This window comes from Gopherus evgoodei, chromosome 4, assembly GCF_007399415.2.
Source record: "Gopherus evgoodei ecotype Sinaloan lineage chromosome 4, rGopEvg1_v1.p, whole genome shotgun sequence".
NCBI lineage: Eukaryota > Metazoa > Chordata > Testudines > Testudinidae > Gopherus > Gopherus evgoodei.
The window spans coordinates 102,024,694-102,096,782 of NC_044325.1; the positions used below are offsets into that span (position 1 = coordinate 102,024,694).

The window sequence follows — 72,089 nt, forward strand, 5'->3', positions numbered from 1 at the left end:
TTCTGGGGCTTGGGTCCCAGCTGCCAACCCTGCTCCCCAACTGCTAGGCCTGCGGCTCCATGCCGGGGCCGCGCTCATGGGCCCCCATACCCAGGACTCCCCGGCCCTGCACCCAGGCTTGGATCCTGACTGCTAGCCCTAGCTGTGGGGGAAGGGATGGACAGGGGCAAGGGGGCTGGCTTTCAGCACCCCATTATTAAAAGGGTTCCAGCACCACTGTTCTAATCCATGGGTAGGGGCCCAGTAACCAGCCAGCTGGAAAATGGGTTACATATGCAGCACTGCCCTCTTCCACCATTGCTGAGCTGCATGATTACTCCTTGGCCACAGCTCAGGATCTGCCCTTAGTTTTCTTCCTCACACCATTTCTGCCTGATACAAATTGGAGGACGAGGTCTTGAGAGACTAAGGTGCTTAGAGCTTCCTGAAATCAATGGAAACTGAGAGCACTCAGCATCCTGTAGAATCAGTTCTAGAGTTTGGGAATGCTGAATCTAGATGGCTTGAGCTGTGAATGAGAAACAACTAAATGCTGCCTTCTGTCCAACAGTAGCCAGCTTTCCTGATCATTCATTAGAAGAATAAAGACAAGAAAGTCACAGAATAACCCTAAGATCACACTGTCGTGACTGTTTTTCAGCCACTAGCATAAATCCATTGCACAAGAATGCATTCATGGTTTTAGACACTGCACTGACTTCATTTGTTGTACATTTCCAAATGACAGCACATCCATGTAGACTTCATACGCTACCTGTCAGCACTCCTTGCTTTTCATTCATTTTCTGCAGCAGGGATTGAACAACAGAGTTGCTCTCCTTCCTGAAACAGGTGTAAAATTAGAAAGTCAGGCCAGCTCTGCAATTGTACTTCCGTTTTTTCTTGCCAAAATCTAGTCTTCCACTGATGTGTATGCTGTTTAAATCAATATTTTATATTCAATTTTGAATTTTCCAGTTTTCAGGCACAAAGCAGCGTAATGAATAACAGCAGATGAAGATTAGATGAGAATTATTGCCAATCACACTGCTGGCAAATTTCCTTAGGCTAGCTAAAAATATCCACATGGGAGAGTACCCTGCCCATGCAAATGAAGCTCTTTCGTCTCACTGTATCCCATGGTATCTACAATAGATCGGGTACCCAGAGGAGTCATACAGGATGTAATTAGAGCCCTTCCAGAAGATTTGAAAATACACTTAATGTAACCCTATTGCATATGATTTGACTAATATATGGGAAAATATGCTGCTAACTCAGTTCTAACTTTTGTTAGTTTAATTTGGGCATTTACATTCTGAATAAATTAACTTCACAGATTGTCAATGTTAAACTGCCATTACAGTGGTTTGAGCATTGGCCTGCTAAACTCAGGGTTGTGAGTTCAATCCTTGAGGGGGCCATTTAGGGATCTGGGGCAAAAATCTGTCGGGGGCTTGGTCCTGTCTTGAGCAGGGGGTTGGACTAGATGACCTCCTGAGGTCCCTTCCAACCCTGATATTCTATGATTCAGTTATAACATGACATCATACATGTGTGTCTGGTAAATTAATTCACAGCTGCCTCTTTAGAAAAGGAATTGAAATCCCCAGAGGAGTAAACAGAGTTAACAAGCTGGATAGACCAGCCATGTGTTCTTTCTAACCTAGCAGCACAAAAAAGGGGGAAGCGCTGAATGCCTTATTTTTACTCTTTCAAGATATTTCTTGATTTTACTCTCTCCTAGCAAATCAACCAGACAAATGTCATCTGATAACTCATTATTTTAAATGTGCACTATGCCTTCTGACTTAGCATTTCAGATCACTATGAAAAGAACCATTTCCTCCCCAATATTTAGATATCTATCAGCAAAACAACAGAAGATATTCATTTCATCCTTAAATGTGAAGATATTGGTGCGGTGAAGAACTGATTCAAAGCTCAAGACTGCCTATTAACTAATGTCATACAAAGGAAACAAAATATTTTAAATAGAGCCTCTAAGTAGTCAAGCAGTAACAGAAATCACTTTTGGAGAAATACAGACTGACAGAAGCATCATAAAACACCAAGGGAACTACTTCACTTTAACTTTCTCCCCCTCCCCAAAGTTAGTAAAGACCTGAATAGATGGATGCTCGATAATTAGCCAGCAAAAGTGCTAGATCTGGAAAGGAAGGATGGTGCAGTGGTTAGGGCACTATCCTGGGACCTGAGTTCAATTCCCTGCTCAGGCTTTGGCTATATACACATACTACAGCTTATGTCGGTATAAGTTATGTCGCTCGGGGTGTGAATAAGCCACCCCCCTGAACAATGTAAGTTACGCTGACTTAAGTGCCAGTGTGGACACAGCTATGTTAGCAGAAGAGCTTCTCCCACCTACATAGCTGGAGTAATTAAGTTGACAGGAGAGCTCACTCCCATCAGCGTAGAGTGTCTGTACTAGCAGCACTACAGTGGTGCAGCTGCACTGCTATAAGCTCTGTAGTGTAACTATAGTCCTCCTCAATGTGGAGGAGGGTGTACACAACTTCTTGCCCTCCCTCCCCATAAGAAATCTCATAAACTGGATTATAACCCAGAAATAAATTTATTAACTATAACAGGAACATTTTAAGTAGTTAGGAGGTAGCAGACAAAACAAGGCAGATTACTGAAAAATAAAACAGAGCACACAAACTAAGCTTAAGTTAAAGAAGCTAGTTACATGTAAGTTCTCACCCTAAATGTGGTTCTAATAATCTTCACAGGCCAGACGCCCTTCCAGCCTAGTTCCAGTTCTTTCTCCCAGTTCAGTCTTAGTTGTTTTCCACAGTTATCTTGGGTGGGGAAGCAAGGAAGACCTGACACCCTGGATTATCTCACTCCCAACCCTTAAATAGGATTTGCATAAGGTGGGAGTCCTTTGTTTCGTAGTTTGACATCCCACCACCACTAACTTCTCATGGAAAAGTACAGAATTCAAGATGGGTTCCAGTATCAGGTGACATAGTCACATGCCTCTGTAGGGCCCCTGTAGCCATTCTTCACAGGCTGACCCACAGGTTCACAGGAAGACTAAGCTCTTTTACAGTCCATTGTCTCTTGCTGATGGGCCATCAGCACTATCAGGCTTTTTCACTGTTGTACCTTAAGTATCAGCAGTAGGGGTCACCCAAAGTAGCATAATTGAAATACAGATACATAGTCAATATTCCTAATTTCAGATACAGAAATGATACATGCATACAAATATGATAATCATATTCAGTAAATTAAAACCTTTCCAATGATACCTTACAAGAGTTATCTTGCATAAAGTATATCTTAGTTGTGTCATATTCCTGCCACAAGCATTTTTTCATAAAGAATAGGGAGTATAATGCCACAGTAATGTCTGAGCTACTGTAATGGTTAGGTTTGTGGCACTGAAGTAAAAATCTGTCATGGAGCCAGCTAGCACGTACAGGACACAACTGCACTACAGACAGAATTGTGTGTAAGGCGGATGGAAAAACATAGGACTGCAACTATGTTGAGAAACAATATTATACTGCCTATTACACTTCCCACCATAGTTATAACATAGATGCTCCTATAACTCTAGGTGCATATGAGATAGTTCATAGACACTGCAAACACTATTTTTCATGCTACACTCAGTTTCAAACTAGATTTAATGAATCAGTTTAAAAAACTTGTTTTAAGTCCAAACCTAATTTAGTTGGCTAGTCTGTATGGATTAGTTATCAGTTTTATAACCAGTATTCTAGCCAAGCTTTAAACTTTGGTCTAAGTTTAAACCATTAAGGGACTATTGCCCGACCCTGATTTCTACCCTAGCCAGCCCAACTGACCTTTCCTTCAACATCTCATTGAGTGATTCTCCTCCTCTCCCTTTTTCTCTTTTGGTGTTCTCCATTCATGCTCTCTATACCTCAGTGATGCTATCTATCATCTTCTTACCAAAGAACCCAACTCTACTTCTCTCTTTCCCCTGCAACCCTTTCTGACCATTCGTGCATCTCTTCTTGGATATCCCACTGGCACTTAAAAATCTTTCTCTGTAACTGAGTTGCTTCATAATCCCATTTCCTCCAGGTATCCACTCTTCAGGGCTCGCCTTACCATGAGGCAAACTGAGGCAGCCGCCTCAGGTGCCAGACGGGAGGTGGGGCATTCCACTAGGAACCAGAGTGTAGAAAATTGTATCTGCTGTTGGTGCATATGTATTCTCTCTGCTCTAGATGCACAGAGATGGTGGAGTGCTGTGCTGGAGGAAGGAGGGCACAAGAGACATAACAGGCAGGCAGGAGAAAAGGTGGGAGGGAATAACAGAAAGCAGCAGGAGCTGCAGGGAGAGAGAGGAGGAGGAGCAGCCTCTTACATACCTCTCTAGCACCCCCAGGAGCCTGGACTGATTAACACAGCTTCTCAGGGAGCTTCCTGTTTCCTGCTGCTTCCCTGAACCCACTTGAGGAGAACAGGCAGTCAACTGAAGTAGCAGGAGCCAGTTAGGCTCTTAAGACACTGATATCTTCCCTCACTCAGGCCTTGCTACCAGCCTGCTTATTTGTCCCCTTCAACTGAGTGTTAAGAGCCACTATAGCTGGCACAGAACAGCAGTCATGAGCGAAAGAAGAAAACGCCCCTGTGGGGCAGCATTCAGAAAAAGAAAGCAAGCAAAGGAAGCTTTTCTATCTACGCAGGAAGGAGCTCTCCTGAGATACATAGACACAAATGTTCACGTGAGCCTTCCAGCCTCATTGAGGATGTGAGTGGTGAGAAGATGCCTGATCTTCCAGTTAGTCAGAGTGCAGGTGACCTGGCAGCTACTGCAGCATCCATATCTCCATCTCAAATGGATGTAACCATGCACATTCATGAAGAAAAGTGTAGATCAGAGAAGAGTGTGATGGAGGCACAAGAAACAGCTGCTGTTTCTTGCATGGCTTATGTACTCAAAAAAACAGAAGGTTGCAACAAAAACAGTATGCAGACTCTTCAAGTCTAGTGTTCGGTTCTACAGGAACAAAGGACTGGGAAAATCTGGCTAGAAATCTGGCATACCATGAGAAGGCAGCAAATCACCAGAGAGCATTCCATAGGTGGAAAGAGCTTGAGATGAAACTACGGTTAAAGGCCGCCATAGATGATCAGCATCAAGAGAAGATTGCATCATAGTCTCTGTACTGGCAAAGTGTTCTAAAAAGGCTCATTGCCATTGTGAGAATACTTGCTACCGAAAACCTAGCACTGCATGTCACTTCAGATTAGCTGTATATGCCAAACAATGGAAACTTCCTTAAAATTGTGGAGCTGATGGTTGAATTTGATGCTGTACTCCAGGAGCATATAAGCAGAGTCACCAGCCAAGAAATGTACACACACCCTTACCTTGGAAAATCTCATAAGAGACCCCAAACAACAATTCAAAATTGAATTCTTTAACCAGGTGCTAGATTGTGCAATACAGTCAGTTGAAGAAAGTTTCATGCAGCTCAAGGAACACAGCACTATATTTGGGATGTTGTATGATATTCCATAACTCCTCACTATACCTGAGGAAGACTTACACCAGCAATGCAGGGCACTAGAGATACATGATGACATGCGCGATATTGATGCGAGTGATTTAGGTGATGAACTGAAAGCCCTTTCAGGATACATTTCAGCTTTTGTTGCGCTACACATACTTCAAACACTTCCTGTAACAGTTGCCAGTGGAGAACGCAGCTTCTCCAAGCTGAAGTTAATAAAAAAACACATCTACACTCCACAATGACACAGGAGAGGCTGGTTGGCCTTGAAACTGTCTCAATAGAGCATGAGCTGGCCCAGACTGTGGACCTTCAGGAAGCAGTTCAAATCTTTGCAACCAAGAAGGCACGGAAAGCACCACTTTGATTATTCAAACAGATAAAATGCCAGTGTTTACTATGCAGACAAGAAAAGTTACATTTGCTGTTCAGGCGTTTGAAAGTTAAGTGTTACTTAAAATTTTTGAATATCCATAATCTTTCCTACAACTCCTCATGTGCCTCCCAATCTTTTCTCATTCTTGCTCCCTTCATTTCCTCTTCCTCCCAGTTTTCATGTGATTTTGGACCACTCCCCAACTTCTTGTCTGCCAAGCACTTCCTGTCTTTGCCTTCAGAGATTCATACATTTTAAGACCAGAAGGGAACATTATGACCATCCAGTGTGACCTTCTGCCTAATGCTGCTAAAGGTTTCTAGAACATCCTTTGAGCACACAGAAAAGAATATTTAAAAAAATCTTTTTTCAAAACCCATGGTACTTAATTGATTGTATATTGTATATCCATGGTATACTAATTTATTTTATCTGTCTGTTTTCTCCTCTTGAGATCTCAGGAACATTGTGTGTTCATCCATAACTCACATTCTCTCCTCTTCTCTTCTGTCACATTCCAGTAAACATTCCCCCTTTTGGCCTCATACTTAGGCATGGTAACTTTCTCTAAAGCCTCTTCAGTGCTGCCTCTTTGCATCGTTGAGATACTTCTCTGAAAAACCAAAAGGAAACAAACAATATAGTCATTTTCAGAATAACCATAAAGGCACATCTGTGCTATAAAATCAGTACTCTCCCAATACACTATCCTGTAAAATTGCTATATTTTTTTTACTCTCCCTCATATTTTCAGAGACTACAGTATTGTCAATCCCCAGCTTTCAGAAATCATGTATCAGGCCTAAAATACCCAGGAGACTAGCTGAAAAATCTTGACATTTAAAAAAAAGTAATAAATGTTGGCTTCTTTTTATTTGCCTTCTTTCAGAGCCTCTAGAGTGTTCTCTCCTCACATTTTCCAACTTCTCTCTGGAACCACAAGTGCTAGATGCTTACTTTTTAAACAAACGAAAGCTGAGATTCTCATGCAAACCCCTGATTCTGGCAGCTAGGGCTCTAGGGAAAATACACCAAATATCTTTAGACTTATGATAAAAATCACAAGAGCTGGCAACACTCAAGCCATGAAATTTGAGTCATGGTTCTTCTCTCATGTACAATAGTGTAAACTAGGAGTAACTCCTGTGAAGTAAACAAAGTTACACGGGTGTAAATGGGAGGAGAATCAGGTCCTCAGCCTTTAAGATAAATCACAAGATACACAATACAGAGGTAAAAAGTATGAGAAAGAAAAACTCACTTTTCTTTCAATTTAGAACTTCCCTTCATTCCTTCTTTCAGCTGGTGCTTCATTTAATTCCTTTCATGCGTCAGATGTCTATTTTCTTGTATGATGATTTCTCTCACCATAGTTATTCTGTCTACCTTCATCTTACTTTCAAAGTGATTCTTTTCCACTTGTGCTAAGAGCAGTCACATTGCTATTAACTACAATGGCAAAGAAAGCTCCCTTTTGTCATCTCTAAAATTCCAGATGGGGGTTTGATGGCAGGCTGTGGAGAAGAAATTTAGTTGTCAGTCACAAGTGCTGTTAATGTTTTTTTTTTACAAATAATAAAAACTGAAACAAAACAAAGAAAAAACTCTTTAAGTGTCATAAGAATGGCCATACTGAGTCAGACTAATAGTCCATCTAGCCCAGTATCCTGTCTTCAGACAGTGGCCAGATCCAGATGCTTCAAAGGGAATGAACAGAACAAGGCAATTTTGAGTGATCCTGTCATCCAATCCTAGCTTCTGGCAGTCAGAGGTTTAGAGACTGTCAGAGCATGGGGTTGTGTCCCTGACTACCATGGTAAATAGCCACTGATGGACCTGTCTTCCAGGAACTTACCTAATTCTTTTTCTAACCCAGTTATACATTTGGCCTTCACAACATCCCATGGCAATGAGTTCCACAGGTTGACTGTGTGTTGCATGAAGAAGTATTTCCTTGTGTTTTTTTTAAACCTGCTGCCTATTAATTCCATTGGGTGACCCCTAGTTCTCGTGTTATGTGAAAGGGCAAACAACACTTTCTCCACACCGTTCATGATTTTATAGACCTCAATCATATTCCCCCTTAGCTGTCTCTTTTCTAAACTGAACAGTTCCAGTCTTTTAAATCTCTCCTCCACATGGAAGATGGTTCATATCCCTAAACATTTTTGTTACCCTTCTCTGTACCTTTTCCAATTCTAATACATCCTTTTTTAAATGGGGCAACCAGAATTGCATGTGGTATTCAAGGTGTGGGCATACCGTGGATTTATATGGTTGCATTATGATATTATCTATCTTTTTATCTATCCCTTTCCCAATGGTTCCTAACACTTAACTTTTTTTGGCTGCTGTTGTACATTGAGTGGATGTTTTCAGAGAACTATCCACAATGACTCCAAGATCTCTTTCTTGAGCAGTAACAGCTAATTTAGACCACCATCATTTTGTATGTACAACAGATTATTTTTTCAGTGTGCATCACTTTGCACTGATCAACACTGAATTTCACGTGCCATTTTGTGGCTCACCCTTAACACCTTTCCCAGACCTGAAGAACTCTGCATAGCTCAAAAGCTTCTCTGTCTCACCAACAGAAGTTGGTTCAAAAAAAGATATTACCGCATCCACCTGGTCTCTCTAATTGTGTTGCCCAGTCACCCAGTTTTGTGAGATCTCTTTGTAGTCAGCTTGGCACTTAACTATCTTGAGTAATTTTGTATAATCTGCAAATTTTGCCACTTCACTGTTCATCCTCTCTTCCAGATCATTTATGAGTCTGAACAGTGCACATCCTAGTACACGTCCCTTGGGGAATGCTGCTATTTACCAGAGGCAATGTGTAACTCTTGATTGGAGGGACAGAGGGACGAGGGGGACACACAATTTAAAGCTTCTGGGGGTGTACATGGCCACTCCATGCATCACCTCTGGGCCCTTCCCATGCTCCCTGTGCCTCCTAAACCCGCTCCAAACCAGCACCACCTTGCCCCCTCTCCTCTCACAGCTCCTTCCCCACATACCTCTCCCATCGCCTCTTGCTGTGGGCACGGCGTGGACCTTAGTGGGCTCCAGCTACCTACTGCCAAGCAGTAGTAGCATGTATGAATGTAACAGGGGCTTGTCCAAACCAAATCTGTTGTGGTTCTCATTCAACCATTAACATATGCAATATTTGATCCTGGGATAGTAGGTTTCCCTGATAATCTGTGTAATAGGTCAGCTGCCATCAGCATTCACCATTCTCTGAAACAAAGTATCCTTGATGTAAGACTTGTACCCTTCTCTTCAGCTGCAGCGTTTCATCTTTTAAATATCGTTCTCATCTCCTTTTGTGCTCAACATTGCTGCTCCTGGGCTTGAACTTCTGCAAGGTATTTCTCTGCCTCCGCTTGGGTCAGCAAAGCCTCCGCAGTGAGTCAGGAACAGAGTTGCCTTCTGCTGAGAAGCATGTAATTTCTGCTTCAGCTGCAAGGGATCCCAAAGATGATATGAACAGTTCTACAACCAGGACTCAGAAACAACTGAAAAACCTGAAGAGAAAACATCCCAGAGACAATTGTTTTAGCGAGGTGCCTTTTCAAGGGAACTCCAGAGGAAGCATCTCAGCTGAAAGATTCAGCTGCAACAGGTTTTCATGCTATGCCTAGGGTGACCAGAGGTCCCGATTTTATAGAGACAGTCCCAATTTTTGGGTCTCTTTCTTATATAGGCTCCTATTACCCCCCACCCTGTCCCGATTTTTCACATTTGCTGTCTGGTCACCCTAACCATGCCCCACATTCAGCCACTTGGCAACTGGAGTTCCACAGATACAGCCCAGAATCCTTTGTACCAATTCTCTTTGCAGTGCTTCAAAAGCAAGTGTCAGGTCTGCAGAGCTTCAAAGAAGGAAACAATATACTGGTTTATGGCAGTCTTACAAATTTCTCATGCAGTCACTTACCTGGGCAAATTACAATCATTTTAGGACCAGTAAGATATATTTTTCTCATTATAATCATCAAGTTAAAAGGGTGCATGCTTAGGAAACCAGATACCTTAGAAACACAGCAAGTAGGTAAATATATTAGATTTATTGTATATGTCTGCACTGTTATATTTTCAGGACAATGTTGCAAAGCTGGTTTGGTTGGTCTTAGTATCTGGGAACCTAATGCAAATCACTGTGCAAATTTGCTTCAGTAGAATTCCAGAAATATCCTGAAATGGGAGTCAGTTTATTACCCCCTGGTTTTTCTGACAAGGGCCGGTTTTGCGCTGAGGTGGATTGTTGATCTCCACAGCGCTACAGTGGAAACATACAGGATGTAATCAATTTCCCAGAATGTGCAGCTCTGAATTATATGAGATTACTGTATTTTTTATTCTCATATTAGGCTCCAATTTGACTGTTCAATGGAGCATTGAAGAGAGACTGGCCACACTCTGTTGTGAAAAACCACCCTTTTATTTGCTACATTTATGCATATTGTCACATTGGATTTTCCCAGAAAATTTTTAGACCATCTCCATCTAGAAATCACAAGCTGCCTCTTTAGAAATGTATCTAAAGGAGGACGCTGTAACAACCACCACATGACCAGGTTTTTCCAAGCAAATAGGATGAATACTAGCCTTCTCCTGCTCCTAGCCTGGAAACTCTTCTAGCTTTTACATAGTCCTCTTCTCTGATAGCAAGTGCCTAGAACATATTCCAAGTGCTGTAATTTAAAAAATAATCTTGGGTCAGATTCTCTCCTGTGCCGAGGTCTACTTAGCACTGGAGAGGTGGGACAATCTGTAAAGGGGCAGCTATACAGTTTGATTCTCTGCCCTGTTCAACTCCAACCATAGCAGGTATTAGAGCAGTCTAAGCACTGCTGTAATCTACATCAACTGGCAGAGATCCTCAAGGAACCATCCAGCGTAACTCACTCTGGCCCCACTTCCTCCAACCCCTTGTATCAGGACTGGAAAAAGGTGGCTTAGGAGCTGGCCATGTTGGCTTTACAGCAATGGAAAGCTCCTCCATACTGTCAGGGAAAATTCTCTGCTGGCCAGATACAACCGGTCCTCGCTTACAGACAGCCCCCCAACCTGAAGCAAATACTCACCAGCAACCAAACACCGTACAACAAAAACACTAACCTAGGAACCTATCCTTGCAACAAAGCCCAATGCCAACTCAGTCCGCATATCTATTCAAGTGACACCATAATAGGACCTAATCACATCAGCCACGCCAAACATTTTCTGCATTTCCTTTCCCTTCAATTTATGACTGCTAAGTCCTTAACATGCAGGTAGCTGCTTTCTCTTTCATTCCAATCTCTTCTGGCCCCAATCTCCTCTGCTCCTGGTCCCTACCCCAAAAATATTTAAGATTTTAAGTATATTTACCTTAAATTGCTCCTTCTCAAACTTTTTCCTGCTGTGCACTATTTCTCAAGACAGAGATCTTCTCTTGGACTTCTATTTCTCAACCGCTGTACCCATTCCAAAATCAACACCTTCCCTGCAGCAACTATTGTCTTCGGTTATATCATAATAAAATATTAGGAAAGTGATAGGGGAGACTTGATGTGAGGACTGTGACTATTTGAGTATGTTCCCTCTATTTTGTATCCATGGTTTTTATTTCTTTTCCCTCATGCTGGAGGAACTTACATGTTCATATCAATTTTTTTCTTGCTGAATACAGCTCCAGTACTCTTTCCAGGCAACTTAGGCATTTAATGCTAGTTTTCCATGTGTTTGCTACTGCCATCCAATTTGTAGATCAGCACAGGTTCCACAGCACTAGAGCAATGCCATCTCAGGGAAGACCAGGCAGGTCCCTTGCTGTAAGTCACATGAGGCAAAGAACCTGCAGCAGAAAGTGCAGGGCAGCTTCACTTGAAATCAGTGGGGGCTTTTTTCCCCCATTATTGTCTGAGCACACTTCCACGTGAAGCAGCATGTGCAGCTATTCTGTGAGAGTCTTCAGCTCTATTCTCCCCCATGGAACATGGTATTGTTGAATGTATCTGAAGCCAGAGACCCCCAAAGCCAAGGCTCAGGGCAGAAGGTGCACCTCAAAATTTGCATACCCACAAGGTGCATTTTCTACTTGAACTAGCCCTACTAGTCTCAGGTACGTTAGTACTAAGTCAGGGGCTTAGGTACCATATCATCATGCCGATAAATTCCTTCGTATGAGGGAAGACAATTTGCATACCACACTTAGGAAAAAAAGGAGTCATGGGGATTCTCAAACCCATAACTGTTGGTAGAAATTTAGCTGCTGTCTCTGTATTTATGTTAGAGAAGGCAAAAAAAAAAAAAAATCAAAGAAAGGTGCTTTGCACTTGGAGCAGAATGGGGTAAGGTCTGTGATGGCCTTTAGTTCTTGGAGTTCATTTCACAGTCTCTGATAGCCCCGAGAAAATGCTGTCTCCAGCACTGACGGGCTTTACTCTTATTGTTGAGAGTTCCATTGTGCCAGAGGAGCATAAACTGCCTATCACAGTCTTCAGAGCTTTTAGATATCCTAGGCTCAAGCCCTGGAGAGCTCTGAAGATAGGGGCCACGACCTTAAACTTGATTTGAGATTCTATGGGAAGCCAGTATACAGGACAGGTCTGATGTGTTTGCAGTAACCCGTGTTGCTGAGGAGAAATGCTGCAGCATTCTGTATTAGATGGAGTTTCCCCAAGCGATAAAGAATTTATACCCAGATATACTGCATTGCTGTAATCCAGGTGAGAGATGACGAAGGCATGAATAACTGAGACCAGGGTCTTAGTCCACCAGACTAAGATGGTAGAATGTTACTTGGTGATGCTATGTGAGAGCTCAGCATCAGTGAAGAATGCATGCGTACTCCAACACTATGGACCGATTTGACCAATCGTGAGTGTCCATCTTCAACCAAGACTGCACTGTGTCTGCAACCTCTTCCAAATACTGTCCTCTACCCACCAGCGTCACCCTTGTCCTGCCCAAATTCTGCTTCTGCCAGTTGGTTTTCATCCAAAAACTGCTCTCATCCAAGCACTGGGCCATTTTGGTGGGAGTGGTATTGTTGTATGTGGTGAAGGATAGGTACTGCAGTGTATTATCTGCAAATTGCTGGCACCTGAGGCAGTGTCAATGACCAGTTCACCTAGTGGCTACATGTAGATGTTGAAAAGGACCAGAGAGAACTGATCCTTGTGGAACGACGTAAACGAGGAGTCTAGTGTGGAGATGCAGTTTCCCATCACTACTTGTTTGGTACATCCATCCAGAAAGGACTCAAACTATTTTAGTACATTACCCTGGACCCAGCACTTCTCTCAGGCGATATAGTCTAATATTATGAAGTTCTATACAATATACTTTGAGTGCCCATTTTGAGTAGGCCTTTAATACATGGTGAGGTTAGGGAATCAAATTGGTTTCCTTTTCCAAAGGATAGCTCAGCTCTCAAGTTTGGCAAACATTGCCACAACAACTAGAGTAGCAGATTGAAAAGTCTGGTTTTAGTGTCTATATACAATTTGGTTTGTACATGGTACAGACAATACTAGATGGAGCGTTTTTAAAACTCTTGAACGTGGGGCCATCTATTAGAAATTAAAAATGAACTTAAATATCTGGATTGCTGGCAAACTTAACTACATCTGAACTTCAAGATTTTCTGCTGCCACCATCATAATAGATTGCAGTGTGTTTGTTTCAATACTGATGGGTTTGGTAGATAGGCGTTTTTTGTTGTTTTTTTTTAAAAAGAATGAAGTAAAATAGATCACTCCAAAACAGATGGTAGTAACTACTTTTTATTATTGCAACATTGGCAGATCTTTTCACTCTACCAAATAAGAATACAGAAAGTTTTCTACATCTTTATTTTTCACCTGTCAACTTAATACATTTGCATATTATCTACATATATGTAATGTTATTTCATAAACTTTTGTTTAAACCTGCATCTTTGTTGCTTTTTATTTATTTTTTTAAATTGGTATATCAGGAAAACAAGCAGGCACAAGAAGGAAAACTTTCAAAACTTAGGAGTTGCATCACAGTAAACTTATCCTCTAACAGAAAGCAAAAAAAAACCACCATTGATCTCTATTCAGAGTGACACAAAGAAATAAATACCCAAAGTTCTTTGCACCATTCAATAAGATCTCATGAAGATTGGCCTGTACCTTTTTTGCATGTGGAAACATGGAACAAATACACCATAGTTTTAACCAACTCTTTGAACTTGGTGTTTTTGTTCTGCAGTATTTACATACACCCCACCCTCATTGTGTGAGTTTATTACCACACACTGTACAGCATCTGTGATCTTCAGCTATGTTAGCTTCAGTATAAAAATACACCATATACACCAACACAAACAGCCATTAATGCCTAGTAATGTACAGCTTGATAGAAAAAAAATCATATGAAGCAAGTTTCACAACAGTTTTACTAAAACATTAAGCTTTCTTTAAATCAGTTTTCAAATATAAAAATTGGATTTTCCTCCTTATAACTGAAGTATATTTAAAAAACAATTTTTAAAAAATGGCTGTAATTTAAATCTAATCACTATCATCTGATCCACCTTCTGATCCACGTTCAGACCCCTCAATGTTGGATGCCTCTGGTTCAGATTCATTGCCAGACTCTCTGCCAGAGCCTTCGTTGTCAGATCCTCTATCAGAATCTCTGTCTGAATCACCACTGCGAGAAGCTGGACGAGAGTCATTCTCTGACCCACCGGAGTGACTTCTTCCTGACTGTACAGAGTGGCTTCTCCCAGATTGCACAGACTCATTGTCAGACTGTTCTGAATCTGACCGTCTCTTCTTTCTGACTGACCTGTCACTGTCAGAATCCTCATCAGATGGATGAGCACTGGACCTCCGTGGACTACCTACCTCACTACCAGACTTGTTTCTGTTATCTGAATCACTGTCCGACATGATGTGTTTATTGTGCTGCTGTTCAGCGTCATCAGAATCACTGTTGCTGTTCCTGGCGTTTCTGTTTTTAAAAAAAAGCAGTATAATCAATTATTAAAGCCGCAAGCATTGCCTTACTATGATCAAGCGAGAATCCTGGATTTCACAGAGATGTTGACACTCCCACTGAGAAGGAGGAAAAGAAAAGGACACTCAAATAATTCAGAGAGGAAGATGGTATCTTGTATCATAGTGAAGTACTCACTATCTTCCCAAGTGCAGTGATTCCTAGTTTAGCTATGAAAAAGGGCATTTGGCAAATCTGTGTGAATCACCAAGGAAATATGGTAGAGAATGAAAGGTGAAACACAAAGAACCCATTTAGACTAACATGATAGTCCTGACTTGCTGAGATTGGAACCCTCCACTTCTCTGACATCACTGAAGCAGCAATACCAAAGGAGACACGAGCATATGCTTTGACTGAGAATGTTTTTTAGACCTCAAAAGTACACACTTTTTGAGCACAGTATTTCAAAGTAATGACTGTTGAATTTTTGTCTGTTTAACAATAATTAGTTTGTTAATTTGAGGAGTGTCAACCCTATAGTTATGTTAATTTAGATTTGGGACTAATATATACTTAGTTTTATTTTAATCATCTTCAAACATGGGTTTGCAACCTCAGGGACTGGATGTCAAGGGGTCACGATCTGCCCTTTACATATTGCTTATTTAGAGAATGGTGTCAGTTAACTAGGAAGGGTTGTCCCAATATGGCAAAGGTTGAAAGCCAATCTCAGAGCTTTTTCCAATCAGGTAAAAGTCAGCATTTGATTTTCAAAATGTACAAAAATCAATAAAGATTCATACCCATCATCAGCAATTTTGAGTTTATCCTCATCAGAAGAATCTTCACTAGACGAAATTATGGCTTTTGATTTGATCTTTCCCTTCATTGAAGGAGGCAGACGTTCTGGTTTCGCCTGTATGGGGAAAAAATGTGAAGTAATATTGCTTGTTCACTGGAGTAAAACTGATATCAATAACTGAGAGCTTAAAAGTACAGCTGTTCTAACATAACAGATAGCTGTTAGAAATAAGTCTAGTTTTCTACATCGATTTATAAATCTGGTCACAATTTATGTTCTGATTTCAAAATGGAAGAGGAGAGCTTCAGAAGCATCCCTGTAGCTACTGCTATATTAGGAGACATAAAATAAGGGGAAGTATGATGCATATTTGCCGCAGGAAGTATTTTCCATACTTCTCTCTACAGCAAATGTCACTTTACTGAATGCAGTCAAACTGTAATCTTTCAAATGTGAACAGGCACTATCAAGGCATTACACTTTTAAACTTACAGCCTTTTTCCTCTCTGCTTTGGGTAGACGTCGTTTTTTAGGTCTTGGGCCATTTTCATTTTCTTCATCATCAGTTCCATCGTCTCCTTTCTGGGGTCTTAAAACACAAAAATCAAGTCAAAATTAATATTTAATTCCTGCATAAACAGCGTATTATTTCCAACAGTGTCAAAGTATCAATGTGTTAACCTGACATTTCTTGTATTATAGGAATATGAACAGTTAGCATTTTGCTAACATTTACGTTTTATAACTGATGTGTATGGCCATTTACAACTGGGAACTTTCTTTTTTAAACAAAGTTGTAAGGGGGAGGGGAAAGCAAATTTACTTGGTCTTATTCTAACACTATCTGCAGGCACTTGTGTAAAGCATACTCTAAACCGATACTACAGAGTTACAAAAAGAATCAAAAAAGGTTTAAACTTAGTTACCTCCTCCTCTTTTTCTTCTTCCTCTCTCCATCTTCTTCTTCACCATCTTGTTCACTACCACTGCCTTTCCTCCTCTTTTTCTTTCTAGACACAGGCAGATCTTCGTCACTCTCATCATTGACAAACTCATCAAATTCTCCTCCTTTTCTGGAACGCTGCAATAAATTAAAAACCCACGCCATACTAGATTTGTAATCTGAAAACCAATCAACATATGGAGACTATAAGACTTTTCACAGTAATGCCCCAACTGTCCCATTATCTGTACAAACTTAGCACTAAGAAGCTGGTTCTTAAGATGAATATTAGAATATAAAATTCCACTCACTGCTGCTATTTGTTGGATAAAATATTCATTTTTGGTAATGTACTCTTGGAGCAATATATAAAATTTACCTTCCATCTCAAAGGTGTCTGCATGTCATTCATGAGCACTCTATAATGCCTCACTAAATGTCAGGTGCTGATTAATTCCTGTCTTAATTCTTGTCACAGAGTAACTCTACATTATAAAAAAGTGTGGAAAAAACTCCATTCTGTACCCTTCCGCCACCACGTTTCTTCTCCTTCGATCCTTCTACTTCTCCAGTGAACATCAAAATATTCTTGGTCTTCTCCACATACTGGGCTCTTTGTTCCAGAAGTTTCTTCTGTTCTTCTTTCTCTCTGAGGCGTTTTTCTTCCTGAACGAATCAGAACAAACTGACCATTACCAGGACCCTGCACTGGAGGCATGGAGAAGCAGCTACTGCTAGTGTAGTTCATAGATCACAGTGACTATGGATGGCTTGGGGTGGGAGAGGGAGGGGTGAATTCTGTTCTCCCAAACACCACTTTCACCCTTCCTTCCCCAAAGCCCAAATGAACAGGCTCCATAGAGGAAACAATTTCACCCCTTTTTACATATCCCTAAATTTTCAACCCCCTCTTTAAGTGCTTACATTAAAAAATTCACCTTGAATATTACTCCCCAAACAGTTTCTAGGTATCAACACAGAGCTATGGTGGAAAGCATACCCATTTAAAACACACATACACACAGTACTACAGGGAATATAAACCTGTTCTTTAAGCAGTTTTTGGCGGAGCAACTCCTTTTCTTGCTCTTGCTTGGCACGCAGTTCTCTCTCTTCTTCGTCCTGCTTGCGTGCACGAGCCACATGATACTGAGCTTGACTCAGTAAATCAGAGCACTGCCTATAACATTCAATGTTTCCAGTTAAAGGAAAGGAAGTTTCTAGGCACATCCTACATGCTAGAAAAAGAAACAGTTATAAAAAGAACACACATCACAATACTAAAGTTGTCCATATCACTGAACAAAATACAAGCCATTTGAAGTAACATAACTAAATGTTTAAATAATTCTATATACAATATAGATTTTTCCTTTTAAAATCCATTATAGTGGTATGACTTTTACTTCAGTTTATTCATTCATCTTCTGAGACATATGGATTTTCTAATTAGCTTTTTTAATTTAAGCCTGAGGAACATGTTTCCACACAGAATGCTACTCAAAGCTGTCTTGTTCGTTAAAAAGTTTAGCTACTTCAGTAAGAAAAAATCCTTAATATAAAGAGGAAGAGTCTTGAACTCATCTGTGCAGCTCCACAAATACCCCTTACAAAAGCACCTTGTATTTAAACAGCTGTAATTAACCTAATCCAAAAATATATTGAGAAATTAAGATTGTATGTTAAGGGCCCAGATTTTTTAAACTGATTTAGGACTAAATCTCGGTCAAAGTGATTTAAGCATATAAGAGCCTAAATTCCATCAACTGTCAATGGGATTTAGGCACTCAGGTGCCCTAAATCACATTTAAATATGAAATTTAGGCTCCTAACTAAATCAGACATGGCAATGCTGAGTGCAGCCCTGTCTAAATGCCTTTAAAAATCTGGGCCTAAGTGCTCAAACATCAGGAAATGAAGTATTAAGGGCTCTCAGTTCAACCCCCTTGTAAACTAGTGTTCATTGTGAAGTGACCTTTAATATTATGTTGACAAATAGTTTCTCAAATACAATGCAAAATATTTTTCTGCCCACAATTTTAGACATACCTATAACTTCTATTTGGTACTGTGGTCTGCACATGACAATCTGTGAAAGGCCTGAATTTGTAAGATGTGCAATGAATAAAGCCAAGTTTTTTCATTCATTCAATGTGCATCTTAGATATCTGTTTACTGCACACCTAAGCTAGATGGGCTCATATGCACAGTACTATATTATTTAACTTGGAGCCCTGATAAAAACAGCTAAGAAGCTGCATCCAAAGTACTGCGATTGCATGAACTCATTTTGAAGGCCTAACAACTTTTCAAATAACTGGTTTCACCAGCACTCAAAATGACTTCTCAGTGAAAGGTAGTTAGCTGCCAGATTTCATCTTCTGATCCCAAGCCCCATTTAAAAAAAGGTCAAAGAAAGGGGAAAATATTTGCCATTTAAAAAACCCCACAACTCATTTTCACAATGTTTTGCTCAAGCTTCTCAAGCTTATAAACAAATATTCCACCAGAGGGCAGACACCAGGCCTGGAGAGTTCTAACCTCTCAGCAGTAAATTTTGGAAGATTATGAGCAACTGAAAAAAGGAAATTCTAATGGAAATGCTCACAGAGCCTTATCTATAGTTATCACTATTCCCCCATGATGATAAACTGACAACTGAGTTTAGTTCTGGAAAATACTGTTTTAATCACAATAAAGGAATAATTTTTACCTGGCTTCAGTAGCAGCAAGAGCCAAATCAAATCTCATTTTATCTCCTACTTTACTTAAATAACTGAAGTATCTGGAGGGAAAATGAAAAACAAAAGCAGATTGAAATAGTGACATTTCATCTTATATTCCCTGTTTTGTTTTACTTAAACAAACACTCACCTAAACCAAAAGGGAACATGTCATTGCAAAATTTCATAACACTACTAATGTGATACGCTGACTTCTATATCTGTACACTGTGCATGGGCATTCTAGTACAAAAGAAAGCTACTATATTGAAATTTAAGTCTGATATCCCTAAAAAACACTCTTAAAATGATCACTACAATTATTATTGCTCTTTTCCACCTTTAATCCAAAAAATTTATAAAAAACACTTTATAGGCTTTGTGTAGGGACTGATTCACTCAGTGTGTAGGAATGTTTAAAGTGGAACATGGCAGTCTTCTAATGCTGCTGACACTATCAAACTGTTTACAACAAGTATGAAAAAAAAACTTCAGCCAATTGAAACTGCTGGGAAAATGTAGGTAAATAGAAAATTTGGCTGTGATAACTCAGGTGAACACCCTAACTATTGCAAAAAAAAAAAAAAAATGAGATAGCATCTTTTCAGCACAGCTGGTTTGGTTCTATTCTATTTTAAAGTACTCAAACAGAACTACATCTAACAATCAAGTCTTAGACCTTTTTAATTTAAAAATTAATTCTTAGAACTCCCATTAATAGAAGGTCAAACACAAATTCTCTATTTGCTTCTATACTGGAGGCAGGCCTAGTTTCTAGACACAGATGTGTCAGGTAGTTCCTATGTACTGTAATTCTCACACAGAAAGAAACTGAAGTCTCAGAAATAGAGAGCTCTGTTGGAGACAGCCTTGAAAATAATCTCTCCCCCCTTACAGATTCCCTCAGCTTTCCCAGGAATCTCAGTATCTGCTTCTTCTGCACCTGGCTAACCCAGTCCTGCTACCCTGCCATTCGTAGCCTCTGCTGATGACATCAACAAGAGGGAGTCTTTAAAACCTGCTCTGCTGGCTCCTGACTAAATATGTTGTTGGACTAGTCACACTTATCTGTTTTTCATTCTACTTCAGACTGTGGTGATCACTGAAACTGCAATGAGAAAGGGAGGAAAATAGAAAATATATATTTTTTCCTGATAAATCTCTGCCCTGGCCCAATTTACATGTTCTCAACAGAAGCACAGTTCTCAGAAGACGTAGGAACGCAAATGAGTGAGGACAGAGCTAGAGACCTATAGGTATAGCAATAGAGAAAGATTTCCCAACTCCATCCAAGATAACGTCTCAATCTGCAAGCAAGGATTTGTCTAGGTTTACTTGGTTTTGCCTCAGCACTGAGGGCTGGGCTTCATGATTTAGGAGTCCCTTCCAGCCCTACCTTTCTATGATTGAGAGGATTTCTATATTAGAACTTTTTTTTCTGTGCTAGAATGACCTAGCATTCTACTGCAAAGGAAAAACAAATACATTTTTTTCATAAGACACACAAGATTCAGATTCCACCCTCAGGTTTATCCTGACAGACATGTCATGAAATGTGTTGGAAGTCTGAATTCCCCCAGATTGGAGCATCAACTCCACTTAAAAAAAAAAAGAAAATCTGGCTAATTTATGGGTAATCTTAGAAGGACCGTAATACTTTAGTGAGTACAACCAAGCAGGATAATTTAAATTCCACAGCAATTCTGACAATTCAGTCATGTAATGCAAGCCATTTTCCTCAAGAGAAGAGATTACAGACTTTTTTACAGGACTTCTAAATGGAAATTTGACTGGATTTTTGTATTACAGCATGCAATACAATTTTGAAGTGATTGCTTGTGTAAATAACAGTTTTTTACTTTTTATTTGTGAGCAAAATAAATTAGAAGCCTTTATCCTGATGAAGTCAATACTAGGAGCAAGATATTTCTGGGCATGAATGAGGAAATAGGGCAAAATGGCTCAGACAAAGTAAGTTCCTGCTATAATAGAAGTTTGAAAAGAAACATCCACTAGGCAACTTTGCCTTGCATTTCAGAGTTGTGCTTAAGTAAGTGACAGCACAGACTGTTTGGAAGTATATCAGAATCCCTCATGCCGATATGACTGGCTGATCTTCCTCTAGTTGGTCTGACTGAGCAAATTCAATGGCAATTGATTAGTAACTATGAATGAGATCAGAATTAGAGATGTCCAGTGGCAAAGTGAAGCCAGGACTAGTAAAAAAAAAAAAAAAAGTACTCAATTTGTAACATTGGTTGATACCTGTAAACAAATTGCTATCTACATAAATGTCTCACTTCTGTAACTGAACAAGTCACTTTGATAGGTATACAGCTTAAAAGTGAAGAAAGACATTGCGGTTTGTTCAAGCAAACAAAAAAGTAACAAAAAGTTTGCCTGCCACCCAGTGTTTTGGAATATAAGGTAAACTGCTCCTTGAGATCTGTGACTGGAGTAGGTTGGCAGGAAACCAGGATATAAAACAAATGACTTCATCCAAGATTTTACAACCAGAATCTGCACTGGGAAAGTGGGCAGGAAGAAAAGAAAGCTGAGGAAGGCCAGCATTAGTTACCAAGGAACAGAATTAAGCCTTAATTCCTATGGCATGTTCAACTGATTATGCTCACAAGTGCTGACAGTTTGATTAATCTAATTACACACAGTTCTCTTTATTAAAAAAATACAGTTTGTAAGATAACTCATGAAGTCTGATTAATTAAGAGACTTTGAACAAGTTCATGAAATGGTTCCAAAGCTGGTAGTTTTGTTCTGTTTTGTTTTATTTTCACAATTTCTGCTTTGGTTGAAAATTTTAACCAAAATTATTTATTTTCAGTTAATGAATAGTGGTTTGTGATAGATTTCCCCGCCTCCTTCAATTGTGATCTTCTCCCACCAGAATGAACTACATAAGGTGGAGACATAAAACAAAAACAGAACTTCTTTGGAGATTAACTCATTAGCGTATCAGTATTTATGACATCAAAATTGGATTTGGAGCAAAGATTGGCAGATCACTTTCAACTAGGAATGTAAAGAGAGATGTAACTTTTTTTTTTTTTTTTAAACACAAGATTTTTACAGAAGACACTTTCACTCGTATCAAAATTGGAATTTAAGATACACACTGAGTATTTTCTAGAATAAAGTATTTTATTTAATAACATAGTTAAGTAAAACATACTATAGCAATTTAAAAAAAGGCATAAAAACTTTTTTTTTTTTTTTTACTGCATATTGTTACCTGTGGGCTAACTCCAGTTCTTTCACAGCATTTAGTACTTCCTTCAGGTTACTTTTTTCATCTTTCAGGACAGAGGTGGCTAGTCTCTGTAGCACTAGAGCCACATTAAACATAAGGACTGTATCACTGGGAGCTACATGTCTAGCCTGTGAATGAAATGCACATCTTTTAAATCGCAGAAAGTTATCAATGACATATGGATGGTAAGCAATTAAATGTACATTAATAACCCAATGATATGAAACATCATGCATTAAAAAATAAAATTACTTTAAAAACTGCAATATACATACATATTTTTACCTTCAGCAAAGTCTGTTTGCATTCCTGTAATTTGCCACATTTGAAGAGTGCTCGGGCCAAGTACAACAATACTTCAGTATTCTGATGCTTATAGAACTTTCTGAGGCAGTTTTCATACTGAAATGGAGAGATCAATTTACTAAAAAAAGAGATAGCGGCATTTTAAAGAACTCTTGTATCGCTTTTGTATTGCGGACAATTCCAAGTAACTTGGGTTCTATTCATGAGAGGTTTATTTCATTATTATTATTTTTTAAATAATTACATCATACTGTGTGGCTCTCTTCCACTTTGTTTACTGTATACCATTTTGAGTTCCCAGTTATTGTAAAAATTTGTAGGTCCCTCAAGACTCCTGCAAGTCCTTAGCTTAATACAATAGGATCCTACACATTTTGGAACGGACAACATTGTAAGCATGTACCATTCATTTACAGAAGTGGTTGCCTGGGGGTACAATGAGGTCTTCCGGGTGTACATCAACTCATATAGATATTTGCTTGGTTTTACAACAGGCTACATAAAAAGCACTAGCGATGTCAGTACTAACTAAAATTTCATACAGTGACTTGTTTTTACTGCTCTATATACTATATGCTGAAATGTAAGTACAGTATTTATATTCCAATAATTTTATCATATGGTAAAAATGAAAAAGTAAACAATTTCCAGTAATAGTGTGCTGTGACACTTTTGTATTTTTATGTCTGATTTTGTAAGCAAGTAGTTTTTAAGTGAGGTAAAACTTAGGGTAGGCAAGACAAATCAGAATCCTGAAAGGATACAATAGTCTGGAAAGGTTGAGAATCACTGATTTACAGTAACCAGAGTAAAGGTACAAATTGTGTAAGAAAAAGAATTGTTATAATAAGCATGTTCATTTAAGTTACGAAATTTGACATTCCCATTTTCTCTGTCTCTATTCATGTATATGTATTGCTACCATAACCTGAAATGTACTTGATGTACCTCTTTCACCCTCCTGCCCCTTCACTATAATTTGGGATGAAAAAGAACAATCAGTTTTAATAAATGCTTATCAAGTTAGTTCTATCCAGCTAATTTAATATTCTTTGGCACAGTAACTTATCTAAGTGTTGCTGAAGTGTAATGCAGGTACAATCAGCCTACAACTGGGCTTCATGCTGCATTTAGGGTTTTATTCTCTGTTTCCACTGGTCATTACCACCCTTTCTTGATCCAGTGGCAGGCTGTCATGTAACATGCCATTTCTCTTTTTCCCCTGCACACAAAAGTTATGCAGTTTTTCCTTGCTGTTTTTTTAATTGAAAAGCCTTGCATCATTTCTGATCATTTGTGGGAAAACCATTTGATTTGAACTTCTTCACTTTTGAACACTGGAGTAGAAAGCGTCTCAATCTCTATTAAATTGGCAGGAAGCACTACCCTCTGGGGTTGGACTGTGCTTTGTTTCTCAATTTCCACTTGTAGTTTATGGCCAAGGATTCTATATTCAGTGAGAAAGCTACCTTGGCTTTGCATATTTTCTGCAGAGAGTCAGCTACTGCAATAATTTTGTGGTTGTAGCAGGCTAAGTTGTTATATTTGATTTGCTCTTCCATAGACACCAATACTGGTGCTCTCTTAACGTGTTGTGCATTTTTAGTTCTGGGTGGAATTGTTTGTGTTGGCAAGACCACAGAGTGATAATGCACTTCTATTTGGATACGATCTTTTGATCTCCCTGTGCTTTGCAATGGAGGAACTCTGCTGTGCTGCTCTTAAGTTTAGCGTTCTTTTCTGCACGTTAGAAGCATACAGGTAAGTGACCCCCCAGTTTGTCCCTGGAGTTCTAGTGCTCATAGAATACCTGCAAAAATGTTGAGGTAAAGTTTCTATTAAGATTTTTGTCCCAAACAATACAATTGTCTGTTACAATAGGCTTGTGACTTCACTTTCATATAGTATAATTTGACTCCTACTGCTATCAAATAGTTTTATCGGTAGTTTAAATGGAGGAGTGTATCTAGTAGGTTTTTTTATGGCATATTAACTATGAAACCATATGGCATCGCTGTTTCTCGTAATGCTTTTATAGCCACTCTGAAGCTCCTGGGTGTGTTTATTCTAAGACCCACGTACACACAATTTAAGGAGGGTTCTATTTCCATGTCTCTAATAAAGTTTTTGTTTGTTCGGAGCTTGTCTCCAAAATATCATTCAGTTGAGTTTTGCTTGTTTTTGTTATTTTAAGTTTGACTTGTAGGGCACATGTTTTACAGTAGCAGTTTTCTAGCAGATGGATGTTTCTTTGGAAATGATTTTGTTTAGGCCATAGTTTACTAGATCCCCACTATACAAAAGGCATCTTCTCTCTTAATTATTTAGTATGACTCTTGAGTTTGTGGATTCGGCCAAAATAGTTGGTAGGATCAACTGTGTGAGTGTTGAAAGGGCAATGAAGTTATAAACGTTTTCCTGGTAGTTTTGAAAGTGTGTCACATACACGTAAGCAGTCAATCTGGGCCATGATTACAAAACTTTGTCATGAAGGAAAGACAGCAAACTGTACTTCTCTACTTCAGTTAGGTTCTCTTATAAATGACATAAAAGTGACTATGTTGACTGAACTACACACAATCAAAAATGCCTCCTAGTAGACCAAAACTCTAATCTATTTATATCTTAACTCTACTTAGGACAGCATAAAAAAGATAAATGTACAAGTTGATACATCCTTTGTTACTCTTGTCCACAGTTGGCAGTTCACTTCTAAATCTAGACATAAAATAGAAGTCCTTTTAGCTGCCAGGTTATTTTGAATAGGATCATAATTTGTTAAAACAGAATATTATTGAGAATAGCTGAAGCTGCCGGCAACGACCTCTAGCTATTCCTTTGCTACTTCATTCCAATATTTTAAATGGTTCAATGGTTATAGAGGTTACCATCTGCACAGCACTGATGTACTGCTTCTGTTCTACGTAGATGTGTGCCAAATTCAGCCACACATCACTGATATCTGCTGTTGCCTCTCTCACTTGGGCAAAAACATCACGAGCCTCACGGAAATATCCTTTGTGTGCCAATACAGCTCCTAAAGGGAAAGTTAAATGTACAGTGTAAGCTTCCAGGTTTAAATACTATCAAAGTTACCAGAATGATGTTAACAGAGAATTGAGACAATTAACTGCATGATATAGCAAGACATTCCTCCAGAGATCAGTTATGTATAGCCCCTGCAAAAAAACAAAAAAGATGCTTGAAATGCTCTACAGATTATATAGTAAAAGAGCTAAATCCAAGAACCACCACTAGTAAATTACTAAAGGGAATTTAAGTGTAATAAATCACCTATGCCATTAGCAGCATACAAATTCTTTGGATCATTTCTAAGTACTTGCTTGTAGATTGCTAATGCACGATCTTGATGACGCTTTTCCTACAAACATGAGTAAGAAAAAGATTAATCAATCATTCATCTGTTTGGTGACACAGTGCACCTAATATTTTACAACTGATGAACTTCCCATACAACAGAAAATACTTGCGCCAGGGTGGTCAAAGGTTAATGGCATACCAATGCACTTCAACCGGCGTGAAATTTACCTTCTCTCTATCCCTGGTGGGCTGATGCAAAGTTTGCAACCAGACATTACCAAGAGCCAGCATGGAGTAAGTGTCATTTTGCGTGGATGGTTGTTTCAATATCCTTTCAAATTTCTTCTGTCCTGGACCCCACTCTTGTTTAGCCAAGTGAAGATTACCAATTAAAGACCAAGCATCTGGATGATCCTGAAACAAATTCCATCGGAAGTAACTTAAGGACTGCTTTCACTTATCTGGGTTAGACATCTAAATACAAGCCTTAATCCTTGTATTATTACACATGTATTATATGGAAATAAATTACATTTTTATGTACAGAAAACAGAGCAGAGGAAGTTAACTAGAAGAAAGGACTACTTTGGAGAACTTATATATATTCATAAAAAGAGACAGTAATCCAGTGAATCTAATTTGAAATTTTAGTTCTAAATTAAACATTTAAGAGTCTCACTCACCTGATTTATTTGAAGTGCTTCTTTAAACCAATCAGAAGCCTCATAAAAATTGCCTTTATCTCTAGCCATAGCTCCTAAGCGCAAATAGCCTAAAAACAGAAAATGACTTTACATAATCAGCTCAAATAGAATAAATTAGGTCAGGTATGAATTTCACAAACTGTTTTTTTTCCTGATACATTTAGGATATCAAGCACCTAAAGATATTCTATATTTTTATTTCTACATATGGACACACATTACATATGATTTTTATTTAAATGCCGGAAAATATCTTTTGTTGGAAAGCTTATTCTATCTCTGACTATATCTTTTGTAAGTGTTAATAGTTAAAATTTGAACACACTCTAATTTGACTTATGAGCTATGCATTGAATAGAAGAAAGAAAAATTTAAAAGAAAGAAGGATACATCAGTTACACAAGACAATTGCTCAGCCTCCTGAAGTCTGTTATAAAACAAAAATCTCACAATACAAAGGGGCAAATGAGGGCCTCAATACAAAAATCTTTCAGTTTGAAGAGGATTGTTGAACCAAAATAGAAGAATTTCTTACAGTCAACATAGTTAGGATGTTCTCTTAAAATGTTTTTATATAGCTTTTCTGCTTCATGGAATTCACACATTGCCTCATATAATCTGGCAAGATTATAGGATGTTGTTACTGAGATAGCATTGTAGTAATGCTCATCATGTTCAGCTTCTGCCTTAGCACGATCCAGAGATGCCAAAAAGTATTTCTAAGGACAAAATAAAAAGAGAGAGGAACAGAATGCTTGGATGATTAAATAATTTAAAAACTCAGACTTTGGATAATTTCTTAAAATTAGGTTATTTAAAAAGTAGTAATGTGGTTTAGTACCTTTGCTTCACCTAGGTTTCCAAGCCTAAAATGGAGAGCACCCACATTATTCAAAATCTCTGGTGGCACATCAGCCTGCACTTTCTCCTGAAGGATGCGTGTTGCCGTTCCATAGGCTGAAAGGGCACCCTGTGCAATTGTAAGATTGAAGAAGTGGGAAGGAAATAGCAGGATGAGTTCTATGTATCACTTTGTAACTTAAACCAAGTGTACGCGTTACACAATGTCTCCATTTTACAGCATTAATACCTGTATGTCAGTCTGCTCAAGGATTTGCGCTAGTTCAATCCACGCTTCTACGTCATCTGGATACTGTTCTGTGACTTTCTTCAAGTGACCCTGAAAAAATCCAAACATTACTTATGCATGCAAAAGTTTAATATAAACTGTCAAAAAATGCACCAGAGTTGGTTTTTCAACGTGTTTAGGCTTGAAAGCAGTACATTTCTCTTCTGTAAAGATATAAAACCTCAAATGTATGCATATGACTGAGCATGTTAGGCAACAAAGCCAACCTAGTTCATCACTTAACTCAACACCATGTATTTTCCACCCTTCCCGCCCCCGACATTTAGTAAAACATGGGGAAAGCCCTCAGGGTTCTAGATATTCAGAAGGAATATAAACTTCTTCAAAACTATCACATTCCAACAACTGAGAAGTTAGCAGACTGATTTGCCATGAAACTTATTTTCAGTTCAGTCCCAATGTCTGTTTTCATTAAAGCTCAGCTCTGGGAAATGTCTGTGTTCCCTACCAAAAACATAGTATGTCATGATAGAAAGATATTATATACTGTTAAATTACCGATCAGTAAACCAAACCATGTTAACATACTGCCATTCAAAACTTGAGGGAAAAGCAGTGCTGACTAAACGCAAAGAAAATCAGTAGGAAAAGATCTAAGCATCAGAAAGATAAACAGACTTAAATTTTAAAAAATGTTGTATTGGTATGTGACAGTGTCCTTTCAGAATGTTAAACTGGGAGGACAAGAATATTCCCAGATATTTGATCATCAAGTTGTCATTTACAGGCAAATCATCTTTTTTGTGCAGAGGAAAACAAGTGTTTTTCCATAAGCAACAGAAAACAGAATGGTTTTGTTAGCTTTAGTAATCAGGTCTCCTAGTGTGGTCCCACTTCTGTTCAGATGACATTACCTCCTTTGCATCTGCCATTTGGAAAAGTGATTGACTTACTAAAACTATCACACATCCAGTCCTATTTTCACAGCAAAGTAAACCTGATTTTTAGTGATACCATAACTCAGATTTTCAGGGACAAAATTTTTCCCTTGGATGCATGAATGAGGCATCAGCTGGAGTGACATACATTCAAGGTCATCAAACAGGTAACACTGAGATCCAAAGTTCAGCAAATAAATATCTGAACATACTTTTGCAATATCTCGTTTGTCTTGGTCTTCTGAAGCAGCATAAAGAGATCCAAGGATTTTCATAGTCTCATAATTGTTAGGATAGGCTTTCAAAACTTTTTCAAAGCACTGTGATGCATTCTCCTTGTCCCCCCGATAAATGTACATTTGACCCAATCCAAAAAACGGTAATACAAAAGAGGATGAGGCAAACTGTGTGGCTTGGTAATAGTATTGGAAAGCTTGATCATAATCTTCCTAATTTAAAAGAAACAAGAAAACAAAGAAGATGGATTATTTTCTTAGTGTTCTGTTTAGTTTTTTTTAAAATGTTGAATATATTTGAATATTACAATGTTCAAAATGTAATCTAGAAGAGGATTTTAAAAAATTCATTCTACCTGTACATGAAAAGACCGGGCCAGCTGGTAGCAACTCTCTGCCTGCATAGCTTCAACTTCTGTATTATGGAAAGCATGGAGAGCCAAGTGCTGGACTTTACCATAATCCTGAATGATGAAAATAAAACTCAGTTTGAAAAATCCCAACCCATTTATGGTGAAGTTTATACACTTCTGAAACAACAGGCCTGGACTGATTAATGCAGACAAACAAGCAGTAGAATTTGGTAAGTTAACATCAGTAGATTTAGTTTGACAAGTTACTGTTCTTTTCTCTATACCCCAGTTTTAAAAGTAGCAGAAAATAAATGTCTTCAGGAAACACAAGTAGGTTTAAATTAAGAAAAAAGTGTGCGTGCTTTCTTTGCAGTCTTGAGAAAAAAAGTAATAAGGGATTTAAAAACTGAAACTTTACACTTGTCTGACTATACTAAAAATTTACTCTGACCCTTTGGCCTTATGAAAGCCACACGATGGGTAAAACATTCTTTTAACAGCTGTACTTTAATACCTTTCAAAATGTAGGATTTAAAATGATTTTTGTAAGGCAGAAGCAGTAATGAGTTTGACACTGGTGCTGTTACTGTTTAGAAGGTTATGGAATTTTCCATTCACGTATTTTCTTACCTTTTTGAAGAAGAAGTGATTAGCCAAGTGGTTCAGCACCATTGGGTTACTGGGATCAATTGTGTAAGCTCTAGAAAGCAGCTGAACACCATTTTTGATAGAATCAGCCTAGAGGAAATATTGATAGATATTAGCATTATATTTCAACATATTTCCTCAATATAACATCTTCAGAGCTATTCTTCTCACAAGTCCCAGGAACTGTGGCTCAGATGGGTCTTCCCATTGATGGCCAGAAGCAGCATCAGGACAGACAGAGATCCAGCCAAAACCTCTTTACTCCCCCCAGATTCACAACAGAGAGTAACGAGTCTTTTCATGGGTGGGAGAAAGGGGGACAGGACTTCCTGAGGTGGAGGTTTCCCCTACCTCCTCACAGATCCTCTCATGGCTGGACTTCCTCTGCCCACTATGGTACGTTCCCTAACACTCAACTACCTTGTTCCTGTTTACTCCCCCAGCCACCCCCAACATTCCCTTTCATCCCCACTCTGGCCACAATTACTAAAAGAGGAAACACCATGTATCCTCATTCTCATCTTGACTGTTTTGCTAATATGTTGTATCCTTGTCTCACTCAATATGTTTTTATCTCTAATGCGCAAGCTCTGGCCATGTGTTCCTATGCCTTTGTACAGCAACTAGCACAATGGAGCGCCAAACTCAACTAGGGACTTTAATATTTTATAGCGTAGTAGTGCTCAGATAAGCATTTGCTTTTTATAGTCTGCCTTTTACAAAACGAACATTACATCATTCCCTTCCAAAGGGATCTCTTAATATGCAATAATTTAGTTTTCCTGAATATAGACCCAAACTTTATTGTAAGTCAGAACACATGACAAGTACAGTAACTTGCAAGCTGGCACAAATGTGAAATTGTTACAGGGAAGAAATCTTATCTCTAATTCTATTTTCTGCTCTACCATTGACTCAATGTATAATTTCTGGCAACTCATTTAGCATTTACATCTCAGTTTATCCATCATAAAAACGGTAAAATACCTAACTGAGATTAATTTTCATGAAATGCTTTCCGATGATCAGATGGAAGGTGCAATAGAAGTGAAAGCGTTTTACAGTCCAAAAATATATACGGCCTTTCCAAAGCTATCATAGCAATATCCCTGTGAACTTAGTTTAATGAATCACTTACGATCTCAGGTTTTAGAACTTTGTTTGGTTCTATAATTTGAACAATGTAAATTCTCTCATTTCCATATATGTTTATTTATACTGTAGATAAAGTTAAATGTGCAAGTGCAGGTTTGAAGGGATGCAAAAGGAAAAACCAGACAGGAATAGAATTACTATTTGTATTTTCAATGCACGCTACATGAGGCTACATCTTAAATTTATATGAAAGCTAGAAACAGTGCAGAAGGTGGTCACATGGCTAGTAAGTAGGGTGTCCAATTGAGAGCAAAGCCTGGTCTACACACAAAAAGTTCTATTGGCATAACTATGTTGGCACAGGGTGCAACTTTTACTGATGCTGTTATTTGGGTAAAAGCCCTTGTGTAGATGCACGTATATCACTTTAGCTCGTTTTGCTTTGCCAAAATGGAATAACCAGTGCATGCAGTTATACCAGAGTAAAAGTGTATCAACACAGGAGGGTTTTGCCAGTGTGATTAAAGTGGCAAACCTTTTACTGTGGACAAGGTCCATGTGACACTTGTGCTCCTGAATCTACAATAGTTACATGCAAACTTCAGACAGATGTTAAGGTATTGGACTTATGAAGTCTGAATGGCCTGGGATCAGGCCACCTGAGAGACTGCCTTTCTTACCATGACACTCTGCTACAACAGCAATCAGTGGAGACACCAACAGTAGATTACTCCTTGATACAATGGTGAGGGAGCTGCTGGTATAGCATTCTCCCTAAAGTGTCCTCTTACACCAGACCAATTTTACTTGAGATTTGCAGACTTTCAGAGGATACTAAAGGACTTGTTTTTAATGCCTGGCCTTTAAAGCGGGTAAGGGAAGAATGCAGCAGTGGCCAATGTGTTGCAGTGTTATTTGTATTTAGAGGTGCTGCTTATTGAAGGTGGTGAACTAATTAAATTCCAGAATTAAGGACAAATTTCAAACAATTAACAATGTACTCAGACTGCGTACATGGGCAGAGTTTACTATTCTATGTTAATAAATAAATATAGATACGTACATACACACACCCCCACATATTAATTCAAAATTATAGTGGTGTGTTAAATATATATCACTTAGTGTACATATCATTTCTTAGAGCCGCTTGCATTTATAAGCGCAGGAGAGATTAGCATTATTTACTTTGCACTCTTCATAACTATTCAGAATTGCAATACCATCAACATCACTGATGTTGATTAAAGTGATTCAGATAATATATAAAATGTAAAAAAAAAAAAAAAAATGATTTTCAGACTGTTGTGAGGCTCACTATTTAACTAGAAACCCAATATAGCACTTCACATTCTCCCCATCCCAGCTCACACCTACCTCTTTGTTATTGAGTTCTAGAACAGCCAATCCAACCAAAGCCCCTACACATTTCGAATTGAGCTCCAGAGCCCTGCTGAATGCCAGACGAGCTTTTTCCAACTTGTTCAGTTTCACGAAGCAATGGCCCATGCCTAATCGAACCTCAGCTAGGAAATAAAAGCAAGTCATTCAGAATGTCAAAAATCAAAACTTTTTACATGTATGTTTTTTACTCTAAACAGTGAGCTGATACAGGATTGATATCTTTATTATTTGATTCACACTGTATTTAGAGATAGTTATAAACAAGGCCCCGTGCTCAATAGAAAAGATGACATTAATGGTGTGGTAAGATCCTGGTTTCTACTCTATTCCAATGAAGTAGGCTTCTATTTCTGAAGTAGTTTCAGATAATTTTTTTCATTAAATGAAATATGAAAGATTAGTGCAGTCAGTGTAACATTTATGCTTATTTAATATCACTTTTAATCTATTCCTAATAAGTAAATTTTTATTGTGCTGCAGAATGACATTTAGAAAGAACAGTATTACAGAATTGTCAAGCAGGAAAGCTGGAGGTTTGATCAGCTAGTAAGGGGACAGTTTTGGTACCTCACCAAGGGTATGAGATGGTTTGGGATTGTGGGATAAGCAATTAAGCTAGGTGTTTCTTCTAAAATGATTAGAAGTGTAAGAGTTAACAAAGGCTGCTTAAATCATCATCCACTGGTATCAAAGTTCTCACACAGTTCAACATAAAGGGAGGCGTTCACACTACAGACATTGTTTCAGGCTCCCTGCAGACTCAGGAATAAACAGCCACATTTGTTTACAGTCATTTCACATTTAGAAGTTATCCTTGTAAGTAGTAAAAAAGTTTAAGAAAAACATCACTTCAATTTCTGAGCACATCTCTGCAGAAAGGAGTTGATTCTGCAGCTAATCCATAGCTAAAGAATCAAAGATTACATGTGGCTCTAATTATAACTCATGTTTAGGACAGAAAATGGTCAAAAAGCTCCTGTAGGTGTACCCCATCTTTAAGTGTTTTATTACACTTATTCCTCTATTAAAGGAATATGTGACAGCCTCTTCAAGTACTTCTTTAACTTCTAAACACTGCGTATATAACTTCTCCTGCCTCTGGTAGTTCCCACAGAATTTCAGTAATAAAAATCCCATACAATACAATGAACGATTAGCTCATCAGATATTTTTGTATCATTTGACACATCTTAGACAAATTTGACACATACATCATTTGTTTTGTTCAGAATTCTGTGACATATCCATTTACCTCTGTCTAACTTCATATTCAAAAACCTTAGAGCTAGTTTCTGTAATCCTTTTTGGACAATAGTCTTGATTCAGACATCCCTTTTGTACTTTCTGCACTTCTTTAATGGCTTTTAAAAAAATCTATTGGTCAGAAATGTATGAAATACTATTCTGAACTTGGTCTCCTTAAGGTATGCCTACTCTTTGAACTGGAAGTATAAATCTCAGCTCAAAGAAATGTATCTGCACCGGCTCCCTTTGAGCTAGCATACTAAAAATGGGGCGAAGCCACTTTGGTGTGAGCCACTAGTCACCCCGAGTACATACTTGTCTGAGATGCTAGGCACATACTCAAGGTGGCTGGCCCTTCCCACTGGCAAAGCTATCCTCCTTTTGATGAGCGCACTAGCTCAAATCATAGCCAGAGAAAGTATGGCCAATGCTCAGATATCTACCCTAAACTTATTCATTTGATCCTCACCCAGACCAAATTTTACATTCAACAACAAACACTTCAACCAAACCATGGGAACAGCCACTGGTAGTAGGATGGCTCCTCAACATACCAGCCTCTTCATAGGACACCAAGGAGAAGAATTTCTGGACAAATGCACCATGAAACCAATGATATACTGGAGATACACTGACAATATTTTCATCTTCAGGACAGAGGACCTAGACTTCCTCAGATTTCCACCACAACTTCAACCATCCCCATCCATCCAAACTCTCTCTAGAACACTCCCACACCAGCATCAACTTCTTGGACACCACAATCAGCTTCAACAACAGAACACTGCAGACAAAACACACAATAAACCCACAGATCACACCTATCTTCACAGATCTAGTAACCACCCCAAACACACCAAGAAGTCCGTTATCTACAGCCAGGCTCTCGGATTCTCTTCGGAGCATATTCTGTGGTAAGTCTGGGATATACGCTTTAACACATTTAAGACTGCCTTCATCAAACAAGGACACTCCACCAGAGAAGTACATCACATCATGGAACAGGCCACCCAAACACCCCAAGAGAACCTGCTTCAATACAGGGAAAAAAATCCTTCTCCAACTGCACATTTCTATTTGTCACTTTCTACTCCACACTGGAACCCCTATGGGGTATCATAAAATAATCACAACCCATATTAAATGGGGACCACATCCTGAAAAAAAAAAAAAATCTTTCACAAACCCACTCTTCTGGCCTTCAAACAACTCACTAAACCTCACTGTCAGAAGCAAGCTTCTCACAGACCAAAACACACGAACTCAGGGTCTGGGGCCAGACCCTACCATAACAGATGCAAAACCTGTACGCATATTTACATTGCTATGATGACCAATACCTCCCACACACCTTTCAAGATACATGGATCCTACACATGCCTATCACAACATGCCTACTTTATTGGGGCATTTAGTGCACTGCATGATGTGTTAACTACCTATGCTAAACAATCTCTTCTGCATTATATTTAGCTGTGACACTGAGTACCTTTCCCTGAAGAAGGGCTCTGCGTAACTCAAAAGCATATCTCTTTCACCAACAGAAATTGGTCCAATAAAACAAAATTACCTCTCACCCATCTTGTGTCTCTAATATCCTGGGACCAACATGGCTACAACAATACAGCAGACATACTCGTAATCATTTACTCAGTTAGCAGCTATTACAGAGCCAGCAGAAAGCAAATCTGTCCTACAAGAATAAGAATTTCATTTGTGACAGCATGGATTTGAAAAAAGAAATTATAATAAAGCCCATTTTCTAACTGCAGGAATTTTAAGGACATTTTAGGTTTAAACAACTTAGTAAGATTGCTTCAGTAGCAAAGATTTTCTATGCCTTACCTGGACAACCTGGGTTGGTTCGCAGGGCTTTCTTGTAGTAGGCAAGGGCTCCTCTATAATCTTTCTTGTTGAATGAAATGCATGCTTTACCTGTTACAACAAACAAGTTACAGAAGTTGCTATAGGTTTGCTGTTCTGTAAAAGGTTTGACTTTTTCAGTAGTTAATGCTGGAATAAATGGAATTAATGAAGGCTTGGATGCTGTCAGGAACATTCACTTGATTATAACTGCGTTGTGCATCTTGATGCCAATCCTACAAGTGTCAAGTATCTCAGAAAATAAAATTAATAAAGGGCAACAGCAAACATAAAAGTAAGGTTTTAAAATAATTTTTAAATAACTTTCATTTTCCTTTCTTGGTTAGGAAGTTTGGATGAAAATTGCCCTAAGCTTCACTCTAGAATACTGACTGAAGGGGTTACTGCTTGCTGACTCTTCACTACTGAAAGGGTTCTGACCACCATAAGTGTCAGTAAGAAAAGACTCGTAAGTAAGGTGGACCGTCCAGGTGACCGGCCTCTTTTAGAGTAAAGGGTCTGCCCCACCTGTGCCTCATTCAGCTCTCCTCCCCAAATGTAATTAAATCAGGTAGGTCATGTGACTAAATCAGTCACATCAGTATACATCAGTCACAGGCTTAGGAATAAAAAAAGAGAAGCCTCCAGAGAGCCAAAGAAGGAGAGAGTGAGCAGACAGCTTGAAGGAGGCATACCTGCCTAGCGAAAGTAGAACTGTGCATCTGCCTGTTGGCCCTTCAGCCTACTGACCTTTCACAGAGCTGGGGGAAAGGACAGCTCAGAAGTTGAGTGGTACAGCCAGCCTGTATTATCAGCACAGACCCTAGGAGGGCTGAGAGACTCCTGACCTACAGAGGGGTAGCCTATAGGAACACTCATACAGAAGCCTAGAAGGAGGGCTGTAGGAACCCTGAATCAAGGGGAACAAGGACTTGATTTCAGGGGTTAAAAACTAAATTGATACATTATAAGAGACATATTAAACATACATGACCCCTCACAGAGGAATCTCAATTTAAAATATTTTGACCTGGGAGTTGCTTCTTATAAGAGCCAACAAAGGGGGAAGAAGAGGTAGCACATCTGCAGAATCAAGCCGTGTTACAAGGGTGGACATGTACATAACCACACAGGCATTAGCATACAGTTGTTGATAATGCCCCCACCACACCAGCTCTCTTTTCCGCAGGCACTTCCTGAATCCATCTCAGAATCTTAAATGCTTATTACCCCAAGACAGATCTCCCTTCTTTATTGCAAGGCCTACATATGTCTCTACTTACACGAATTTAGACAGACTGTGAACATGCATTTTCTACAAGTCCTAAACGGAGATGGAGAGACTGGGTTTTTGCAGAGATAGTCACAAAATTCTTACCAAGGAGGGCTGGAATATTATTTGGAGACTGGTTGAGCACAAAATGAAACTGTGCGTCAGCCTGGTCCATTTTATCACCCTCCAGCAGACAGAAGCAGGCTCTTCCCAACAAGTGATTCTAGATGAGAAACAGATTTCTAAGATATTATTCTTTGCATTTTTATACAAAATACTAGGATTTTTTATTTGGGTCTCTCTTTAAAAAGTTATAAAAATTAGACTAAAGGAAAGAGTGTTAAGGTACTACTTTAAACCTCATTTTGGTATTTTATGATGAATTTGATTCTCCTGCATCAATGCCTGTGGCAATACCAATGGTGAGACTGTAGGTTCCCACAATTAATTTCTACAAATCACATGCCATCAGAGTAGGAAGATATATGAGCAAAATGTTTAGGCCAACAAAAAAGGAATACACAGGCATAGTTACATTAAGATGCTTGAGCTAGGACCACTTTTATTCTAAGCAGTGCTATGCAAGTGCCAATTTAATCCAAATGTTTGTGAAATCAATAGTGTAACACACACTAATGAGGTTATAAGGGCTTCCCCATCATTGGCTACCTTCTCTTTAGGGAACAATAATTAGATATCTGCTTCCTTTCAAAAAATGTACTTTGAATCCAGAGTTGGAGTATGGATACTATAACAAAGTTACAAACTAAGTTTTATGACATAGTTTATAGCTATGATTGTGTCCATTTATACAAAGAATCTTTTTTTTACCTGATCATACATGATAATTTTGTCAGCCATAGTATACAGCAGGGTAGCTTGCGTAATGAGCTCCTTCTTGTTGTCTTTATTCTTTTCCTTCCGTGCCTGCTGTACATAGTATGCTGCCAGAGTATCTAAGCATGTCATCTGATCTTTTTCATGGTCTCTATAATCCAAGTTGCCATCTATTCGTGCAGCTTCCAATAGTTTCACAAAATCTTCTGTTTTTCCTTGTTTGTAATATTCCAGCTATAAAAGCAAAAAACATTTTAAATGCTACTTTTATAGCTATTCCACCATGATATTTTTCCAGTTAATCCACAGATATTCACTTACATACTAATGTAACATGTTTCAATATAGCTCCTTGAGTACTTTTTCTTAGTACAAAATCTTTCCAGTGATTAATTACATACACAAGTACAAAGAAAAGGAGTACTTGTGGCACCTTAGAGACTAACAAATTTATTTCAGCACGAGCTCTCGTGAGCTACAGCCCACTTCTTCGGATGCATAGAATGAAACACACAAACAGGAGATATTTATACATACAGAGAACATGAAAAGGTGGAAATATGCATACCAACAAGAAGAGTCTAATCAATTGAGATGAGCTATGATCAGCAGGAGAAAAAAAAACACCTTTTTTTAGATTAGACTCTTCCTGTTGGTATGCATACTTCCACCTTTTAATGTTCTCTATATGTATAAATATCTCCTGTCTGTGTGTTCCATTCTACACATCTGAAGAAGTGAGCTGTAGCTCATGAAAGCTCATGCTGAAATAAATTTGTTAGTCTCTAAGGTGCCAAAAGTACTCCTGTTCTTTTTGCAGATACAGACTAACAAGGCTGCTACTCTGAAACATACAGAAGTACAGCGGTTGTTAGAGCAAGTGCTCTGCTGTCCACAATAATTCATTCATACACACACAAAAAAATATTCAAAGATGAAATTGGACAGTACACAAATGATCTGGTACTCCTGTCCAGAAGAGCTCTGGGATCCTTAAGTGTTCAACTGGACAACCAGAGACTAAGCAAAACAAAAAAAAAAAGTCAGTTTGAAGCCTGCCTCCAATGCAACAAATCTGAGACTGCAGAACCTACTAGTAGTGTACAGTAGTCAGAAGAGGGTGAGCATCCTCATGTAGGACTTCAACCCCACAACCTTCTGGTACAGAAGTGAGCATCCTACCAGTCAGGCTGTAATCATTCCAAATTAATTAATTAATTAATTCCCTCCTTCCTTCCTCTCCCTCTCTGAAACAGGTTATACAGTAGGAAGAATACAGTAACCAAACGTTCGTGTCAGTTACAGCAAGTTAAGGTCTTTTAATTAAAAAGGAATGTTACTTTACACAGAAAGTATCCAGGATACCAAATTTCAACTATACTTACACTGCTAAATAGCAGTACGCCAAGACAGTATAAACATCAGACAAGAGTTTTACACACTGAAAATTGAAACAGCACATAAAATACTCGGAGGGTTAATTTTATTTAAAGGAAGTGAAATAACTATTCTAGGAAGCAATAAAATTTCTTCTCTTAAGAAGGAATAGAGATATATTTGGTTATGGAACCATCGAAAAAGCTATATATAAACCGGATTCCCAAATGTGATAGAACATCTTACATTCACAGTGTTCTAAAACACACTACATACTTTTGGAAAACACCTTTGGAAATTTAGCTAAGGCATACAGAAGTTGAACTTTACAAGGAGAGAGTTCAGGCCATTTAATCCTAAAATTCTATATTGTTGATTCTTTTCACGTTCATAGTCTTTTACAACCATTTTTCCTCCATTCACTCTTTTCTTATTTATCAAAGCACTTCCCTGGGAACTGTTCAGATCTCCCTTCCAGACAGCATAAACTTGATAGGGTAGTTACGTGAATATTGCTAGCACTGATCTTGCCTCATTATGATGCATAGCCTAGGTAGTAACTTCTGTGTTATAATAAAATCTCTCTCAATTTAGTAAGCACAATCAAAGAGATAATTTTATTTTTCTCAAGTCACCAATGTATTTTCCCCACTATATTTGAACACTCTTTTCTTAGAACCAAGTTTTTTACTTTGAAAAACCGAAGCTGAAACAAAATGAAGTGTGCAATTTTTAAATATAGTAATAAAAGCTGCCAAAAATGGTATCATTTAATTACAAACCTCAAGTTGTAGAGCCTCTACTGATATTTGCAATATCAAAATTTATATGTAAGAAATATCAAGCCCAGAATTAGTGACCTAGAAGAATAATTTAATTTGTCAGCTAACAAATGCAAAATAGTAGAAATTAATTTATTTGCATAAATACTCACTGCTAAAGCAATCCATATGTGCAGCTGAGTATGTTCCTGTTTCAGGATACTTATAACTTCATCCCCCTCCGGTAACTGATCGAAGTCAAGCTCAATGACCTAAAAGCAACAATAATATTCATGTTAAGTGTTAATTCATGTTATCTACTTTTTTAAAGTTTCATTTAAAGTCTATATTTACGATATTTATAATAGAAACTCAACAGAAACCCTAATCCTCACTCTACCTAGCACGCCAAAAGTTAGATTAGACAACCTACAAGTGTCTGGATTTTTCACTTGAAGAGGTTTTCTCCCCCACCGCCCCCCAAATAACATAGAAACTATTGTATATACTCGTTCATTAGCCCGTTCGTTTATAAGCCGACCCCTCAAAATGGATAGGCAAAAATAGCAAAAACTGTATGACCCTTTCATAAACCGACCCTATATTTCAGGGGTTGGAAAACTTTGGCTCCCGGTCTGTCAGGACAAGCTGCTGGCGAGTCAGGACATTTTGTTTACTTGGAGTGTCTGCAGGCATGGAGCCCCTCAGCTCCCTGTGGTTGTGGTTCACCATTCCCAGCCAATGGGAACTGCAGGAAGTGGCACCACTTCCCAAACCATGACCACAGGGAGCTGAGGAGCTCCATGCCTGCAGAAACTCTGGGTAAACACAACAACAATGTATTAGATCAGGGATCGGCAACCTTTGGCAGTTTAAAGAGTTTAAAATCATCAAATTTTGGTGTAGACCCATTTATAAGCCGACCCCCACTCTTTGATGCGTCACTTTTTTACCAAAAATATAAGCTCATTCGGCTTATGAACGAGTATATATGGTAAATACCTATGAGGTTGGGAGCAAATACTCAGAACACTAATGGGCACAGTGGTCAATAGAAACTGGACATTTCAGAGAGCAGAATATAATCCATTTTTTTGCAGTCTATGGGCAAAGGGAGAACAGAATAAATCTGTCCTATTATTTATACAACACTGACAATGTGCTCTGTAATGTAAAAGACATAAAATGAGTCTCTCTCAAAGAAGTTATGATCCAGAAGACAGACATATGGAAGGAAGTTTGGTCCAGTGGATAAGATGGCAAGTTTCAAACATAGTAACAGCTAATTGCAGTGAAAGATTTTTTTTAAACAAGTATGTGTAAGAAGTATCTAGTAAATGACTATAACTGCTTCACCAGTTTAAGGATTCGTCTTCATACAAGATTTGTATCAATATTAGTTTTAAATTGATCTAATTATACTGGTTTAAACACCTGTGGCACTCTTAAATCTATATATCCCTATTGTCAGTTTAGTTTATGTTGGCAAGGAACCCCTCGTAACCCAACTTGATATAAATCAGCTTGAAATTGAATTAGGAGTGGCTACAGAAGGTTTTACATCAATTTAATGAAGCAAACTTTAGAACACACTTTTAGCTAAGCTGGTGTGACTTTGTACATAAAACAACATGAAGTTTAACTATTCCATGTTATAGCTGGACAGCACATGGGCAAATGAAAGTTACTAGTCATCAAAGGAGTTCGGACTAAGCACCTTAGTGTCTTTGTAAGAGGCTAACATGTTTATTATTGAAGGTTATCTTAAGGGAACGAGGCCATCATTCTCTTCCTTGTGGTGCGTGTGTGAAAACAACCACTACACCTTGCGGCCGGCCGAGGCTCCGAGGCTGCATTTCCTAACAGCTGCTATTTCTCACCCCCATGAAAACCGGCCAGGCACAATCCCGCTGGACCCCAAGGAGGGACAGACAGGCCCGGGGGGGGGGCGGGGAAAGAGGTTCAGGGGAGTGAGGACGGCTCACAAGGCCCGAGTGTGTGTGTGTATGTGGGGGGGGGTCACAGTTATGAGGCCACCTCCCCCACTCACACACAGTCCTGGGGCCCCCCCGCACGCTGCCAGGGGACGGGACGGGGAAGGAACCAGGCCCGGGGCCTCCGCCGCGTCCCCCTCACCTCGTCAGTGTCCCGGAGGGGGATCTCGATCGAGCCGCGCGACATGATGCTGCTGGCGCTGGCCGCAGCCGGACCGCTTCAGCCTGGCGCTGCTGCCGCTGCTCGGCCGCTGCGAGCTCCGGGGCGGTCGCCCCGCGCACCCAACCCCCGTCACAAACACGCCCTCTGACCCCGGAAGGGCTCCGGCGGAAACGGCCCAACTTCAACCCGCCTCCCCCGAGACCCCGCCCCCAGCCTAGGCCGGCGCGGGGCCGCAGCCAGCACCGCTCATCCGCCAGTTGCGAAGCCCCCTTCAATTGCCCCCTCCCTGCGCCCGCCGTTTCCCCGCGAGCAGCTCACGGGTGTCCGAGCCGCCCCGGGACGAGCAGCGCCCGCTTGGGGGAGGGCCACATTAATGGGGTGACGCCCCTGGCCCCTCGTGGGGCCTGGCCGCGCTGGGAAACAGCATCGTGGGCAGCAGCCTGGCTTAGCGCCGGGAAGCCGTGTCAGTCTCCGCCACCGCCGAGTGCCACATCGTGCCAGGCCCGGTCTCCGGTGGAAACTTGCTGCCCTGGCGGTAACGTTAGTGTGGTTGGGGGTAATTCGTATCTTCCCTGGCGTGTCGCTACCAGGATGTGCCCTTGGTGTCGACTCAGCTGTGGTGACGCAGAAGTCCGTTGCTGGTATCGCTTCTTTCCCTCAGGCAACAGGCCTAAGGCGTCCCTGCCAAAGCTCTTTTTTCACCTGTATACGCTGTGGCCGACTGCCAGTAGCAAACCTCTCCCAGTGTAGACAGATCCTTAGGGTATGTCTACACTGCGAAGTTGTCAACACAACTTTTGTCTTTCATGGGTACTTTGAAAAGTCGTCCCCCAACCCGGGCCTGCGAAAGGCAAAAGTTTTGCTGAGGCAAGTGGCAGTGTACACATGGCTTTGTTGGCAGGAGCATTCGCCTGCCAACAAAGCTAAAGCTGCTTGTGGGGCTGGAAGTATTTTGTGGGTAAAAGTGCCAACAAAAAGTGTTTACACACGCTGACTTTTAGCAACAAGGCTGTGTACAACCTTGTTGCTAAAAACTGTGTGAGGTAGATGAGCCCTTAGTTGGTATGTGTTATAGCACAACTCTTATGTGCCTCTTTAATGGCATGTTCCTTTAACCCTTTCTTGTGCAAATAGCCTGGAAACACACAAGTAGACTGTTATTCGCTTGAGTAAGGCCTGTTCATGTGATTAATAGTTGCAGGAGTTAGCCCTAAATTAGGTCCTGATTCTGTAGCTGACTGCACAGCAGACTCTTGTGCAGCATCTCATTAACTTCAAGGCCCTGATCAGATTTGTGTAGATAGGTTCCCATTCAAGTCCTCAAAGAATCTGATTTTGTTTTAAGCAAGAGCTAATAAAGTATTCAAAAACCTTTTCCTATCATTGGGGGAAATAATTTGCCAATAGAAATGTTTATTATTTGACTATATAAGTGATGCAATAAAGTAATAAAATAATTTGGCCACATATGCTGTACTGTACATGGGAATCACACTGTGTACATGCATATACCCACAACTACACTTGTGCTGTTGTTACATGGTGTTGGCACTACCATTTCAGGGGTTGTATCCCAATGTGCTATGCATCACTGCAGACACCCTAGGAAGTGCCTTGCTGTGTACTGTTAGTGCTATTCCCCCCTACCATCACACATTTGCTGATGACAGTTCCTGCTCACCTCCTGCCAAACTGGGTGGAAGGCAGGGAGCAACTGGATGATGATCTGGTTCTGCTGCTGCTTCTTATTGCAGTGCAAATGTTTATGTGGTGGCATTTTTGATCGGTGAAATACAGGATGAAATCTGGGCTGAACTTTCTGACATGGTGAAGACAACCAACTATGACAGGGGTAGGCAACCTATGAAATGCGTGCCGAAGGCGGCACACGAGCTGATTTTCAGTGGCACTCGCACTAGCCTGGTCCTGGCCACCGGTCCGGGGCCTCTGCATTTTAATTTAATTTTAAATGAAGCTTCTTAAACATTTAAAAAAACCTTATTTACTTTACATACAACAATAGTTTAGTTATATATTATAGATTTATAGAAAGACACCTTCTAAAACATTAAAATGTATTACTGGCACGCAAAACTTTAAATTAGAGTGAATAAATGATGTTTCGGCACACCACTTTTGAAAAGTTGCCGACCCCTGCACTGTGAGGAAGAATGACCATTCATGTTCCCTGGACAGATATGATGAATGCCAGTAATGGCAGAGGCCTGCATGGCTTTTTAAGTTGTGTTTCATTGTTCTGTATATGAGCCAAGCAATAAAAATATCAGAGGGGTAGCCATGTTAATCTGGATCTGTAAAAGCAGCAAAGAATCCTGTGGCACCTTATAGACTAACAGACGTTTTGGAGCATGAGCTTTTGTGGGTGAATACCCACTTCGTCGGATGCATGCTTTCACCCACGAAAGCTCATGCTCCAAAACGTCTGTTAGTCTATAAGGTGCCACAGAACTCTTTGCTGCTTAAGCTATAAAAATGTTTATCTACTCATTTTCTGTGTTGTGATTCTGGTGTTTTTAAAACTCCCAGTGCCTTCTGTGAGCGGATAATATATTTTCCCCATTCCTCCCAGGTATCCTTAGGATTTTGGATACTTCTTAAACTGATGCAGGGATTGTGGGCGTAGGATGGACAGAAAAGTGTTTGCAGTATGATGGCACCAGTCAGCTACATCATTCCAGTTCATGTTCTGTGAGTTACATGGCATAATACCGAATCTGAAAACATCTTTAGGAAGGAGCGTCCACACACAAGTCAAGGAAATTATCACATTTATTAAAAGTAGTATATGGAACGTGTAACTGAAATCAGGGTAGATTTGATCTAAATCAAATTGATTTTAATCATGATTTAAATCACCAATCAGGAAGACCCGATTTAATCATGGATTTCTACATAAAAGTCCATTCTTGTTGGTTGTTATAACCTTAATACATATTTTCACAACTCAGAGATAGATGTATGTTTCATTTTTAGAAGATACACACTATATGTTTTTAAAGTGATTTATTTTGAAAACTTCAGATTAGTTTTACAGCTATATCAGAAAATGAATGATTGGTTATTTCATTTACCAAAGGTAATTGAAGCAGATATTTTTGAAGTCACTGGGAAGTGAACTATCTCCAACTCAGAAAGAAAAACAAGCTCTCCTGCTTTTTCAGGTCCCAAACGATTTCTCAATTTGGAATGAATTAGTCCAGAGGAAGAAAATATTCTTTCTACACCGACAGAAGAAGCTAATGCCATTAAAAGTGAGATTATCACTTCAACAGTCTCTGAATCCAAGTACTTAAGTGACTTCCACCAGTTCACTGGCGTGACTTTCTTTAAAACATCATCAGCAAACATACATTTCTTGAATGGTTCACCCTTAGCTCTGAAGTTTATGATAGTTGGCATTATGGAGGGATGATTGCTGAATGTCCATGTCATAGCCAACTCCTCTTCAGCAGAAAATATTGCAAGAATACCAAACATTGAGAATATTTGCAAGAAAATGAGCTGGAGATTGTGCTTGTTCCATTCTCTTTTTTTTGTAATTTCTCTTTCTCTTGTAATTTAACTCTGTCACTGCATATTTCTCTTTTTAAGATCTCACTCAGTTCCTTCCAAATTTCAACAATATCAGCAATAAAACAGCTATTCCCCTGCATTTTGTTCACAGCTACAGAAATAGACTTCAGGGTCCTCAGCATGTGTTCAACATTTCTCTTAAACCCAATGTTGAGAACTTTGGCTGTGACAGTGCCATCTATTTTTTCATGATTTTGCTCACAAACTGTCATCAGATTAGGCCAGTTTTTGATATAGTGCTCAAAACAGTCCACTACTGAGTTCCATGGCACGTCTTGTGGGACAGTTAGCTTGGTTTCTCCCACCTTTTTCAGAGCAGCTGCTGCAAAGTGGTTGTTATGGAAGTATTTTGCAATTTCAACAACATTAGCCCTTATTTCTGGAACACTGAAGTCTTTGGCTAGGAGGTGCATCAAATGAGCACTCCAACTGTATGTTGTTAGTTTCGGACTCTCTTCTAAATTTCTTCTCATCTTGGATACATTTGCATTGTCTGTGACCAAGCTGCATACTAGACATTAGAATTTTTTCCCACAGTTTGTTATAGCTCTTACTGCTACTTCTTGTAAGTATTCTGCTGTGTGTGCTTTTCCTGATGTATCAATTGTTTCTGTAAGGAAAACATTCCCTTCTTCTGTTGTCACACGAGTACATACAACTGGACCATTGTGGACATTGCTCCACCATCAAGACTCAGGTTAACAATTTCACCCGCTAGATCTTTTGCACACTGCTCAATTTCTCTTTCATACACTTTATCCAGCAATTTGCCTGCAATATCTGCTCTGTTGGGTGGACTGTATTCTGGTCTTAAGGACTGAACCATGTTAATGAAGTGTGGGTCCTCAGTCGTACGGAAAGGAGAGTTTGCTGCATAAACAAACCGGGCGATTTTTTAATCAGTTACCTCTTTTTTGTAATTTGCTGGTTCTTGTCACAAATTTATCTATGGTTGTTTCTGGATGATGGAGATTGTCTTTTTCTTTTTGCTACAGGTGATATACTGTGGCTGTGTGACATACATGATGTGACTGAAACACTGTCATTGGCAGATAACTCTGAAACTATAGAAAATGATGGTGATCTTGAAGGTGGATAGTCTTCAGAATCCTGGATGTTGAGGATAGATTCTCCTAAACAAAATATGTCAATACAGTTATTTAATTATTATTACCATACTGCTCATGTAGTATTACTCATTGCATTCACTGACACTCGGTACTACTTTAAAGGTGAAATTGTAAAAGGAAAATCTGCCTGTTTCAGCTATTTATTTTTTATCACAACTGCATCTGAGATGATAGTACCATAGAGTAACAACTATATTTTTTGCTCAATCATGAGAATTCAAGATAGTCCAGAAGAAAGACAGGAAGTCCTTAAGAAACAAGTATGAAATAAAAAAGTTTACCAACCTAAAGATCCTGCATGTTCAGACATGTTCCTTTCATCATCTTCAACCCAGCTTCCTCCTGAGAAGAAACACTTCTCATGATGTTGTTTCATTTGGGCAACCAGGTCTTGCATTTCTTTGTTGCACTGTTTGCATTTTGGATGCATGCCTGTCTTACCCACAGATAGAGGAACTTCATTAAAATATTCCCAAACTGGGTCTCTTTTACAGCCTGCTGCCATTATAGGTTTTCACTTCTAGTGAGAGAATGGTATGGTAGATCTCAAGTAAATGAAGGCTACACTCAGAAAGACCTCAAGATTTCTGGAATACACTGCTCAAAGTTTCACTTTTGTGTCTACTGCCTGTCCCTCCCTTCTCACATTTATCTCCAGATTTCTTCTCCTTGTCCAGATCTATTCTGCCCTGAACTTTTAATTGAACTTTTTGAAACTTTGCACTTTTAGAGAGAGGTAAGGGATTGACTCTGTGTACACAAATTTGCAGAGGGACAATAGGGGTGAGCTCTGTTATTTCTCACCTCTATATATTATTTATTTAGAAACATTTTCGCTGTTAATGAGCATGTTATCTCTGGAGAGACAAATCCACAATTTGAGAACTGCAAACTAGGCATCTCTGATGGTATGTTCTACGCTGAGCACTGAGTCCCAATGGGTAGATAGAAAGATTAACTTAAATAATCTATACAGAAGCCTGTGGAACTGCATAAGATTGGGTCCCAAATCCCTGAACTTTTGGAACTCATTTACAAACTTTTCTTAAACATTACATGAATATATTGTCTCATACTATAGAATTAGAATCTATAATCCCTATTCCATGGTGAGATATCTTTGAGCTATAATTATTTTAATTAAAACTACCTTTAGATCAGATTTTTTTTCAATAAAATGCTTTTTGAGGAAAAAAACTATTTAAATAAAAACCGATTTAAATAAAAAAATCTGATTTTTTAAATTTTTTGAAAAGAATCATTGATTTTTATCCACCCTGACTGAAATATTTTTAAAAGAAAACATCAACCAAGAAAACATAACAGGGCCTAGGGGGAGGGGGAAGAGGCATGGAGGCCTGGGATGCCAAAATACATGTTTGCCCAGAGTGCCATTTTCCCTAAGGCCAGTCCTGCAGCTCAGTCCTGGCTGTAGGATATTTGCTATGGGTTATTCTGAAGTGAAGCTCCCTCAGTCCCTCCTGTTGAAGCTGTTGCACTCTGGATAAATGATGAAAGAGTGGTTGGAGCACAGGAACTGGACCTGCAGTCTCCCACCTCCTGGGTGGGTGCTCTAACACCTAGACTACCGGGTCATTCTCACACTTTTTCTTTCTCTCTTTGGGCCAGAAAGCAACTAGCCACTGGGCTAAAGGTTATAGGGTGGGAAGCAGCACCCCCACCTCTTCATCTGGCCAGATTCTGAATGGGGCCCAATCCAGCTGGTAGCTTCTGTGTACAGCTTAAGTGGACAAATAAGGGCCGCCCGGGGGGGGGCAAGTGGGGCAATTTGCCCCAGGCCCTGCAGGGGCCCCCACAAGAGTTTTTCAGGGTCCCTGGAGCAGGGTCCTTCACTCGATCCAGGGGCCCCGGAAAACTTTCACTGGGCCCGAGCCCCTGGAGCTTCTTCCGCTCTGGGTCTTCGGCGGCGGGGGTTCCTTCCGCTCCAGGGCGGAAGGACCCCTCGCCGGTGAATTACCGCTGAAGCAGGACCCGCTGCCGAAGTGCCAGGTCTTCGGCGGTAATTTGGTGCCAGGGGATGCAGGTCTTTGGGGCACTTCGACGGCGGGTCCCGGAGCGGAAGGACCCCCTGCTGCTGAATTACTGCCGAAGTGGGGGCCCCCCACCACCGTAGACCCCAGGCCCCCTGTATCCTCTGCGCAGCCCTGGGACAAATGCCTGTCTTTACCTGTGAATTGCTGTGAGGTTTAGGTTAGAGATAGGTGTCAGGACATTTAGAGTGAGGCAGCAGTGGACATGCCCAGATGCGGAAATTTAGGCCTGATCTACACTTAAAAGCTAGGTCAACATAGTGTATTTATTCGTATGAAAAATTCACAGCCTGGAGCAGTGTAGTTATTAGTCCAACTTAACCCCAGCATAGATGCAGCTAGGTTGACAGAAGAATACTTCTGAGTTCTACTATAGTGCTCATAGTTCTAAGTGGCTAGGGACTTTTACCCTGAAAAGATAGGCACCAAGTGAGTTTTGGAGCCCACATGGTTCAGCAAGAGTTTTGTGGATAACAGTAGAGCCAATCTAGGTTTTAGGCACCTAAACTCAAGACATAGGGCTAAATCTAGGAGTTAGGCACCTAAGTACCTTTATGCATCCCACCCTTACAGCCATGAATAGCATTTGAGACAAGTCATGTCAGTGAGCACTACTCTCATTAGTGTTTGCAGGCTTGAGTCCTAGGTAGTTTTTATAATATTTTTCAAAGAGATGTGTAGAGAAATTGAAATGCAGAAGATAAAAAGACACAATATTGTTCTTAATTGCAACCCATGAGTTTGATCTTGTGATCCTTATTCAGACAAAACACCAATTTACTTACACCCTGATTCTGCCACCTGTGTTGCTTGGATCTCTGTGGAGCTTCTTGCTCCATGCAGATGCATGAATCCACCTGTGAAGAACAAATTGCAGGATTGGGCTCTTAAATTGGTATTTTGCCTCCATTACGACTGTCAGGATCAACTCAATATGCACAATAAAGGTACTGGAGTTTCAGTATAAAGTATACAGTGGGTGGTAATTTACTATAAAAAGAGCTGCTACAGTTACCTAGTTTTGAAGCAGTATTGAAAGAACAAAACGACAAGGCAAAAAGACTTTTACTGAAAAGAGAATCATAAGGATCAGTTAAAAGAATACCTTTTAAAAAATATATTTTTTTCAAGGAAAATATATTTCATATATAAAAAGGGAGCCCATCTCCCCTTACATATGTATGTCAATTGAAATAGATATGTTGAAATCATTTAATTTTAAATAGCTGTTTTCGTTTGCATTATCTTATTAATTCCTAGGCAAGTGGTACATCTGATAATTATAAGGTTTGGTTTGGTTTGGTTTGCAATACAGGGAGAATGGAAACTGACACACTAAGAAAAAAAAACTAGACATTCTGATTTGAATGTTGACCAGTGCATTTTAATCAATATAGATTCTGGGTGAGATACTTTTTCAGAAGATATACATCTATCACCAGAGAATAGTAACTCCCTGTTGAAAGACTCTGCTGAAATTTCAAAGCCTGTGCTCCCTCTTCTGTTAGACCTCTGTGTGTTTTTTACCACTGAAAGTAAGTATGTAAATTTTTTGAAGTGTGACAAGTTCTGATTGCAGATACTAATAAAGGGCTCTCTTGTGCTATGGAGGCATTGCCCTATGTTTGGGGCTTGGAAGAGTAAATGGTCTTCCCAGAGCATTTCCAATTTAGACAACTTCTGCCCCATTCGCAATATGGTGTTGTGCACATAGGGGCTGGAAATAGGGTGCTTCTGCTCTTTCTGTTTATATAGAGTATATTACAGTTTGGTTCAGTGGCTCTCAGCACCCTCTATAAAAATTGTTCCAGCACCCCTGCTTGTACATAAATGGACCAAAGAAACCCTTATCACTCCCTCTTCATTGAAACAAATGTCAGTACATTGTGTAGTGCTCTAATTTCTAACAGTATTGGCTTGTTCTTTCCTTCTGGGGGTAGTTTATGGTTGTTAACTTTGATTGTTTAAAAAACTATATGAATTGGGGCCTAACTACTTGAGACCATCTTGAGACCAGCGGGGAAAGGCCTTATTTGCGCACAGACTGGCTAACCTAGTAAGGAGGGCTTTAAACTAGGTTCGACGGGGACAGGTGAGCAAAGGCCACAGGTAAGTGGGGAACAAGACCTGGGAGATGGGTTGGAAACAGGAGGGAGCACGGGCTATAATGGCAGAGAGGAAGGAGGGTCAGGGCAAAGCTGGGAGGCAAGATCAAACCAGTATCTTAGATGCCTTTATACAAATGCAAGAAGTATGGGTAATAAGCAGGAAGAACTGGAAGTGCTAATAAATAAATACAACTATGACATTATTGGCATTACTGAAACTTGGTGGGATAATACACACGACTGGAATGTTGGTGTGGATGGGTATAGTTTGCTCAGGAAGGATAGACAGGGGAAAAAGGGAGGAGGTGTTGCCTTATATATTAAAAATGTACACACTTGGACTGAGGTGGAGATGGACATAGGAGACGGAAGGGTGGAGAGTCTCTGGGTTAGGCTAAAAGGGGTAAAAAACACAGGTGATGTCGTGCTGGGAGTCTACTACAGGCCACCTAATCAGGCGGAAGAGGTGGATGAGGCTTTTTTCAAACAACTAACAAAATCATCCAAAGCCCAAGATTTGGTGGTGATGGGGGACTTCAACTATCCAGATATATGTTGGGAAAATAACACCGCGTGGCACAGACTATCCAATAAGTTCCTGGACTGCATTGCAGACAACTTTTTATTTCAGAAAGTTGAAAAAGCTACTGGGGGAAAGCTGTTCTAGACTTGATTTTAACCAATAGGGAGGAACTTGTTGAGAATTTAAAAGTAGAAGGAAGCTTGGGTGAAAGTGATCATGAAATCATAGAATTTGCAATTCTAAGGAAGGGTAGAAAGGAGTACAGCAGAATAGAGACAATGGATTTCAGGAAGGCGGATTTAGGTAAGCTCAGAGAGCTGATAGGCAAGGTCCCATGGGAATTAAGACTGAGGGGAAAAACAACTGAGGAAAGTTGGCAGTTTTTCAAGGGGACGCTATTAAGGGCCCAAAAGCAAGTTATTCCGATGGTTAGGAAAGATAGAAAATGTGGCAAAAGACCACCTTGGCTTACCCTTGAGATCTTGCGTGACCTACAAAATAAAAAGGCGTCATATAAAAAATGGAAACTAGGTCAGATCACGAAGGATGAATATAGGCAAATAACACAGGAATGCAGAGGCAAGATTAGAAAAGCAAAGGCACAAAATGAACTCAAACTAGCTATGGGAATAAAGGGAAACAAGAAGACTTTTTATCAATACATTAGAAGCAAGAGGAAGACTAAGGACAGGGTAGGCCCACTGCTCAATGAGGAAGGGGAAACAGTAACGGGAGACTTGGAAATGGCAGAGATGCTTAATGACTTCTTTGTTTCGGTCTTCACTGAGAAGTCTGAAGGAATGTCTAGTATAGTGAATCCTTACGGGAAGAGGGTAGGTTTAGAAGAGAAAATAAGGAAAGAGCAAGTAAAAAATCACTTAGAAAAGTTAGATGCCTGCAAGTCACCAGGGCCTTATGAAATGCATCCTAGAATACTCAAGGAGTTAATAGAGGAGGTATCTGAGCCTCTAGCTATTATCTTTGGGAAATCATGGGAGACGGGGGAGATTCCAGAAGACTGGAAGGGGGCAAATATAGTGCCCATCTATAAAAAGGGAAATAAAAACAACCCAGGAAACTACAGACCAGTTAGTTTAACTTCTGTGCCAGGGAAGATAATGGAGCAGGTAATCAAAGAAATCATCTGCAAACACTTGGAAGGTGGTAAGGTGATAGGGAATAGCCAGCATGGATTTGTAAAGAACAAATCATGTCAAACTAATCTGATAGCGTTCTTTGATAGGATAACGAGCCTTGTGGATAAGGGAGAAGCGGTGGATGTGATATACCTAGACTTTAGTAAGGCATTTGATACAGTTTCGCATGATATTCTTATAGATAAGCTAGGAAAGTACAATTTAGATGGGGCTACTATAAGGTGGGTGCATAACTGGCTGGATAACCGTACTCAGAGAGTAGTTGTTAATGGCTCCCAATCCTGCTGGAAAGGTATAACAAGTGGGGTTCCGCAGGGGTCTGTTTTGGGACCGGTTCTGTTCAATATCTTCATCAACGATTTAGATGTTGGCATAGAAAGTACGCTTATTAAGTTTGCGGACGATACCAAACTGGGAGGGATTGCAACTGCTCTGGAGGACAGGGTCAAAATTCAAAATGATCTGGACAAATTGGAGAAATGGTCTGAGGTAAACTGGATGAAGTTCAATAAAGACAAATGCAAAGTGCTCCACTTAGGAAGGAACAATCAGTTTCACACATACAGAATGGGAAGAGACTGTCTAGGAAGGAGTATGGCAGAAAGAGATCTAGGGGTCATAGTGGACCACAAGCTAAATATGAGTCAACAGTGTGATACTGTTGCAAAAAAAGCAAACATGATTCTGGGATGCATTGACAGGTGTGTTGTAAACAAGACACGAGAAGTCATTCTTCTACTCTACTCTGCGCTGGTTAGGCCTCAACTGGAGTATTGTGTCCAGTTCTGGGCATCGCATTTCAAGAAACACGTGGAGAAATTGGAGAGGGTCCAGAGAAGAGCAACAAGAATGATTAAAGGTCTTGAGAACATGACCTATGAAGGAAGGCTGAAGGAATTGGGTTTGTTTAGTTTGGAAAAGAGAAGACTGAGAGGGGACCTGATAGCAGTTTTCAGGTATCTAAAAGGGTGTCATCAGGAGGAGGGAGAAAACTTGTTCACCTTAGCCTCCAATGATAGAACAAGAAGCAATGGGCTTAAACTGCAGCAAGGGAGATTTAGGTTGGACATTAGGAAAAAGTTCCTAACTGTCAGGGTAGTTAAACACTGGAATAGATTGCCTAGGGAAGTTGTGGAATCTCCATCGCTGGAGATATTTAAGAGTAGGTTAGATAAATGTCTATCAGGGATGGTCTAGACAGTATTTGGTCTTGCCATGAGGGCAGGGGACTGGACTCGATGACCTCTTGAGGTCCCTTCCAGTCCTAGAGTCTATGAGTCTATCAATGTGGGGCCACTGCAGTTGGGGTCAGCAAGGTTGTGCAAGTTAACAAGCCATAATTTAAAACATCTGGGTGCTGTTGGATGGTGTTTTCAATAGCAGACTGTAGAATTTGCTTCTTTTGCTGCTCTGATAGAGCAGGCAACTATTGGCCTCTAAAACATAATACAAGTCAATTTTTTTTTCTCAAGGGTTTGCTAGAAGATGTGATGGATCGGGTTGGAAGAGACTGCTTTTGGGATTTTTTCTTTTCTTTATGAGACTTGGGGAAAACAGCTTAAAAGTGGTATATTTTTTATTAAATGATTGATATGTGTCCTGAAGTCATAACATAAGATATATTTTGAATTTATAATATTTCCATTTAGGAAATGCTAGTACTGCTGTCAATGAAGGCGTAGCTAATAATATAGTAAAAGTTGCTGGTTATGCAGAAGATGATTTGATCAATGTTATTTTTGAAGCTTGCAACCTTAAGGAAACAGGTACTCTTGTTATACTGGTACTCAATCAAAATAGGACAGGTAAACATATACTAAACTGTGCTCCATATCACTGCTTTTTCTACAGGACTAGTTCCTGCTTCTGTTTTTATAAAATATTTGGAAGATGTGACAGGATAGAGCCATGAGAAATGCAGATTATTAATCCTCTACAATATGTTAGACCCTAAAAGGCAGAATATCTTTATTGCTAGAGAAACATTTCATGCTAATATGAAAAGCTGGATTACCACATGCTATCACGACTGGTAACTGAGTTTATTTTTATTCAAACTGTTTTGACTTGGTTATATTTGATTTGTATGCATGATGGATCTAATACTGAAGTCAGTGGTGGTTTTGCCTTAATGAGGCTCTTGAGTATGTCTCCAAAGTTTACTATGCAAAAAACAAATGTGAAAATGAAGAAATGATGGTAATTTTATGGTTAAGGCACAGCATTCAATGGCATAGCTGGCATCTGTCCTAGCTGTTCCATTGACTTCCTGTGTCACATTAGGCAAGTTACTTAGACCTAAATCCACTCCTGAGTACCCAGCCTGCTAGATAAAGCTCTGCCTTCTCATCTGTTTTATCTATTCCCTACAGCTACCCATCTACCTGCACAGAAGAGGGAGTAGCAGCCTTATGTGGGTTCCCCTCGCTCATTTGTTTTGTGACCTGTGGGGAAAGTAGCTTCACTTCATACCCTCTTACTCCTCTTCACAGGCATGAGGAGCAAGAGACAATGTATTTCTAACTAATTATAGAGCAAATCTCTCACCTATGGTGTTTGATATAATTCTGAAAACTACAGGAAGCAAGCTTTTCCACAAAGAAGAAAGGAAGATATGTGCAGTGTTTATTTTGATCTTTTTAAATAGATGGACTTATAACGCTTTGGGTAGGTCTACACTACAGGATTATTCCGATTTTACATAAATCGGTTTTGTACAACAGATTGTATAAAGTCGAGTGCACGCGGCCCCACTAAGCACATTAATTCGGTGATGTGCATCCATGTACCGAGCCTAGCTTCGATTTCTGGAGCATTGCACTGTGGGTAGCTATCCCGTAGCTATGCCATAGTTCCCGCAGTCTCCCTTGCCCATTGGAATTCTGGGTTGAGATTCCAATGCATGATGGTACCAAAACAGTGTCGCGGGTAAATGTTGTTACTCATTCCTTCCTCCGTGAAAGCAACAGTAGACAATCATTTTGCGCCCTTTTTCCCTGGATTGCCCTGGCAACACCATAGCATGGCAACCATGGAGCCTGTTTTTCCTTTTGTCACTGTCACCGTAGGTGTATTGGAAGGCGCTGACAGAGGCGGTACTGCAGTGCTACACAGCAGCATTCATTTGCCTTTGCAAGGTAGCAGAGACGGTTACCAGTTGTTCTGTACCGTCTGCTGCTGTCATGGGTGCTCCAGGCTGACCTTCGTTGAGGTTGGCCGGTGGCGCAAAGACAAAAATGGGAATGACCCCCCCCGGGTCATTCCCTCCTTTATGTTGTATCTAAAAATAGAGTCAGTCCTGCCTAGAAAATGGGCAAGTGTACCAGAGAACACAGCCGCTCCGTGTCAGATCCCACAGAAATGATGAGCTGCATGCCATTCTAGGGGGTGCCCCTGCAACAACCCCACCCATTGCTTCCCTCCTCCCCCAGCCCTTCTGGGTTACCGTGGCAGTCCCCCCATTTGTGTGATGAAGTAATAAAGAATGCAGGAATAAGAAACACTGACTTTTTAGTGAGATAAAATGAGAGGGAGGCAGCCTCCAGCTGCTATGATAGTCCAGGCAGTACAGAATCTTTTCTTTAGACATGAAAGGAGGGGGCCTGATGAAGTTCAGCCCCCAGTTGCTATGATGAGGACGGTTACCAGGTGTTCTGTACCATCTGCTGGGAATAACCAGGAGTCATTCCTATTTTTACCCAGGCGTCCCCGGCTGACCTCACCTGAGGCCAGCCAGGAGCACTTACGGGATGATGATGAGGATGGCTACCAGTCCTACTGCACTGTACCATCTGCCACCGGGGAAGGGAGGGGAGAGGATGCTGCTGTTCAGTGCCCCAGCACCGTGTCTACCAGCAGCATGCAGTAGACATATGGTGACATTGAAAAAAGTCAAGAAACGACTTTTTTCCCTTTTCGTTCACGGAGCGGGGGAGGGGGAGTAAATTGATGAGATATACCCTGAACCAACCTGAACAATGTGTTTGACCATACCGGCATTGGGAGCTCAGCCAAGAATGCAAATGCTTTTCAGAGACTGCTGGGGACTCTGGGATAGCTGGAGTCCTCAGTCCCCCCTCCCTTCCTCCATGAGCATCCATTTGATTCTTTGGCTTTCCGTTACACTTGTCACACAGCACTGTGCTGTGGACTCTGTATCATAGCCTGGAGATTTTTTTCAAATGCTCTGGCATTTCGTTGTCTGTGACGGAGCTCTGATAGAACAGATTTGTCTCCCCATACAGCAATCAGATCCAGTATCTCCCGTACGGTCCATCCTGGAGGTCTTTTTGGATTTGAGACTGCATCGCCACCCATGCTGATCAGAGGTCCACGCTGGGCAAACAGGAAATGCAATTCAAAAGTTCGCGGGGCTTTTCCTGTCTACCTGGCCAGTGCATCCGAGTTCAGATTACTTTCCAGAGCGGTCACAGTGGTGCACTGTGGGATACCGCCCGGAGGCCAATACCGTCGATTTGCGGCCATACTAACCCTAATCTGATATGGTAATACCGATTTCAGCGCTGCTTCTCTCATCGGGGAGGAGTACAGAAACTGGTTTAAAGAGCCCTTTATATCCATGGAAAGGGACTCGTTGTGTGGACAGGTGCAGTGTTAAATTGGTTTAACGGTGCTAAAATCGGTATAAACGCATAGTGTAGACCAGGCCTTTCTAAATTCAGTATTTCAGATGATGAAGCTGATGAAAATAGGTCAACAAGTAAAAGGAACATGTGTAAAAATAGTAAGTCTCTTTGGTCTTGCATGTTTTATAGAATGTCAAGCACATTTTGGGCATTACTGTAATATGCTATAAATAATAAGCTTTATTGCATGTCACTTTTTGCTGCATATAATACAGCATTTGATTAGGTACTTAAAACACTTAACCATTTTATGAGTGACATGTTAAAGCTGTACATTTCTCTTCTTTCAAGGAGGAAATACATCATTCCTATCTGAGGAAGACCAAGACATTCCAGGGAACAGCTGAAGACATATGTTTCCTATAGTGTATTGTTTAGAAATGTGTGATTGATTGCAGTGGGGTGGGGAATTATTTCTTTTAGACATCTTCATGTATTGGGGGGGGTTGTTTGTTTTTTGCCTATTTTGTGGGTATTTATAATGTTACATTTAAGGTATGGGCATCTTCTATTCCTGACATGTTACTATTTAAAATGGCAGAGCATAATACAAAAATAGCATCCCCTTTCCCCCCCACTCACACACACATGCAGTGTGTGTCTGTATTTCTCTCTCTGTCTAAACTGGTTCATTCACCTCCTGGAGTTACTTGATTGAAATCAACATAGTTACCCCAGAGATGAATTTGTCCAACTGCACATAATTAGAAGGGTTTTCATTTAATTTTAGATTCAGATCTACCTCTGCTGACCTTGTTGGGGGGTGGGTTTTTAAAAATTTTATTATATATGCCCCTTTGTTCTAGAAAACTAAATGTTGTTGTTTTCAATGCATATTTCCTACCTCCTCCAGTTAGGGCCCCTTTTGTGTCTTGTAAGTGAACTCTCTCTCATCTAACTTACCCAGATATATATAGAAAATATACTTGAGATTTCATAGCTCACAGATCCAGCTGGATTGTCTCTTCTGAGGAAAAATCCCGTGAGAAATGTTCAAGGGAAGGAAATTTCCACAAGAATGCTTTTTAATGGGTTCTCCTGTTTTTATCGTGGGAGACAGTTGAGCCACAGGTCATGCGTGTCAAGCACCTACCAAATTTGGTAGAGTCCCAACTCCCTATAGGCACTGACTTTTTTTTGGTTTTGCCAATGGATGCTTTTGAAGAGAGGTGTGGGGAGCACTCTGCTAGTTTTGGGGGGAGGCTAGTTTCAGCATATTTATACTTTTTTTTTTCATATTCTAGTTATTGAATGTGTCTATCATTGGTATCTTAACAATTGAATCATTTATTAGTAATGAACTACATAATTACATTATCATGAATTACAGTATATTAAGATCCTAGTAATCACCTACAAGCTGTCTTTAGGTCTCACTGTAGCTTTCTGGATAAACTGTCAGCAATCTTATTTACATCTAGGTTCTCTGGTATTATTTTGATGCACGTTAAGGACAGCTACATTATTCACTTGCATGTGTCCCATTGACTGGAGATAATTTTTAAGTGTTCTGAAGCAAAAGAATGAGCATTCCACAGTTCAGGATGATACAGGCATAGTGAGAAGGATTCTTATGAATTTACAGTACTCTGGAAACATAGTGCTTCTAGAGTACTGCAAATGACTCGAGATCTTACAAAACGGTGCCTAAGTCAAGAATAAATTGTTGGGATTATGTTTTGCCATGTGCATTACTTTGCATTGAACACTGAATTTCATCTGCCATTTTGTTGCCAAGTCACCCAGTTTTGTGAGACCCCTTTGTAACTCTTTGCAGCTGTTTTGGACTTGAATAATCTTGTATCATCTGCAAACTTTGCTACCTGTTTACCCCTTTTTGAAGATCATTTATGAGTCTTTTGAACAGCACTGATCAGAGGGTATGGCTACACTTGCAGCTGTACAGCACTGGGAGTTACAGCTGTCTTCGTACAGCTGTGTAGGGAAAGTGCTGCAGTGTGGCCACATTTGCAGCATTTGCAGCGCTGTTGGGAGTGGTGCATTATGGGCAGCTATCCCACAGAGCACCTCATCTCATTTTGGCGCCGTGGGTTGTGGGAAGGGACGGAAGTGTGCGGGTCATTCCGCTTCCTGTCCCAACACCCCGTGATGCATTGCTTCACATCCCAGCAGTCATTGTTTTTCCATCCACGTTTGGCGCCATTGTGACTCTCCCAACAGTTTCTGTGCAGCGCGATTTCTGTGGGAAATGGAGCCCGAGCTGCTGAGGAGTATGCTGATGAGTCTCGCCAGCACATCACGTTTGGCAGCTGAGCTATTCCTTCAGCTCCAAAGTGACAGTGAGGAGTCCGACGATGATATCGAGTCGCCTGACGCGTATGACACTAAATTGCTTGTGGCATTCACAGAAATGCTCAGCACTGTGGAACGCCGCTTTTGGGCTTGGGGAAACAAGCACTGAGTGGTGGGATCACATCATCATGGAAGTCTGGGATGACGAGCAGTGGCTGCAGAACTTTCGGATGAGAAAAGCCACTTTCATGGGACTGTATGCTGAGCTCGCCTCCACTCTGCTGCGCAAGGACACGAGATTGAGAGCTGCCCTGCCAGTGGAGAAGCGGGTGACTATTGCAATCTGGAAGCTGGCAACTCCAGACAGCTACCGATGGGTTGTGAACCAGTTTGGAGTGGGAAAGTCGATCGTTGGAATCGTGTTGATGCAAGTTTGCAGGGCAATCGCATCCTGCTAAGAAGAACCGTAACTCTGGGGAACGTGCAGGACATTGTGGATTGCTTTGCACAAATGGGTTTCCCTAACTGTGGAGGGGCGATAGACGGGATGCATATTCCTATTCTAGCACCACCCCACCTAGCATCCGAGTACATTAATCGGAAGGGGTATTTCTCTATGGTTCTCCAGGCGCTTGTGGATCACCCTGGGCGTTTCATTGACATTAACACAGACTGGCCTGGAAAGGTGCATGATGCACGTATCTTTCGGAACAGTGGCCTGTTCAGGAAGATGCAGGCCAGGTCTTTTTTCCCCAGACCGGAAGATCACAGTAGGGGACATTGAAATGGCCATTGTGATCCTTGGAGACCCCCTTACCCTTTAATGCTTTGGCTCATGAAACCGTATACAGGGAAGCTTGACAGAAGCAAGGACTGGTTCAACTACAGGCTGAGCCGGTGCAGAATGACTGCAGAGTGTGCTTTTGGCCGTTTAAAAGGGCGCTGGCGATCTCTGTATGGGAAGCTAGACTTGGGGGGAAAGCAGCATCCCTGCAGTTATATCCGCGTGCTGTACCCTCCATAATATTTGTGAAGGGAAGAGTGAAACATTGAGTCAGGAATGGACCTCCGAGGTTCAACGCCTGGAGGCTGAATTTGCACAGCCAGAGAGCAGGGCTACTAGAGAGGCCCACTACAGGGCTACAAGGATTAGGGATGCCTCGAGGGAGGAATTTGAGGCTGAAAACCAACAGTAATGTTTGGTGCCTTGCACGGGAGTGAAGTGCAGTGGTTACAATGTTAGTAGGAATCTGTTTTTCCTAAGCTGATTTGCAGTGCTTGTTTCTTTCCTGGGCTATGGTATCTTTCACTTTCTGCAATAATAAAGACTGTTTTCAAAGCCAAGAATTCATTTATTGAAAAGAAAATAACTTTCTTGACAGACACACAACATTTTGGGAACCAAAAAGGGCAGGGGGGTGGGGTGGTGAACTGTACAGTCACAGGTTTGAATATGTCCTGCCTGGAGTGCTGTGCAATGACTGCTGCACTTCAGGATGAAAATACTGGATGGTGATGGGGGTTGAGTGCAGAGGGTAAGGGTCGTAGTTCTCAGGGCTGGTTGGTGAACGTACAGGTGTTGAGGGTAGCTGGTGATGGTAAGAACCTGGATGCTGGGGAAGGGGGGTTTGGAGCTGACATTGGGGCACGAGGGAAAGAGCTTTGGGATGGGGAGGACCGGCACAGTAGTGCTCTGCCTGCATGGCTACGAGTGACTGGATAGAGTCTGCTTGGCAAGCCAGGATGCTTATCAGCTGCTTTGTGCTTTTCTTCTTAGCCGCTGCTTTCCCTTTCCCTCCAGTCCTGCAGTTTTTTTCTTCCAGTCCTGCAGTTTTTTACTCTCTCGCAGAGTGATCCATAACTGCTTTCAGCATGTCGTCTTGCTTTTTCGCGGCTTCTTCCTGAGGTTTTGTAGCCTCTGAGCAGTCAATGATACGGGTAGTCGAGTAGTCAAGGACACTTGTTTCGAAAGGCAAAAATGGCAACAGTTACCAGAGGCAGCATTGTTTATAATCTCACCCAGACAATTATTCCCACACAGTGAAGGAGTTTACAGTCTTCACTTTAGCATACTTTTCCCATACCAAACAGAGCGCACACAACCCACAGGAGCCATGAAATGGTAAGTAAGGGGGACTGATTGCTTCAGGGATGTGCAGGGGTTTCCGTGCATTGGGGAAAGCAAACTGCTGCAGGGGGCATCTACACTGAACAGTCTCCCAACATTTTCTACAGGAGTTAATCCTGGAAGATATCTCGCTGCTGCGGGTCACCTGGGAAGAGCGGGAGGGTCTTCTACAGCAATGCAGATTCCGCCTTGGCCCTTATGCAGCTTGCCTGTGTGCAGCAATGGTCCCCCCACCCCTCGTAGCACAGTGGTGTGGACGCGTTCGCCTGACTGGGACAAGGACCACAGTGGCTCTCCCTATAAACTTGCACAAGTGCATTACCCATGCTCTGGCTGAAACTTTTTGAAGAGATTACCAAGGCTGGTTACTGCAACATGACAGACCACATCAATGGGCTATTCCACATCTAGGCATGCATGTATTCAGCCCTAACCCCCCCTCCTCTCCTGAAACATTTCCATCCTGAAAATAAAAGCCGCTTACCGGTAACCCGCTCCTCTGCTTGTCCTTCACCAAGTACCGGCTGCTGCGACTGGCTACCTTCCTCCTGGCTTGAGAAGAGCTCCTGGCTGCATGCCTCCTGGGACTCGGTGGTGTCTCCCCCCACCCTAGTACCCTCAGTCTCGGTTTCCTCCCCTCCTCCTCCTCCCCTCACTCCCTCCCCCCCCGAAGTGTCCATCGTGGTCATCAGCTTGGCAGTGGAGTCACCCCCAAGTATTGCGTCTAGCTCCCTGTAAAAACAGCAGGTCGTGGGGGCAGCGCCGGAGTGGCAGTTTCCCTCTCGGGCTTTGCAATAGGCACTCCGCAGCTCCTTCACTTTAACCCTGCACTGCACCACGTCCCAGTCATGGCCTCTTTTCAGCATGGCCCTTGAGATCTGCCCATAGCTATCGTAATTCCTACGGCTGGAGCGCAGCTGTGACTGCACAGCTTCCTCACCCCAAACACTGATGAGGTCCAGCAACTCGCTGTTGCTCCATGCTGGGGCTCGTTTGGCACATGGAGGCATGGTCACCTGGAAAGATGCACTGATTGCACTCCACACCTGGCTGAGCAAACAGGAAGGGGATTTTTAAAATTCCCAGGGCATTTAAAGGACGGGTCACCTGAGGCCAGAGCAGTAGAATGCGAACTGATGAGCAGAATGGCTGAACAGGCATCCTGGGATACATCTGAATACCTCTGGAGGCCAATTACAGTGCTTTTGGTGGCCACACTGGCGGAGCAGAGCTGCATCACCAGCGCTGCAATTGTTATACCCCAGGCAGAGCAGGAGTACAGCCAGCGCTGCAGCCAGGGAGATGCAGTGCTGTATGTGCCTTGCAAGTGTGGACGGTGAGTAAGTTACAGCACTGTAAACCCACCACCAGCGCTGCAACTCTCCAGTGTAGCCAAGCCCACAGACCAGTACAAGTCCCTGGGGAGGGGAGCACCTCTATTTACTTTTCTCCATTCTGAAAATGGACCATTTTATTCCTACCCTTTTTTTCCTTTCTTTTAATGGGAGTGCCTGGAAACGCTTTCAGGATCATCTAATGATCCTTAGCAACTTAATTTAATGACAAGCCTTTTATCTTAATCACCTTGACTCTGTTTATAAACCAACTCCTTGTCCCAAGGGCTGAAGCTGTTAGCAGTACAGAACTCATCAGATTCAACACTCAAGCTCTGATTCCTGGGTGCTGAGCCCTGGAATACCTACGGGGCAGCGGCACAGCCAGGTGGAGGGAAGAGGGGGACCAGGGGAAAAGAAAAGGTGCCACCTGCTGCAGCACTTTTAATGATGGGGCAGCGCTCTGGATCTTCGGCAGCGGGACCTTCACTCGCTCTGCACGTCTTTGTCGGCATTTCAGCAATGAAGCTTCAATGCCACCAAAGATACTCAAAGCAAGTGAAGGTCCCACCACTGAAGTGCCGCTGAAGACCTAGAGTGCTGCCCCGTCAGTAAAAGCACCGCAGCTTTACCCAGGTGAGTAAAATTAAAAAGGTCCCACTGGTGCTTGGTGGGGGAGGGGGAGGGGAATTTTGCAGAAAAACAATAAAGCCTAAGGCTATATTTTCTTTTCCAGGGAAATTTGTGGGACTAAACATTTATGGTGTGGAGGATAGAGAGAGCAAACATGTTGTCCACCCTATGTCCTCCCAGGCTTTTCTCGCATATGGTGCAGTCTCCACTCCTTTCCCTTGCAGCCCTCAGACTAATGAGCACTCATCACAGAGTTGGTGAAAAGGAGGAGCGTTGTAGTAGAGGAGACTGACATTCCTTGTTTCCCTCTACGCATCTGTCTACAGTGCAATATGAGGTGTGATTGCAGCTCGAGTAGCTTTTCCCATGATAGCATTATAGGATGCAGCAGCTCAGACTTCAGCCTAGGCAAGCAATGTATTTGTGTGGCTTTTTTATAGCCGTCCTAGTTCATGTCTGTCTACCTGAGCTGCATTCACACATCAAATGGCAATATTGATATACCCTTTTGTGGGAAAGAGGAAATGAGCTGTGCCTGAAAAAGGCCCAAGTGATGAGAACTGCAAAAACATCAAGTTACTCCTTTCTTCTGAATGTGGAAATTGGCAATATAAAATAAAACATCCAGTAATAACACTTACTACTTATATAGTGCTTTTTATCAGCAGATCTCAAAGTGCTTTACAAAAGAGGCAAGTGTCATTATCTCCATATTACATCTGGGGAAACTGAGGCACAGAGATGAAGTGACTTTCCGAAGGTCATCCTGTAGAAAGGGGGTAGAGCTTAGAATAGAATCCTGACTCACAAATGTCCTGACTCCCAGTTTAGTGGCTTAATTGTTAGAGCATTGATCTGTTTATATTGAAGCTTTGGACTTGTGTCTAATATTAATTTATCCTACTGATTTATATTATTCTTCCTGTTGGCCTTACAAATTTTCACATTTAAAAATACAACCACTTTTAAATATTGGGACTTATACAGTACATCCAATAAGTAATGATTAAAAGATTAAAATCTGTCCTTTAAGTCATCAGTTCAGATTTTGTCCAGGTCATATAGTGGCATAATGGGGAGGGGAGAAATTATCCTCCCTTTAAAACCATGGTCACCAGCCCATCGATCATTTTTGACTGGTCAATCCTGGAGCCTCTGCCAGTAGATTGCCATCTCTGGGCTGCTAGCAGTGGGGCTCAGGCCTTGGCTACACTGGCGCTTTGCAGCGCTGCAACTTTCTCACTCAGGGATGTGAAAAAAACACACCCCTGAGCACAGCAAGTTACAGCACTGCAAAGCGCCAGTGTAAACACTGCCCCAGCACTGGGAGCACGGCTCCCAGCGCTGCAAGCTAATCCCCATGGGGAGGTGGAGACTTCTCTCCCAGCACTGGCGCTGCGACCACACTCGCACTTCAAAGTGCTGCCATGGGAGCGCTTTGGAGTTTTGAGTGTAGCCAAGCCCTGAGGCAGGCTGCCTGCCTGCCATGGCCCCACGCCACTCACAGAAGCAGCTGGCTGCTGGTATGTCTCTGCAGCCACGGGGGGCAGGGGGGATGAGGTGGCTATGCTTGTTGCCCCCGCCTCCACCACTGTCCCTGCAGCTCCCACTGGCCAGGAATCAGCCAATGGGAGCTGTGGGGGCGGCATTTGCTTGCACGGACAGCACTTAGAGATCCACTGCCCTCCTCCCGTCCCAGTGGCCACAGAGACATGCCAGCAGCCAGTCCATTCTGGGAGCGGCTTGGGGCCATAGCAGGCAGGCAGCCTACCTGAGCCCTGCTGTGCCGCCAGCCAGGAGCTTTAATGTGGTAAGTGCCTCCAGACCACAGCCTACACCTTGCACCTTTCCCCCTCCCCCCTGCAGCCCTGCCCCAGCCTGGATCCCCCCTGCAGTCAAATTCCCTCCCGGAGCTTGCATCCCTCACTCTTGCACCCCAACCCCCTGCCCCAGGCTCAGCCAATGCACACCCCACAGTTGAGAATGTTACACTGATTTGTGACAATCCTTGAAAGATTTTGGATCTATAAACCACAAATTACACTAATAAAATTCATGAAATGTCCAGTGAATTCTAAAAGATTAGGTGCAGTGTGACCATAATGACTCCAGCACCCCAACTCCTTGCCCCAGGATCAGCCCAGAACCCTCTCCCACACTCCAAATGCCTTGGCCCCAGCCCAGAGCCTGCACCCCCTTCTGCACCCCAACTCCCTGCTGCTGCCTGGTGAAAGTGAGTGAGGGTAGGGAAGAGCGAGTGACGGAGGGAGCTGGGGATTGGAGTGAGTGGGACAGGGCCTTGGGGAAGGGGCAGGGTAGATCCTGGGTTGATTTTAAATTCAAAAAGTGATCTTATGCGTAAAAAGGTTAGAGACCACTGCTTTAAGTTCAAATTAAATTTAGGTGACATTTGCACAAAATGTATGTACTAAAAAGGTACCTTTTTCTTTTCCTACATAAAGGGTATTTGACTCCTTAACCAGCAGTGTTGAAGACTTAAAGTACATGAATCAGAAATTAAATGGACAAATACAGGGTATGCAGAAAGCAATGGAAGTACTAGATGAAACCTATCTGCAATTGGCAGATGAAATTGCAGAGCTGAAAAGCAGAATAACACGGTATGATTGATTTTTAGAGTGAGCTGTTCTTTAGACAGCACTGTTGTGTCTGAAAGTATTTCATTTGGACCCCATCTATGCTGTACTCCAAATTCATATCTCTCTTAGAATATTATTTAAAAAAAATAAACTTGCACTTAAAAGTGTCTTGAGGTGCCTTTGGATAAGAGTGCATATAGACTAACCTAGGATTTCTGGTTCTCTTACCATTAGACAAGAAACCTGTTCAGATTTGATAGTGGTGCTGTTTGAAATGGAAACTGCTTAACATGGAGCTCATAATGGTCAAAGATTAGGGCTGTTGATTAATTGCAATTAATTCACATGATTTAACTCAAAAAAAAAGAATTGCAATTTAAAAAATTAATCGCTGTTTTAATTGCACTGTTAAACAATAGAATACCAATTGAAATGTATTGAATATTTTGCATGATTTTTCTACATTTTCATATACATTGTATTCTGCGTTGTAATTGAAATCAGTGAATTTTTTTTTTACAAATATTTGCACTGTAAAAATGATAAACAAAAGAAATAGTATATTTTTTCAATTCATCTCATACAAGTATTAAAGTGCAATCTTTGTCATGAAAGTGGAACTTACAAATGTGGATTTTTATTGTTACATAACTGTTTTATTTTTGAGTGCAATGTAAAACTTCAGAGCCTACAAGTCCACTCAGTCCTACTTCTTGTTCAGCCAATCGCTTAGACAAACAAGTTTGTTTTCATTTACAGGAGTTAATGCTGCCCTCTTCTTATTTACAATGTCACAAGAAAGTGAGAACAGGCATTTGCATGGCACTTTTTTGTAGCCAGCATTGCAAGGTATTTAGGTGCCAGATAGGCTAAACATTCGTATGCCGCTTCATGCTTCGGCCATCATTCTATCATATGCGCGTTAAAAAAGTGTTAAATTAAATTTGTGACTGAAGTCCTTGGGGGAGAATTGTATGTCCCCTGCTCTGTTTTACCCACGTTCTACCATGTATTTCATGTTATAGCAGTCTCAGATGATGACCCAGCATATGTTGTTCATTTTAAGAACACTTTCACTGCAGATTTCGCAAAATGCAAAGAAGGTACCAATGTGAGATTTCTAAAGATAGCTACAGCACTCAACTCCAGTTTTAAGAATATGAAGTGCCTTCTACACCTCATCTGTCTAAGATTTTCGACCATGCTTTCAGAAGTCTTAAAAGAGCAACACTCCATTGTGGAAACTACAAAACCCGAACCACCAAAAGAGAAAATGAACCTTGTGCTGGTGGCATCTGACTCAGATAATAAAAGTGAACATGCGTCAGTCCACACTGCTTTGGATTCTTATCAAGTGGAACCTGTCATCGGCATGGATGCATGTCCCCTGAAACAGTAGTTGAAGCATGAAGGGACATCTGAATCTTTAATGCATCTGGCATGTAAGTATCTTGTGATTTCGGCTACAACAGTGCCATTAGAATGCCTGTTCTCACTGTCAAGTGACATAAACAAGAACTGGGCAGTATTATCTCCCGTAAATGTAAACAAACTTGTTTGTCTGAGCGATTGGCTTAACAAGAAATAGGACTGAGTGGACTTGCAGGCTCTAAAATTTTTACACAGTTTTATTTTTGAATGCAGTTTTTTTGTACATTCTATATTTGTAAGATCAACTTTAATGATTGCACTACAGTACTTGTATTAGGTGAATTAAAAATACTATTTTTTTACAGTGCAAATATTTAAAATAAATATAAAGTGAGCACTGTACACTTTGTATTCTGTTATTGAAATCAATATATTTGAAAATGTAGAAAACCTCCAAAATATTTAAATAAATGGTATTCTATTATTGTTTAACAGCGCAATTAATCGTGATTAAAAAAATGAATCATTTGACAGCCCTACCAAAGATGCTAACAGAGTGATAGATTAACTACCTAAACTTGGACTATTAATCTAGTTCCTTCACAGTACATTTAAATGTCACAATCTCTATGTTATGATAGCTAATGCCTAGCTTTCTCCCTTTCCCCCCAAAGCGTTTTACAGGAATTTATATTAAAAGAACACTTCTTGCCAGTCAGTGTGTCAAAATCTGAAGCTTCACCCCCTTTCCCCCAAAAAAACTCCCTTTGACTTGAATAAGAGTTCTGCCTCAGTACTAACTTAATAAAAAACTTGGGGGGAAAAAAAAGACACAATCTCCACAAATACTGTTTCAGACATTGGTAGGAGTCAAATATGGACCAAATCACCTGAGACTGTACCTTACTTTAAAATGTCTGCTGGTAGATCAGTTGAACGTGTTTCTGAAATGGGCCTTTTTAGCACTCGCACAAGTTTTAACAGAAAGTTAAAGCAACACATAGCTTAGTCAAATTATACAAGCATAGACATCAATACAAAATTAAAAGCTAACTCTGAGTGAAAATACTTGATTCAAAACTCCCCAGAAGAAGGAAACCTGAGAAGCAGAACAAATGAAGATGGGGAAAGTTAGTTGGTTGTGGTTTTTCAGTACAGCAAAACATCTTTCTCTATTTCCTATTTAACTCCTCTGTCATTAATGTGACTTTTTAAAAACTAAACTTTCATATTGACCATATATAGTTTCATTAGGTAATCAATTGATTTTCCTTTCCTCTTCACTAGTTTTTCTAACTTTATTCCTTCTGATTTTGTCTTTTCTATTCCATTCCCTCCTTTTCTCTTCCCTGAACCACTCCCCATTGTCAGTCTTCTCTAATCATTTTTTAAGGTCTACAGCTATTAACACACCAGTGGTGGTTTGGTTTGGTTTGGTTTGGTTTTTTCCTTCCTCCTGGTTGGACAGCATGCCATACTGCAAAGGGTGATCTAAAAATCAACCTCTTGTGGCCTTAAATCCTGTAAAAGTATGTGCATAGGTGCTGATTTCCTCTGTTCCCGGGGTGGGTGTGCTTGACCCCCTGCTCTGCCCCAAGCCCCCCCTCCGGCCTCTTTCTGCTGATCTACAGCATGGGAGGCCCCAGGAGAGGGAGAGGAGCTGATCAGTGGGGCTGCTGGTGGGTACTGAGCACCCACAATTTTTTCCATGAGTGCTCCAGCCCTGGAGTACCCACAGAGTTGGCACCTTTTTCAAAATAAATGTGGCTGATGTCCATCTACCTTACAGCATGCAGCAACCTCTAGAAAATTTAAAATATGTATCAAATGAGCTTGACAACATCAAGAGCAAAATTAATGAATTTGTATGAGGAGAATCATGTGGTTTGTGGATGTTGCAGAAGACTGGTATGTATTTTTTAAATTATATTACATCAAAAGATGCTGTCTTTTTTTTTAATGAATTTTAGCAGCTATTGTTAGTCTAGCTAGATTTCACATTTCATATTATATCTGGGTCATATTTGATAAGGGCCTGATCCTGCAAATATTCTGAATGTAAAACTTAGACATAAGTTGGTACTCAAAGCATGGAGTGTTTAAAGGATTGTGTTCCATGTTGGTGAAATAATTTTAAAGTTGTACTAATAAAATATTTTTCTAATATTTAGAATAAATATTTGATAACATTTCTATAGGCTTAATCATAACCTTTTAATGATAAGATTTCACTTTTCTGACTGATAACAGAATACAAAGAAATATTTTATGACAAAGGGCCCACAGTATGTGTGAGTTCAGTTTAGCTTGCTGGCTTGGAAAGCAAGAGATTGTGGAACTGGGAAGCAAACCCAGGGCTTCCACGAGACAATGCAAAGTACAGAATCAGCTCTGAGCCATGTTTTTAAAAATCAGAGTGTGTAATGATATAACAATAAAAACACTGAAATATTAATATGCAGGCTAAACAATATTTAATCCCTGTTAGTCACAGTATTCATTACCAAAGGATGTTAAGTTTTCATTGAGGATAACTCTTCTTTTCTCATCTGTGTATTTTCATGTGACTTGTTTTTCCTTTTTATAATATAGAAAAAACAAGCTGAATCTTTCACTTCAAAATTGACTTTGTTACAGGAGGTAAGTACCAGATCACTTTTTGAAATGTCAGAGGTTTAAGTCAATAGCACAGAGTCTTGCTTGGTACACTAACCACTATAGTTCTTGTTTGTTTTGTTTTTTAAAAGAAACATAATTGAGTTTTTTACAATGTCTCTTTGTGACAAAACAAACTGCAAGAGATCTGAATTTTCAAGACTCAAACTCTTAACTCAATGGAAGTAATTGCTAGGTACAGAAGTGTGCTTTTCTGTAACTTACCATTCTTTTTTTATCTCTGGGATAAGTTTTCTCTTGTTTTCCATATTTTTTTCTTGTGCATTCTTTAAATAGTCTTGTTTATATAAACAACAAATCATTAATTTCACTTCTAATCTGCACTGGATATGGTAAATCCCCTAATCCTCTGAGACTAAATTCCAGTGCAATAATAGGTATAGTTAGCACTAACTTAAATCTGTTTCTGCAAGAAAAATCTGTGGAATGTTATTTGTTTCATTTCCTATGTTTACTTCCACACGTCTTTTCTCCCCCATCCCCCCCCTTAGGAGACAAGAACATTTTTATCTATTTCGAGAGTAATGTGGATGGATGCCAGATCTGAAAGAAGGTGAAGGTTTTTAGACCTAAATACAGGCATGGTGCTTGAGTATCTTGCTGAATCAATCTGGAAGGGAGCCAGTAACTACCTTTGACCAGAGGTGGATGTGATTTCTAGATGTTATGAGTTCTAATGCCAGTTCCTTGCTAATGCAGAACAAAATATGATCACTGATAGAATAGGTCTTAATCATATTTTTCTTGCTAAATTAAGAGTCTGTCTCTCTCTCTCAAGCTACACTCTTACTAGATAGATCTGGTGTGTAAGAAGTAATGCACATCTTTGTTAGTATTTCTTGACTGAAACAAGATCCTGTTAAAAATGAAGCTTCCAATAAGTCCTGCAACTTCCATGGATGATGTATTTTCCTACTTCTACATCCAATATTTTAGTATAGAAAATGGTAATATTACATGGCACTTTTAAAAAAAAAAAGTGTTTTTAATTGACAACATTCTACTGATTCAGTGGGATCATAGTACAGTGTATATAGACAATGGGCCCCGTTCATTCACTGGGTTCTGTTGGTAGAACCCCGGCTGCAGTTCATAGCTGTAAAAAGTCACCATGGATAGCGTGCAGCTCTGCAAGCTGCCTGCAGTCCTCACTCCACGAAGGTGCCTGGAGCTAGTATGTGCTATCACAAACTGGATGAGGCTGAGGAAATGGGAAGGAGCCTCCTGGGCTGCCTTTGTCAGAATGTTTCATTATAGAGGCCTGACTGGAATTCAAAGCTGCCCTCCTCCTGGCAGACGGCAGCTAAGGTACTACAGTGTGTCCTCACATGCCCCTACAGGTGGAGCTGCCCTCTCTGGTACGGGGATGTATGTTTTTAAGTTAGAAAAACATTTTTATCTACTAGTGCTACAGAGTCAGCTTGGGAGCTAGAGACTAGCTGTGTTCCTCTTGGCTTGCATGTTATAACCATTAATAAAGCTTCTGCAGCTGGAGCTTGGTCAACAATTCTGTTGATGATGGTGGAGTCAGAAAAGAATTGCCCAGAACTGTAGTGCCTCAGCAGGGAGAAGAATAACTTCATTTTTGTCAATCAAGTAAACAGTTATGACCTTGAATGCACACAGAAATCTCTTCTTCTTGAGTGAAGGAGCCATTTTCAGTATAGTCAGTCTTCCTGAGCATAACTTCA

The 72,089-nt window shown here is 40.6% G+C and overlaps 1 protein-coding gene and 2 long non-coding RNA genes across 6 annotated transcripts; 1 reads left to right on the top strand and 2 right to left on the bottom strand.

Annotated features, from left to right (window-relative positions):
• Nucleotides 1–6,298: 6,298 nt before the first annotated feature.
• LOC115651537 lies at nt 6,299–9,461 on the bottom strand. The gene is made up of 3 exons (XR_004000382.1): nt 9,161–9,461; nt 7,142–7,429; nt 6,299–6,493 (listed from the first exon to the last, which is right to left on the bottom strand). It is a non-coding gene; the product is annotated as an uncharacterized LOC115651537 (long non-coding RNA).
• A 4,182-nt stretch (nt 9,462–13,643) lies between these two features.
• Nucleotides 13,644–42,301, bottom strand: CTR9 (CTR9 homolog, Paf1/RNA polymerase II complex component). Its single transcript, XM_030560360.1, has 25 exons — nt 42,174–42,301; nt 40,211–40,309; nt 37,894–38,133; nt 37,168–37,285; nt 35,772–35,861; nt 32,655–32,803; nt 30,165–30,272; nt 29,538–29,645; nt 29,158–29,394; nt 28,008–28,097; nt 27,759–27,887; nt 27,453–27,636; nt 26,897–26,985; nt 26,442–26,627; nt 26,187–26,274; nt 25,781–25,929; nt 22,872–22,988; nt 22,569–22,714; nt 19,309–19,380; nt 17,640–17,775; nt 17,121–17,261; nt 16,579–16,733; nt 16,145–16,241; nt 15,654–15,766; nt 13,644–14,862 (listed from the first exon to the last, which is right to left on the bottom strand). Exons 1-25 carry the CDS (start codon nt 42,216–42,218, stop codon nt 14,418–14,420), a joined length of 3,531 nt encoding a protein of 1,176 aa, XP_030416220.1. The 5' UTR covers nt 42,219–42,301; the 3' UTR covers nt 13,644–14,417.
• Nucleotides 42,302–42,396: 95 nt separating this feature from the next.
• On the top strand, nt 42,397–59,353 carry LOC115650419. Of its 4 annotated transcripts, none has more exons than XR_004000086.1 (5): nt 42,397–44,046; nt 44,785–44,903; nt 50,367–50,504; nt 54,230–55,424; nt 57,695–59,353. It is a non-coding gene; the product is annotated as an uncharacterized LOC115650419 (long non-coding RNA). The 4 variants fall into 4 exon arrangements; XR_004000087.1 differs by having other exon boundaries at nt 54,230–54,789; XR_004000089.1 differs by lacking the exon at nt 54,230–55,424.
• Nucleotides 59,354–72,089: the final 12,736 nt, after the last annotated feature.

Bases quoted from the DNA above. Each gene is read 5' to 3' on its own strand.
- CTR9 (XM_030560360.1), bottom strand. From the start codon at position 42,218: ATGTCGCGCGGCTCGATCGAGATCCCCCTCCGGGACACTGACGAG. The intron at 17,776-19,308 runs GTAAAAATTATT...TGAATGTTATAG, and splicing joins CTTGCTGCTACTGAAGCCAG to GCAGTGCTCTGATTTACTGA. The intron at 16,734-17,120 runs GTACAGAATGGA...AATTTATTGCAG, and splicing joins AGAAACGTGGTGGCGGAAGG to CGTTCCAGAAAAGGAGGAGA.